Below are 72,089 nucleotides of genomic sequence, written 5' to 3' on the forward strand. Positions count from 1 at the left end.
TGAACAATATTTGAATTGTCAGCTAATATCCCTGTATTTATTTGTAGCTCCTAGCATTTTTCTGGCTATATATATATATATATATTACATTTTTTCATACTGAGTTGTTGTAAGAAAAACTTTTCATGCATTTTAACTCCATTTAACTTACAAGCTGACTTGGAAGTTTCTGACATCAAGTTCCAAGCATTCTGGATATTAGATCCTTTACCTGTATAGTGAAATACGTTTTTGGATAGTTTTATAATATCCATACTTTATGATCCGTATGTTTAGCCAAACTGAGACAATTGGTAGCTTTTTCTTACTGTTTTCATTTGGAAAATACTGTACATATGTGAAAGACTATTTTAATGTAGTACTGTATCTAGTAGAAATGTAGAAATGTTTTCAAGAATACTAAGAATGTCCATTTGCCTTAGAATTATTTCTACTTGATACTGTAGGGCACATTCACAATGCCTACACAGCTTGCAAAGTGTACAAAAAGGCACCAATTGGTAGGGATGTAGCGAACGTCGGGAAAAATGTTCGCGAACATATTCGCGAACTTGCGTCAAAAATGCGAACGGTTCGCGAACGTCGCGAACCCCATAGACTTCAATGGGAAGGCGAATTTTAAAAGCTAGAAAAGACATTTCTGGCCAGAAAAATGATTTTAAAGTTGTTTAAAGGGTGCAACGACCTGGACAGTGGCATGCCAGAGGGGGATCAAGGGCAAAAATGTATCTGAAAAATACATTGTTGACACAGCGCTGCGTTTTGTGCTGTAAAGGGCAGAAATCACACTACATTTCTAAACTTGTGTAATAAACTGCTTTAAAACGTCCAGCGTCTACATGCCAATCAAGTCGTGTAAAGGTTACAGCCTGTTCACACGCAAAGACAAAACGCGGCGCTTACTGCAACGCAAAAAAACGCAAAGAGCTTTCATGAATGATACCGTCAAGTGAGCAAATAATAGTTTTTAATTACTAGTTGCTTGTCACCTCCAGGATGTTCGTCCTGTTGGTGGCAATATTTCTGTAGTGGTGTGTTTAGCAGTCACCGTGCTTGTGCGCACGTGCATGGTCAGGCAGAGGTAATTCAATGTACAGTGAAGTGAACCAAAAAACACTGATTCTGCAGTGTGGGCCCAGTTTTGGTCTACTTTATTGATCACCTGCGGTGACCATAAAAGATGCGATTTTGCCACTGTTGCAGAACCCTGAAAAATTAGGCATGTGTACTTTCCTGAAAAATTATGTTTTTTTTGTCGCAGCCACTGAAGCACAGAGGCCAGAAAAAATATGCCATATGAATGCTAAAAATATAATTTTTTTTTGTCGCAGCCACTGAAGCACAGAGGCCAGAAAAAATATGCCATATGAATGCTAAAAATATAAATTTTTTTTGTTGCAGCCACTGAAGCACAGAGGCCAGAAAAAATATGCCATATGAATGCTAAAAATATAATTTCTTTTTGTCGCAGCCACTGAAGCACAGAGGCCAGAAAAAATATGCCATATAAATGCTGAAAATAGTAATTTTTTTTGGTCGCAGCCACTGAAGCACAGAGGCCAGAAAAAATATGCCATATAAATGCTGAAAATATAAAAAAAAATTGTCGCAGCCACTGAAGCACAGAGGCCAGAAAAAATATGCCATATAAATGCTGAAAATAGTCATTTTTTTTGGTCGCAGCCACTGAAGCACAGAGGCCAGAAAAAATATGCCATATAAATGCGAAAAATAGTCATTTTTTTTGTCGCAGCCACTGAAGCACAGAGGCCAGAAAAAATATGCCATATAAATGCTAAAAATAGTCATTTTTTTTGTCGCAGCCACTGAAGCACAGAGGCCAGAAAAAATATGCCATATAAATGCTGAAAATAGTCTTTTTTTTTTTGGTCGCAGCCACTGAAGCACAGAGGCCAGAAAAAATATGGCATATAAATGCTAAAAATAGTCTTTTTTTTTTGTCGCAGCCACTGAAGCACAGAGGCCAGAAAAAATATGCCATATAAATGCTAAAAATAGTCATTTTTTTTGTCGCAGCCACTGAAGCACAGAGGCCAGAAAAAATATGCCATATAAATGCTGAAAATATGAATTTTTTTTGGTCGCAGCCACTGAAGCACAGAGGCCAGAAAAAATATGCCATATAAATGCTAAAAATAGTCATTTTTTTTGTCGCAGCCACTGAAGCACAGAGGCCAAAAAAAATATGCCATATAAATGCTGAAAATAGTCTTTTTTTTTGTCGCAGCCACTGAAGCACAGAGGCCAGAAAAAATATGCCATATAAATGCTAAAAATAGTCATTTTTTTTGTCGCAGCCACTGAAGCACAGAGGCCAGAAAAACTCAGGATTTACCTGTCCAGAAAGTTTTGATTCAAATGAAACCAAACCAGTAGGGTTTGCACCCTAGTTTGTAACGGTGGCGGAGGGAGGAGGACGCTAAAGGACAGCTGTGTGTGGAGTCATGCGGCGTGCAGAGAAGGACAGCTGCATGGGGAGTCAGAACAAGTCTTCCGGCGTGCAGTAACCCTCCGAGATCCATGCCTCGTTCATTTTAATAAAGGTCAGGTAATCCACACTTTTGTGACCTAGGCGAGTTCTCTTCTCAGTTACAATCCCTCCTGCTGCACTGAAGGTCCTTTCTGAGAGGACACTTGAGGCGGGGCAAGACAAGAGGTTCATGGCAAATTGTGACAGCTCTGGCCACAGATCAAGCCTGCGCACCCAGTAGTCCAGGGGTTCATCGCTCCTCAGAGTGTCGATATCTGCAGTTAATGCCAGGTAGTCCGCTACCTGCCGGTCGAGGCGTTCTTTGAGGGTGGATCCCGAAGGGTTCTGGCGCTGCCTTGGACTGAAAAACCTTTGCATGTCTGACGTTACAGAGTGGCCAAAGTGCATTGTCCTTGCAGGTGCGCTCGTGGCAGGATTACTGGCACCTCTGCCCCTGGAATGTTGATGAGTTCCTGAAGTGACATCACCCTTAAAAGCATTGTACAACATGTTTTGCAGGCTGGTTTGTAAATGCAGCATCCTTTCGGACTTGTGGTACGTTGGTAACATTTCTGCCACTTTATGCTTGTACCGAGGGTCTAGTAGCGTTGTGACCCAGTACAGGTCCTTCTCCTTAAGCCTCTTGATACGGGGGACCTTCAACAGGCATGACAGCATGAAAGACCCCATTCTCACAAGGTTGGATGCAGAGGTATCTATCTCCGCTTCCTCGTTATCAAGGACTATATCATCCATGGTCTCCTCCCCCCAGCCACGTACAAGACCAGGGGTCCCCAAAAGGTCACCACAAGCCCCCTGGGAAGCCTGCTCCTGTTGGTCCTCCTCCTCCACAAAGCCACCTTCCTCCTCTGACTCCACCTCTGACACCTCTCCCTGCGTTGCAGCAGGTGCTTGGGCTCGTTCTGGTGATTCCGACCAGAAATCGTGCGCTTCCTGCTCCTCGTCACGCTGGTCTAAAGCCTCATCTGTCACTCGTCGCACGGCACGCTCCAGGAAGAAAGCAAAGGGTATTAGGTCGCTGATGGTGCCTTCGGTGCGACTGACCATGTTTGTAACCTCTTCAAAAGGGCGCATGAGCCTGCAGGCATCGCGCATAAGCATCCAGTAACGGGGGAAAAAAATCCCCAGCTCTGCAGATCCAGTCCTACCACCCAGTTCAAACAGGTATTCATTGACGGCTCTTTGTTGTTGCAGCAGACGTTCAAACATGAGGAGCGTTGAATTCCAGCGAGTCTGGCTGTCGCAAATTAAACGCCTGACTGGCATGTTTTACCGCTACTGAATGTTAGCAAGGCGTGCCATGGCTGTGTAGGAACGTCTGAAATGGGCCGACACCTTCCTGGACTGCCTGAGAATGTCCTGGAATCCTGGGTAAAACGTTGGACTATTAAATTCAGAACATGTGCCATGCAGGGCACATGTGTTAAATTGCCCAGTCTCAGTGCTGCCAACAGATTGCTTCCGTTGTCACACACCACTTTTCCGATCTTCAGTTGGTGTGGGGTCAGCCACCGATCGGCCTGTGACTGCAGAGATGACAGGAGTACAGATCCGGTATGGTTTCTGCTTTCCAGGCACGTCATCCCCAAGACAGCATGACAACGGCGTACCTGGCACGTCGAATAGCCCAGGGGGAGCTGGGGGTGCACAGGTGTGGAGGAGGAGGACCCAGCAGCAGAGGAGGAGGAAGCAGAGGAAGAAGACGAGGTAGAGAGCGAAGGAGGAGTAGAGGTGGTGGCAGAACCGCGTGCAATCCGTGGCGGTGACACCAACTCCACTGTTGTTGTTGAGCCACGCATTCCCTGCTTCCCAGCCATAAGCAAGTTCACCCAGTGGGCAGTGTAGGTGACATACCTGCCCTGACCATGCTTGGAGGACCATGCGTCAGTAGTCATATGGACCTTTGCCCCAACACTAAGTGACAGAGATGCGGTGACTTGGCTCTGCACATGGTGGTACAGGTGTGGTATTCCCTTCTTGGAGAAAAAATTGCGGCTGGGTACCTTCCACTGCGGTGTCCCAATTGCTACAAATTTGCAGAAGGCCTCAGAGTCCACCAGCTGGTATGGTAAAAGCTGGCGGGCTAAGAGTGCAGACAAGCCAGCTGTCAGATGCCGGGCAAGGGGGTGACTCGCAGACATTAGCTTCTTACGCTCAAACATGGCCCTCACAGAAACTTGGCTGGGGGCAGATGACTGGGAACTGGTGGTCAAGGTGGAAGGCGGAGTGGAGGGTGGTTCAGACGGGTCCTTGACAGCAGAGGTAGAGCAGTAAGATGCTGGACCAGAAGGAGGGTGGCTTTTAGTTTGTCTGCTGCCTTTGAGGTGTTGCTCCCATAGTGCTTTGTGCTTGCCGTTCATGTGCCTTCGCATAGAAGTTGTACCTATGTGGGTGTTGGGCTTCCCAAGACTCAGTTTCTGACTGCACTCATTGCAAATTACAACGCTTTTGTCAGAGGCACACACATTAAAAAAATCCCACACTGCTGACCTATTTGAAGCTGGCAATCTGGCGGTAACAGTAGAAGTTGGCGGCAATGGCGGGTGCGTTGGCCGGCTGACCACAGGTGGTGATACATGTTGTTGCCCTACTGTTCCCTGCGAGCTGTCCTCCCTGCTTCTTCTAAGTCTTATTCTCCTCCTGCCTCTCTGACTCTCCGTCTCTCCATCTGAACTATCCTCCTCTTGCTCTCTTCTACTGGGCACCCACAAAACATCAATCTCCTCATCATCATTCTCCTCAGATGCATTAATTTCTTCTAACAGCTCACAGAAGGAAGCAGCAGCGGGGACCTCCTCATCACTCATTATGTCCATCTCTGCTGTGTTGTCTGCCAGAATTATATCTGGTGTAATGTCCTCATCTCCTTCATCTTCTTCTGCCAATAATGGTTGCGCATCACTCAGTTCAAAAAACTCATGTGTAAATAACTCCTCTGACTCCAGTGAAGAAGGGGCGCCAGTGGTGGGGGAAGTGTTACGTGGGGTGCCCATAGCAGAGGAGGATGAGGATGTTGTGGCAAAGTTAGAAACGGTAGAGGATGGGGTGTGCTGTGTAAGCCAGTCAACTACCTCTTCAGCATTTTGGGAGTTCAGGGTAATTGCCTTTGTAAAACTGGGCAATTTCCTAGGGCCACAGGATAGCATAGCAGCACGGCCCCTAGTGCCTCTGCGTGGCGGCCTGCCTTTGCCTGGCATTTTTTTCAAAACAACAACAACTCAGGTGGTGTTTCTGGAGACGGTATTATTATTGATATTAAGACAGAATGTGAACAAGCTCACACAGCTAGGTGGCTGTTGTTTGAAAATGAAGAACACACTGGGCAAACAATGCCTGCAAGGTCAACGTATACACTACAGCAGTGGATACGGAATATATTATTGCTGCTTGAAAAACGTCACTCAGGTGGTGTTTCTGGAGACGGTATTATTATTGATATTTAGACAGAATGTGAACAAGCTCACACAGCTAGCTGGCCGTTGTTTGAAAATGAAGAACACACTGGGCAAACAAATTGAAACAATGCCTGCAAGGTCAACGTATACACTACAGCAGTGGATACGGAATATATTATTGCTGCTTGAAAAACGTCACTCAGGTGGTGTTTCTGGAGACGGTATTATTATTGATATTAAGACAGAATGTGAAAAAGCTCACACAGCTAGGTGGCCGTTGTTTGAAAATGAAGAACACACTGGGCAAACAAATTGAAACAATGCCTGCAAGGTCAACGTATACACTACAGCAGTGGATACGGAATATATTATTGCTGCTTGAAAAACGTCACTCAGGTGGTGTTTCTGGAGACGGTATTATTATTGATATTTAGACAGAATGTGAACAAGCTCACACAGCTAGGTGGCCGTTGTTTGAAAATGAAGAACACACTGGGCAAACAATGCCTGCAAGGACAACGTATACACTACAGCAATGGATACGGAATATATTATTGCTGCTTGAAAAACGTCACTCAGCTGGTGTTTCTGGAGACGGTATTATTATTGATATTTAGACAGAATGTGAACAAGCTCACACAGCTAGCTGGCTGTTGTTTGAAAATGAAGAACACACTGGGCAAACAAATTGAAACAATGCCTGCAAGGTCAACGTATACACTACAGCAGTGGATACGGAATATATTATTGCTGCTTGAAAAACGTCACTCAGGTGGTGTTTCTGGAGACGGTATTATTATTGATATTTAGACAGAATGTGAAGAAGCTCACACAGCTAGCTGGCCGTTGTTTGAAAATGAAGAACACACTGGGCAAACAAATTGAAACAATGCCTGCAAGGTCAACGTATACACTACAGCAGTGGATACGGAATATATTATTGCTGCTTGAAAAACGTCACTCAGGTGGTGTTTCTGGAGACGGTATTATTATTGATATTTAGACAGAATGTGAACAAGCTCACACAGCTAGGTGGCCATTGTTTGAAGAACACACTGGGCAAATAATGCCTGCAAGTGCACTACTATTGGTGCACTACTATGAAGAACAGCAAACAGCACTGGACACGTTAAAGAACAGTGAGATAAGTAAAATAAAAAAATATATATATATATATATAAAAAAAAAATTACTCTGGTTGGTGCTGAACTACTAGGAGCAGCACACCAGTCCCACTCCCCACCCCAACACAGCTAGACTAACAGCACTGGGCTCTTATAGTAGCAACTAGCAAAGTAAAAAAACAAAAAAGAAAATAAAAGCAGTCCTTACAAGGACTATTGGGTTACAGGCAGCAGTCAGCAGATGAGAGATCAGCAGCAGTGCCCACAGCAGCTACACACAGAGCACTGCAGTAGAAGGTAGATTACTAGCCAGCAAAGCTACCTAACCTAAAATGTCCCTCAAATCCCTGCAGAGTTCTGTCCCTACAATACAGAGCAATATCAAGTAGATTACTAGCCAGCAAAGTTACTATCAACTGTCCCTCAAATCACTAACAGCTCTCTCCCTACACTAGCTCTTCCAAGCACACACAGGCAGAATGAAAAAACGCTGCAGGGCTTCAGTTTATATATGGAAGGGGAGTGGTCCAGGGGGTGTGGGGGTGGTCCAGGAGGGAGAGCTTCCTGATTGGCTGCCATGTATCTGCTGGTCTGGGGTGAGAGGTCAAAAATAAGCGCCAGCTATGGCAAACCCAAATTGGCGAACGTCGCGCGACGTTCGCGAACATTCGGCGGACGCGAACACCCGATGTTCGCGCGAACTAGTTCGCGGGCGAACAGTCCGCGACATCCCTACCAATTGGCCATTGTTATTTGCATTTTTCCCACTGTGTGGGACTGCATGAGACATGTGGATGTCTTCCCCCTGGCCCCCTACCTGCCCATAACTTTGTCTTCATTTGTGCAGCCTGCATTAGGCCCTTTACTTACCAACTCCCCATAGACAGGGCTAGGACAGGACTAGGCTGCTGAAAAAGTCTTCATAGTCATAGTGACCTATAGGGACATTTTTTTTTGTATCATGTGAGTTCAACTTAAATAAATTAACGTTGTCTGAAAATTGATGTTTTGAATACCCTAATTATGAAAGTAGTCAGATAATAATCTCCCATTTTGATAGGACAAAAGAAAGTAGACTTGGTTGACTAACCTTGTCTTTTCTGCCATGGCATTGTATGTTCATTTTATTGCAATAACCATGATATTTGACAGAAATACTTGTGCTAGACATTATTGAGCCTCAAATGATATCCAATATACAGTTGATTGATCACATATTGCATTCCTTTGATATAATAACAATTAATTGCCAAAGACAATAGTGTGTGGTATTTGCAGTGCAGAACTCAAAACTGATACTTACTTCTACTAAAAAATTTTATTTGTAATATGGCTGTAATGCTGGTAGACTTTTAACACTCTGTTAAGACTGTATCCATTTACACCCCTTTCTGAACAAATACTCCCGCTTACTGCTACCTTCAAGCTTAAAGATCTGTTATTCTGTAATGCTACTTATAAACTCCTTTAAAACTTAACGTTCTCTTCCTTTCTGAATCAAAGCTCTATTCATATACAGAACCTTTATTGTTTGCTTACATATTTCTAAGTCGAGTGATTGTCAAGGGTTTTGGAGTCTCATGGAGTTACTGAAGCAAATTCACAGCTGGAGATGATGCAAACATACTTTAAGAATGCATTGCTGGGACGAAGACAATAGCATATTTCAGTAATAAAGGTGTTGTACTGTGCAAGAACCAGCTGACCTCCATAATGAACTGTACAATGTAATCAATTATAATAGTAATGGTGATATGTAGTAAAAAGGCGTAAAACAAAGAAGCAAAGGTGCAAACGAAAGAATAAAAAAATGCATTTTGCAATTTAATGTTACCTACACTGTTTATTGCATTGCAAATTTTATTGAGCACTGCTATTTTTGAATATCAGCTTGAAAATGGCATAATTTTTTTTGCCTCAAGATATTTTTTTTTTAGTAACATGTTTTATTATATTCACTACTCACAAACACCAAAACATGCATTTTGAGTGTAGCGGTAACATTTTTGCATTGTGCACACCATTTACTACACATCAGGGTAAGCATGGTCCCCAAATGAAAATTTGTATTTATTCAATCTGTATGGATACCTATGGTAAGAGAAGACTGGTGAGGCCATGAACTCCAAACTTTGGTCATTAAGAGGATACATCTGTTAAACCATCACATATACACATATACTGGCAGTTTTATTGTACTCTGTAGAGATTCCCCAGTGTCCCCAGCTTTTGTATAACACGTCAGGCCAAGATAATTTTTCAAAAGAAACATGTCCTGTAAGTTAAATTCAGGTATACCTTATTTTAGTTGCAGGCAATCTAAACAAAGAATATATCATATTTGGCAGTGTTAATGGGTGTGAGGTTATTTTGTGCTTTACTCTTTTGATTGGTTAAATAGCAATAAAACATAAGGGGGCACATTTACTAAGGGTCGAATATCGAGGGTTAATAAACCCTCGAATTCGACCCTCGAAGTGAAAACCTACGAATTCAAATATCAAATTTGAAGGATTTACTGCAAATCCTACAATCGATCGAACGAAGGAAAAATAGTTCGATTGAACAATGAAATTCTTCGAATCGAACGATTCGAAGGATTTTAATTGATCGATCGAAGGATTTTTCTTCGATTAAAAAAACCTTAGAAAAGTGACGGGGAAGGTCCCCATAGGCTAACATTGTACCTCGGTAGGTTTGAACTGCCAAAGTATGTAGGCAAAGTTTTTTTTAAAGAGACAGTACTTCGACTATCGAATGGTCGAATAGTTGAACGATTTTTTGTTCGACTTGAAGTTGTAGTCGAGTGTCGTAGTAGCCTATTTGATGGTCCAAGTACCCAAAAAAATACTTCGAAATTCAAAGTTTTTTTTACTTTGAATCCTTCACTCGAGCTTAGTAAATGTGCCCCTAGCTGTTGCCTTGAGAGATCAGCCAATGAATTCTGATTGAACCTTCCCATTTAAGTCTCTGGAGAAACCTGATTTTAGTGATATTGTATTACTGTTAAAAAGAGACATGTTTTCTTTTACTTCCATTTTTAAGCAAACCTTCTTACCCTTGCATTAAGGCTTGTGTCTGCACATGGCTAAATCTCAAGGACCATGATTATCCAGACAACACCAAAAAGGAGATGCTTAAATCTGTTCTAAAACTGCAGAAATACATAGAACAATATTTATAAATACTGGAATAATGTGGTTGCATCATTATCTCTGTATGCCCATTCTCAATAACTATTATTCTCACACATTATGTTATACCCCATACATACCGATAAACAGATCTATAAAACAGCAGTGATTGTCCTGACATAACTGAGTTATCAAAATAAAAGCTCTGAGAATGTTATAAGTATTCGGGCATTAATATTATTTTCTGAATATAGATGGCTTTCAGATTATTCCCTTAACAGGAAAGTTGTGCTAGAAATTAAACCTTATTATTCATCTATCCATCTATATGGAAAACACCCTATGCACTATATCTCTTACTATACAATAGTTTGCTAACAGCATTTGATATAACATAAAAAGTTCATTGAGAAACATTAACTCATGTAGGAAATATCATGGTTTAAGAAGAGCACTCTTAAAGTCCACTTTGTGTTGTTTATGATAAATGATGGTCTTGTCTGACTCTGGGGATCTTTTGGCTCTTTGAAAAGTTTGTGATGCCTGAAATACTGGATCCAAATCAACTAAAGGAGGTATCAAGAGTGTCTGCCTAGCTCCTCTTTAGCTTACATAAGGACCAGTTCTCTTGTCTCAGGCAGTCGAAGAGATATGAGGCCTCCTCCTATGAGGGCAATGGAAGCGAGAAGAATTGGAATAACCTTTGTTATCCCAACAAAAGAAGCAAATATTGAGTTTCCAAAGATAGCAGCTAGCTTGCAAATGCCATTTAAGATTCCGAAAGCAGTTGCCCTGAAAAAAAAAAGAATAATTTTACTGTCAAAAATAGGATTCACAGAACAGGCAACTGTTCACAATAATCTTAAGAAATATGTATATATGCCTGTTAGTAAAGGTATAGAAACCCTTATCTAGAAACCAATTATACAGACAAACAGCACCTTATACTTGAACCTAACTAAAATATTATTAACCTTAGTGGAGTAAAAACAACGCTTTTTTTTAATTAAGCACTTTGTTGTAATGTAAACGCCGTGAACAAAGTGTATATTATGCAGAATGCAGACATGGGGGTATATTTATCATAGAGTGAAATTAGAGATCGCCACAGTCCTCTAGAGTGAAATTCCGCCACTCTCCATTCATTTCTATGGGATTTTGAAAGGCGCATTTATAAAAGGATGAACTTTCACTTTCACCCATTGATAAATACTCTTTTAAAAATCCCATAGAAATGAATGGAGAGTGGCGGAATTTCACTCTAGAGGACTGTGGCGATCTCTAACTTCACTTTTTAAAAAATATACCCCATGGGAACATTGCTCCAGTAAATAAATGGAAAGTATGTTGCCGTTTATTAGCGATGATTAAAAACACTTGTGTTTTGCTTTGCCAAAAAATTAGCAAACCTGCCGAAAAATGTGTTTATGGAAAAAATATTGCCAAATGCATTGGAGTCAATGCACTTTTCTTATAGACTATAAGAAATGCATTGGGATCATTGCTGTTTTTTCTCGTGCCAATGGCGAAATTGATCACATGGTGCATGTATTGGCTCCAAAATATATGCTGTTCCTTACCATATAGTACTTTTAACAAAATGAATCAACTCTGCTGGAATTCATAGGACAAAGTTTGAACTTGATGGATCATTGTCATTTTGAAAATGTATCATCAATATTGCTATCAGAAATTCAAAAATCACAGATCTCATAGTGTAAAAGTACAAAATAGAAACTAAGATTCCCCTGTTAACACTGGATAAAAAGTTAAGCCTGTGATTTGAATGAAGGTATTCGCTCAGAACAAAACAAATGATTAATTATAACCATAATAAGTTCTAACATATTCAAACATATTTCCATACTAATAAAACAGAACTGTCATGGCCTGCTAATAAATATGCTATACAAAGTTAAATGTAATTTGCAGAAAATATCATGATACCTACAACAAATTGTAAGTAGTTTTTTTATACAACATGGTTCTGTATTATCATTTATTACATATTTGTACATAAACTGGTAATGCCATACATTTTGGAACTTTTCTTATTGTTATACATCCAATTCAAAGACCCCAAAAACAATGTCAGATTAGGAAAGGGACAATATGCTTCTAATGGTACCTTTTATTTGTAGGATATAGTTCAACAGTTATAACATCCAGCGCATTCCAGGCAGCAATGCTGGTGCCACAGAAAAGACACTGCCAACCAATCATTGCAGATTCACTGCTACCGAAAAAAAGGAAGAAACAGCAAACTGCCGAAATCAGCATCGACCCAGCTACAAGAAAGGTACAGAGAGAGACTGCGAGTCAGAATGGTAGGTACATGCACAGTTCATACACACATGAATTCCACAATAAAGACATCTTTTAGCAAATTATTGAAAGGATGAAATATGAATTATACATTTTTTTTTTTTTTTTAAATTTATAGCACACACTGACTTAGGGGTGGCCTTAATGACTTTATTCCATTCCTTCTGTCCACTCCCATGTCTCCACATTCTTATATATCATTGTGCTTTGACGCTGTTACACCACATGTTTCAATGTGTGGTTCTGTTTCTTTGTGTCTATTTGGGGCAATATCCCCATTAGTTAAGCCTCTGGAGATTAAAAAGTATAGCAAGTCATTTTATCATACGTTATTAGACTGCAGCCTATAGTACCCCGACACCTGTAATATATATATAGTGATTCTCCTGTTATCTATCACACATACATTTATATACAGCCAATGATAACCCTAAGAAATACTGTGCAATTAAATTATCCTGCCATATTCATCTAACAGCAAGGGCCCAGGGCAAGCGCTGTAGGCTGCAAATCAGTAGATTCAGTGATATAAATACTTCATCTGTAATTGCACATTTTTCTGATTAAAACCATATTGCAAAAATGATGCTTAATAAATGAAATGCAGGTGTTAAGGGTTATAAGATGAACAGATCCCTATATCTTGGTGCTTATCAGTTTCTTTTTATGGCAAAGCTTCTCTTGTTACAACAGGAAATTATAGATTTCTATCCTCATTTTAGTATTATGGAATGGATATTACAATAGGCTAAGCAGCATAAATTACAGACCATTCAATACAAGCATGGTTTTGTGATCCACTACACAAGAATTGCTCAATACTACTGTACTTACCTCAAATACATACGAATATCTATCTGTAAAAAGTACCTGTACCCCGAAAATTTCCCACCAAACCACTGCAAAATTTTATTGTATATGTAGGCCATTTTTTACTGTTTGCAAAGCAAAAAAGTATAACTCCAGAAGGCACTCAGGACAATTTAATAAGCAGAACATTTTTTTTTAAGATAAAGAATTCAGTTTGTGTTGAAGGGATACATTAAATAAATCTTAACATTTACCAATCATCCGTATCCTTCCGATTTTATCCATTAGAAGAGCCGAGATGATATTGCCAGGTAATACTGACAAACTTCCCAGAAAACTGACCAGGTAAATGAGGAAGTCATTGTCTTCTTCAAAATCAATATGGCATCCCTCCTTTTCCTCAGAGAATGTGACATTTATAAAATTGCAGTCTATGAATTTGTGCCGGTAGAGGTCTGTATGAGGAAAGGATGAACAAGATAAAGAATGAATATTAAATTTGCTTATTCTAAACTACCAAAGGATATTTTCTTGAAATACTTTGCAAAAGATCCGCTTGTTGCACCTGCCCTGAAACTGGTCAGTTATTTAAAGGATCCAATCCCTGTGCTTGGTTGCTTGCCAGTAACTGTACAATTTGAATCAAATACTGCAAAATGTAACTTTTACATTGTGAATAAGGGTACTGCTATACTTGGAAGGTATCTCTTTGCTGCATTAAACCTACAATTATTTGATGGTCTCATTACTACAGCACCAGTGCCTGCCACACAGCCAGTGTCTTAAATTTCACCACAAAGCAACACTTCACTGGGTTGTGCAAAGAACTTTGTGCACAGAGTTAAGGTGAGATCAGATGTAAAACCAGTACCATTCCCTTAATCAGCATGGGAAAAACTTGCTATTGGTATTGTCGGTCTTTTTACAGATGTGACTATAGACTGCAGATTTGCTATAACCTTGGCAGACTATTACAGTAAATGGCCTGAAATTGCATTTGTTTCTCATATAACATCAGCTACAGTAATAACATTTCTGACTACAGTCTTCAGCAGAGAAGGTAATCCAAAGGAGTTAATATCAGACAATGGACCACAGTTTGTCTCATATGAGTTTGAATCCTTTCTGAGAGAGAGGAATATTGTGTATAGGAAATCTTCAGTGTATTACCCACAAGCAAATAGAGAAATCGAGCGATTTAACAGACGTCTGAATGAAAGAACTACAGACAAAAAATCTTACTGGGAAATCTTGGAAAGTATTTACAACAGAGTTCCTACATAACTACAGAGCAACGTGCCATGCAACAACTCAATCATCTCCTGCTGAATTCTTACATAGTAGACAGATGCACACTAAGTTACATGTTGCAGACATCAAACTTCCACAAAATACTGTGCCTACAAAATCATCTACGGCTGACATTGTAAAATGTCACCAAGCCAAATGCAAGGCTTATACTGACCGAAAACGTGGTGCAAGAGAAGTACACTTTCAGCCTGGATCTTTAGTCAGAATTAAGAAACCAGGAATACTGAAGCAAGGACAATCTAAATTTACTACACCACTTGAAGTGAGATGCCAGCGAGGACCATACACATATGAACTGACGGATGGACATATGGAATGCAAGTTATCTTGCTCCTGTTAGATATGACTTTGAAGAAGCTCCATTTGCTACATTTCCTACTCCTGATGTCAACTGCAATAGGCCTGAAGAAAGTGAACCTATAAGGTGTACTGAGAGAATCAGAAAACTACCTGCATGGACCAAGGACTATGTGATGTGAATAATGTATATTATTGCTTTTACTGTTTAATGTTTTTGTTTATTATAGTTGTCCAAATGCTTTCCTACTATAGGGGCAATATGTGGTGTTCATGCAAATGGCCTGTAGATGTCACTGTGCTCATACTTCTACTGTGCATACTTCCTGGTAGCTTAAAAGTGAAAGCTTACTGTTGTGTAATGGCTGCATGAGAGCCTGCTAATAAAGCACTGTTATATTCTACTCATCCTCGGCTACCCAAAACATAACAAGGTGTAAAAGCAGTTAAAAGCAATTTGCAGGTATCATCAAGCAGTAGAATTCTTAATGAATCAGATAAAAGTTGAGTGTAGAACTGGGCAGTAGGAATGGGCGAATTTTTGTGCCTTGTTTCGCCGCAAAAATGACGCTCATAGACTTGTATGTCGTGTGTCAAAAAAAAAAAAAAAACGCGCGTCAAATTTTTTGCCATGCAACAAATTTTTTTTGCCGCCCATAGACTTTAATGGGCGTCGGCGACATTTTGCTGGCGGCTAATTTTTGGTGAAACAAAATGGGTCAAATTCGCCCATCCCTACTGGCCAGACCAGGGATGACTTTCTATGTAGTTGGCCAGCTCGAATATACTGCAATATATGGACAAACAACCCAATTTTTAGTAGCTTAGTGCACAAAAGGACCTCTTGTATTTGTCTGTATGAATTCTGTGGTTACAGCCTCATTGTATTAGGAGGGGCCTAATGGTTTTAAATTAAGTGGTGAGCACAACTTTCCCTTTGTTGTTATACCCCAGACTTAGGTTCAAAAGCTCTATGGGGACAAAAACATGCCACTTAGTGCTCATTTAAATAGCACTTACGTATTCAGTTTGGCTACTCTCTGTACCCTGCAATGGATAAAAACCTGGTGCAAGGTTCAGAGCACAGCTTGCCATGTTTCCTGCCATAGTGTTGAAGCCTGCATTCACTGGCACTCCTTTAGTATGTGTCTTATAGATGCACAAGTTAGGGGACAGGTATAGGGGACACCTAAATGCCTCCCTCCACATGAAACTCATGTACTGTATACAGAGCTGCTGAATGCTGCTGAAACAGGTCATCGTGCTCCTGCATGTAGGGCAAGGTACATAGTGCAGAAAACTGGATGGTGGATTATGCTTGTTTTTTTTTAACTTTGCCCCTGCCCTGCATGTAGTAAATGACCCCTACTGACTTTAGCAAGATGATGATAGTCCTTCACATGATGGCAGGTGCCATCCTGGACCTTCTGTCACCCTGAGGTTGCTTGCTGCTGCAGCCCCTCTCCCTCTTGGGACCTGTACCCGACCCGTACCCGCAACCTGCAATCTGCAACCCAGACCTGCAACCTGCTGACCATCAAGAATCAGGAAGTACTGTCATTGTAAACCGGAAGTGCCATCATCGGAAGTAGACGTGGCCAGAAAAGAGGAGTAAATATCACTATTGAGAAGACCCATGGCCCGACCCGCGTCTATACCCGTACCAGGAACTTCTACCCACAACCCGCAGGATACTGCAGGTTTTTGCGGGTAGCCGACCCGCTGCAGGACTCTACCAGAAGGGGTCCAGGGGGATCCATGATGCTAGCACAGAGAAGCACAATTGAGTCCTTCAACTAGCCTTGTTGGCGCAGCACCTTTGTATGATGGCCAGTTATTTTGCATTCTATTTGAATCCCAGTGCCAAAAATACATTTAAAATGAATGTGGGGGAGGAGGCTTTTATTAAGCAGTTTACAACTCTGTTGCCTATTACCTGTATTATAGAAAACTGTGTTTTGTATGGTACAATTTTTAAACATGGTGCCAGCGGACGTCACATCTTCAAAGTAACATTCATCAAATAACGAGTCTTCAAAAGTGACATACTTGAGTTTCATCTTGTAAAACCTAACAAATCAGATTTGCAATTGTTAAAATGGAAATGTGTAACGTTCCTACAACCTGTTACATAAGCTACAGGTCATTAAATAAATTGAAAATACTGCATTACTCAATATAGTCGCATATATTTAATAAACCTAAAATAAAAAAATAAATAAATCAGATAGATAAGATATAAGAGTATATGTAAAGATGAAAAAATATTAAACCATAACACCATGCCAGGAAACTGCATGATTTTTCTTATTTCCTGCAGGGGTCAGAATAGTTTCAGAAATGAACTACAATATTATTCTGACAATAAAAACAATAAAATCTATTTTATTATAATCTAAGCTACTTTAAAGGGAACAGTATTTGAATTATTACTCAACAGAAAATAAATCTGTTTATGGTATATTGCCAAACCGTATCTTTTAAATTGCTTTTAATGAGCTGAACAATGAACAATAAAGTCAATGGAGAACATATTGTTCATTCTGAAAAAAATATTCTGCTATTCCTACTAATAGAAAATACATTTTACATAAACTATATAGAATATTGACTTTTTACTGCTAATCCCCATTTATTTTTCCTTACAGAAAAGGAATATACCGTAGTATAGAAGCTGTATAAAAATTCATTAAAATGGCAACTGCCACACTATTTATGAAGCCTCAAATTTTGGTCAAGATGAGTTTTAAAAGGAAAAAAATCCATATTTTTAAAGGGAAACATAATTTTTCGAGATTTGCTATGCTGCTAAAAATTTCAATCCGAAATTACTCCAGTTAAAACTTGTCAAAATCATGTATAAGCAAATGGCAGATGGCAGATGGTCCCTTTAACAATTGGAACATTATTTTTATTTTTATTATTATTTTATTTTGGGCTGTTTGCACTGGTTTTTCTTCAATAATCCCATAAATTCAAGTTTTTTGGGCAACAATTAGAAAAGGTCAAGTTTTCAAAAAGTAAATTTGAAAAAAGTTGCACTTCTTGACTTTTACACAATGTTTTTTCAAGAAAAAATATTAAATTAAGGGAATTCTGGTTTGGGACTGTGGTCATATTTTTTTTTTTTTTTTGAGAAAAAGATTGAGCTGAGTTTTAGTAAATCACCTCCCATGTAATATCACCGTACAGTGCATTCAGTGTATTCTACAATTTCTCTGTTTCAATAGGGATGGAGACCAAAGTTGATAATATATTAAATAATCAGCTTTATTTTGTTTGGGGAATTGGTAAAAGTTCCAGCAAAACAGAGGAAGTGTTTAAAGTGGACCCGTCACTCAGACAAAAAATCTGAATAATTAAAGTCCTTTTCAAATTAAACATGGAATACATGTATTTTAAGCTCATTTAAAAATCTCAGCTGTCAATCAAATATTGCCTGCCCCTCCTCTATGCCTTAGGCATAGAGGCGGGGCAGACAATTACTTTCACTTTCTATTCAACCCTTCCTAGATGTCACTGCACTCCACATATTTCCCCTTTCTCTATACCATTTCATTGTGTAGCCAGGGCATGGGGATGAACATCGGGTCCCCCATTCTGGTGCAAAAACAAGATTCTGAGATGATACAAGGCTTGTCTTAATAACAGTGTCCACAAAATGGCCCCTGCCTGATTGCTATCATTTTGAATTCCCAGACTAAAGGAAACAAGATTCAAATAATTTATATTATTTATAGTATTTGTGTAATAAAGTTAATTTTGCTTGACTAATTTGATAAAATAGGATTATTAATCATTTTTTTGGGTGACGGGTCCCCTTTAAAAGCCACATATGAAACAAATATTGCACATTCTACCATTAGGGCCAGTGTGCAGTGTGTGTTATAAAACATGATACTGAAATCACAGCTATTTTGCACAAAAAAATTAAGCCACTGTCAAACAGGTCTGAAATATAAAGTATAATAAACACTGTCTGAACTGCAACATTTTACATTCTTGTTATTTTTGCAAAATGTATTTATATTAAAGCCATTTATGGCATATCGCAATTAGATTAAAGATGTAGGACAGCAAAATGATTGGCCGAATAAATAGTAAAAAAAATCTGAATCTTAATTAAGATGTTAGGCTAATTAGAAAATAAACCTACCTATCATTATAGTATTCTCCATCTTCATGTATTTGGTTTTCGAGAGTGAAGTTGAAGACGAAATTCCTTACGTTTTCATTGGCAAACCTTTTTACTTTATTGGCGTAGTCTTCATCTTGAAGATATCGTATTGTGTCGGGAAACCAGACAGTGAGACCATAGTAACTGTGAAGAAGCAGAAAAGAACTTATAACAATAAAGATTAAGACTTGCAAAACACATAGTTCATTTCCAAGTGGAAAACATTACCTTAATGACATTGTAAACCAGATGACAGCCAAAAATATAGTGTTCTTTCTGAATTGTCCAGAAAAGCAAAGTAACATGTTCTCCCATATCTAGAATAAAATGAGATCATTGGAATAATGAAGAAGTCACACATGCTTTAATTAAAATGGACAACTGATTATAATAAATGTTTTCCTTTATACTGTATTATTGAAAGGGATGAGTGAACTTTTTAGCCTGGTGAAGTTTCATGGAAAAATTCATTTGTTTGCCAGTGACAAATATTTTCACACATCTGCGCTTAATATTCACTGTATATGTTGTTTTGGGGGGAAAACAAATTGGGGAGGGGGTAAAAAAACACAAGTGGCATTGTCTGCATTTCTCTGTGTGTTTTTTTTGTTGGAAGAAAAATACCAATGGCATTACTAGTATTTCTAGCATGTGTGTTTTGTTTTGCAGAAAAAATTAAATTTTTGCACTGGAAAAAAAATGCCAGAAAAAAATGTGTTCCTTTCTATAAAAATTAAAGGAACGCATCATTCGATGCAAGTTACCAATACGTTCTACGTCAGGTGCAATCTCTGTGCCCATACCGGGTATGGAGAGGTGCATTCTGGGCAGACAAACACGGTTAATTGCAATTTGCATCTTTAGTAAGTGAGTTCTAAAGTGTCTTGCGTTCCTTGAGAATTCAAAACACAAATAATCCACCACATGGGACATTAGAAATGCTTCCTAGCACTTCCACTACATAGTCTATCTCAGCAATATTTCCTAAAGCATTTGTTTTGCAGTTACATCGAGTTACATTACCTGTTTAACAACAGTCATAATCCTGACAAACCAACGCTGAAACCATGTCCCGGTAGAACTCTGTATTTCAATGAATTCATCTGGTTGTTTGGGTGTCTTAATGTGGGAGACCTGAGAAGAAGGAAACAAGTCAATACTCAATATTTAGATAATACTCAAAATTTATATATTTAAATTGCTTTCTGAATATAAGTTAATGCATGTGAACCATCAGTTATGTTCACAAGGAATGGGAAAACCTACTGTGAAGACTTTTTCTGGTTCTCCCTTAGCTCTCATGTTTGTGTCATGAATGTTCTTCAGTATCATCCAAGCTTCGTCGTGTTTGCCTGTCTGTAGAAACAATAGAAAAAATGTTCCTTATGTCTGCATTAAAAATAGTAAAATAATGCTTTAAACATTATTACAAAGCATTTTCTATCTGAACTTAATAATTATAATCTATACAGAAGAGACCCTTAAATGTATTTCTCTCTGTGTTGTTCAGTTACAGCCTCATTTCATTATGAAACAGGAATAGCTATTTTGGTAGCCTTGGTGCCCATACACAATATAGTTGAATGAAATGGCAACTCCCTACTTTTGTGAAATGAAATGTGGTACCTTTCTTTTGTTTAACAAAAGCTCACTGAGTAGGATGCCTACTATAGATGATCCTACCCAGTTTATTAGACCAGTCTAATGGCTGTAGGTTTAGACAAAAAAAAGAAACCATGTTCATTAATTTATTAAATGTTGTTTGCTTTTATTTAAGGAGTAGCTCTCACAATGCTAATTCAACCCTCTTAGACTATGCTAATTGTTATTATAATGTAAGGCATTGGCCAATGGGACATTAATTTTTTATAGAAATCTGGATTCCATTACTAGGATGTAGTGATGAGTAGATCCAAGTATTGAGAGCAAAATACTTGACCCATGAGTAGGGTTGCCACCTGGTCAGTATATTACCGGCCTAGCCAGTAAAACACCTGGCAAGGCTGGGGCCGGTATTACAAATTTACCGGCAATGTAGCTGCCGTAAATTTGTAATACCCTTAAAAAGACTTCTTGGCCCGCCCCCAACACCTTGTAAACTTAGTTTTTGCCCTCCTTTCAGAAATCTTCGTGCCGTGGCCCTGTCCAGTTTACGACATAGTCCCGCCCCCTTTGACGTCACACCGCCCCTTTTTGTTCCCGTCCCCCACCAGCTGGTAAAAAGTTTAGCAAAAGATGGCAACCCTACCCATGAGCCATGATGCCAAGTATTGAAATTCTTATTTTGATTTTATCTAACCTACATTCAGGAAAGAGCTTCAACCATATGGTCAGTGCTTTGGTGAAGATCTTGTGTTGAATATATTACTTTAGAGGTATATTAACTTTTTAGGTGATAAAAGTAGTTTTTTTTTTAAAAAACGCAGTTTTTGAATAATTCAAGTAGTGGTCATGAATGCTTGCATGTGCAGAAGGGCATTGCTTACAGTTGTAACACAGATAAAATGTAGGCCTTGCTCCGGCCAATAGGCTATTGTTACCTGGCCTTGCATTTTAGTAGGATCATTACATCATCTTCAGTCTTTGCAGCAGTTCATTACTTAGTAATTCCTTATACATAGTTCTAAGCAGCATTTATTCTTAATACATATTTATAGAGAAACTATTTAAAGCTATAAATACTGGGTAAAATAGCTGGAATCAAATATTTATGTATTTTATAGAGTAGCTAATATTCTTGTAGTTCTAGTCCAATCCTGAAAGATAACATTTCCTTACCTCCAATAAGAAGCGAGGACTCTCTGGCATAAATTTTAGAGCAATGATAGAGGCAATGCATGGCAGAACACACATGATCACAAACACTCTCCAACTGTGAAAATGATAGTGTGTACCCATGCTGAAACCCCATCCTGAAAAAATAGTACAAAAAACGTCATTAGGTCAACTGTTATAAATGATAAAAGTAATATTTCATTGTAGTTAATTTAGTATGAAAATCCTCAAAGTTGCATAAGTGACATTATGTTATAGAGGAAGAAAAACAAGACACACTAGGGCCTTTATACAAAGTGATTGGCAGCAATTAATCAGCATAAATGCCCTAAGACTATAATAGACTATATAACTACATTAGTAAATGAGGCAATATCGGTCCATACCTTAAAAGCCAGTTGTTAGTATTATTATTATCTGCTTATAAACTTTAGTGTTGCACATGGGATTCCTGTTTGGCTCAGCCAAACCACAGAAAAGCCACTACAAACAACAGAAGATAATTATCCATAATATTCCATAATTATCCATCAATAAATACTTACATTTGCATCCATTTTAGGAATGTGCACTTGAATTGCAAATGAATGAGGGCGTATAAGTCTAAAAGTCACCAAGGAATTGCATGACCATACTAATGCAGGAAGCTGCAGGCTTCAGTACCTTTAGGGTAGGGACACACTGGGCGATTTGGGGAGATTTAGTCGCCTGGCGACTAATCGCAGCGACTTTTCTCCCCGAATGCCTCCCCTCACTCTGCGCCTGGATAAAATGAAAAGTCGCCGGCGCTAATCACACACGGCGATTCGTTTTCCGAAATCGCCCGAAGTTGCCTCACGAGGAAACTTCGGGCGACTTCGGAAAACAAATCGCCGCGTGTGATTAGCGCAGGCGATTTTTCATTTTATCCAGGCGCAGAGTGAGGGGAGGCATTCGGGGAAGATTGGTCGTGGAAAGTCACGGCGATTAGTCGCCAGGCGACTAAATCTCCCCAAATCGCCCAGTGTGTCCCTACCCTTAAAAGGTGCACTGGCCTATTATTAGAGGTATGTTATATTTTAAAAGGCATGAAAGTTGCTTGGAACAAGCAAAACCCACCGTTTCTTTTACTGACAAATACCACATTACTTGCATCACTCAAAAATGTATCTAGGACTGACATATACAGAAAGTTCATGGGGCCGATTCACTAAGGGTCGAATATCGAGGGTTAATTTACCCTCAATATTTGACTAGGAATTAAAATCCTTCGACTTCGAATATCGAAGTCAAAGGATTTAGAGCAGATAGTTCGATCGAACGATCGAAGGATAATTCCTTCGATCGAACGATCAAAGGATAATTCCTTCGATCGAACGATAAAATTCTTCGAATCGAACGATTCGAAGGATTTTAATCCAACGATCGAAGGAATATCCTTCGATCAAAAAAAGTTAGCCAAGCCTATGGGGACCTTCCCCATAGGCTAACATTGACTTCGGTAGCTTTTAGATGGCGAACTAGGGGGTCAAAGTTTTTTTTAAAGAGACAGTACTTCGACTATCGAATGGTCGAATAGTCGAATGATTTTTACTTCGAATCCTTCGATTCGAAGTTGAAGATCGAAGGAGCCCATTCGATGGTCGAAGTAGCCCAAAAAAAACTTCGAAATTCGAAGTTTTTTCCTTCACTCGAAGTTAGTGAATCGGCCCCCATATGTTGTAGGATCTTGGCATTCATGGAGGAAAAATGTTTTATCGTTTTGAACCAAAAAAAATGTTTTTTGGTTCTGTTACAGAAATTTGGAAATGAACTATTATATTTTTACCATCATAGCACATCATATTGCTACAGCAGATATTGGATTATGCCATAAACAAAAAAGGGTGTTACCATAGTGGGGAATTATACTCCAAGCCATCGCTGCTGCATAGAGTGCTCCAACCATCCAGAACATGCAGAGCCAGCTCAAATGCTCTCCTCTCTTTTCCCGAGCTAAGAATTCAGAGAAATAGGCAAACACAATGGGGAGTGATCCGCCGATACTAAATAAAAATAGAAAAATAGAAAGCAGTGTTACAAAACTTGCATCCTATAAATCAGCGGTCCCAACCAGTGGCTTGTCAGCAACATGCTGCTCCCCAACACCTCAGATGTTACTCCCAGTGGCCTCAAAGCAGGTGCTTATTTTGATGAATTCCTGGCTTGGAGGAATGTTTTAGTTGTATAAAAAACACATGTTCTGCCAAACAGAGCATCCTGAAGGCTGCCAGTTCACATAGGGGCTAAAAAAGCCACCTAAAGCCCATATAACACAAATTATATACAAGCTTTGAAAGAGATGTCCACAGCAATATTAACCTGAGATAAAAATGAATGACTGGGTCATTGTGTGAAAATAAAAGTGTTAGGAATATAGATGAGGGATGTTGGATCTCACATGCCATCTATATTTGAAGCTTGTGTATGCAAGTCATTTTAAGCTGAGTGCTGTCCATGGTACTGAAGCAAATTGTGTTCAAATGAGTAAGTATATTGTCTACTGGACTTAAAAATCCTCAACATCCTAACCAATCTAAACAATTAGGGGCAGAGATTACCTGCTCCTTAATTAACAAATTGGATCCTGTTTAGCAGACCAAGCAAATTGTGTCACAAAAGAACACATTTCGAAGAGAAAGAGTTAAAACCAAGCATTATGCTTCTTTGGTAGGCTCCTAATCTAGCAAACCAGGAAAAGAAAGGCACATGAAATGGCACACCTGAGGGTATTCAAAATAATTCTTTTCCATTGCATTCCCTTATTCAGAGTACATAGAGCCATATAGTTTGAGAATGCTATATTAGCTCCTAAACGTTAAAATAAACAACTGTCTCATATAAACTTATAACCAATTTTTCACCATTTTCAAGAAAAGAGTCATTGTTGTCTGACCTAAACGAAGTTCAGGCTCTTCTCCTTATTTTCTTTTTCTGGAAAGCTCCCATGCAGCTCAAAGCCACCAGTAACCCTATACTCTCTTGCTCAGGCAATAAAACAAGAACACATCAAAACTGCACAGCAGGCATTGTACAATGTCTGACATATGAATTCACAGAAAAAAACGTCCAGCTACATTCAATATCCCCTGCTGTTGTTCCAGGATTTTAAGGGGGTATAATGGACTTGCCCCATCAAAGGTAGGGTTAAAATTGCTGCTTATACAAAAGACACCTAAATATGAAATAAACTAGTTGAGGATTACTTATTCTATAATGTAGGTGGAAATTAATGTACCATACTGTACATATCTCTTGAAACACTGAAGATAGAATACTTACCCAAACCCCGATATAAGGCGGCAAAAAATGAATAAGCCATATCCCTGCATAAAGGAAGAGACAAATGAAAAGGCTGCATTGATGGCGAGTGAGATAATGAGACATTTCTTCCTTCCCACTTTATCTGCCAGTCCTCCCCAAATGAATGCACCGAACATCATGCCCAGGTACACTATTAGCCCTGCAGGCATAATAAGAAATTAAGATTTAATGAAACGTTATATATAACATATTGTTATTATTTATACATTTATTTACTTACGAAAAATAGTGATTAAATGAATGATTAAGCTGTGCCTTTACCATTAAAGTGTGCACCATCTGGAAAGAGGATACCCATACTTAACTTAAAGGGCCAGCATAACCCCTTTTTAAACATGAGTCCAATCGCCAGAATTTGTGCTGAAAATACTTTTGCCTATGTTCCAGTTTGCAGACATGCAATTACCATGTGACTGAGCAGCATGGCACGTCAACAGATATTAATAACGGAAGTCTGGCTATTATGAAGATCTCTTACAAAAACCATTTTTGTTACAAATGGGGCTGTTATCATTACAGTAAAGAACAGAGATTTAATTCAGAGCTGATAACATTTTAATTGATTGTCTTGACATTTATCATGTGCATATGTCAATAAATAGCACTCAAAACAACAGAATCTATGTAATTCAACTACAAAGGGTGAGCCGTATACACCAGCTAAGGACATTAAGTGGTTATAAGGGAAATCAAACCTGGCTGCTTTGATATTTAATGAGAAAAGGGCATTGATCTGCACTACTGCTGCTCTGGTTTGCCAATGCCATTCCAGGAAAACTGCCAAACTGTAACAAGCATATGGCAAGGGAAGAGGAATGTTCAACAAAGGCAAATATGATGATCTGTACCTTGTCTTCTTCTTCTATTTTTTTTGTATTTTTAATTATTTCCTTTCCTGGTTTTTCTATATAATGCTAATGTTAAGCATCAGCAGTAGCCTGTAAACAGATTCATTATGATACTAGGCAGTTATTAGTCATTGCTAGGAATGCACTGATCAGGCCCGGATTTGTGGAAAGGCCACCTAGGCCCGGGCTTTAGGGGGGGGCGGCATGCTGCCCAACCACACCCACATTGGTTCAAAAACACAGGGGATGCGCTGGATATACAATCATTTTTTAGATTTCCCGTGCGCCAACCCCCATTGCTCCAGTCCAGATGATGAAAATTTGCACAAATAAAGGGGAGGGGATGAGGTGATGAACGGCAGTGGGCCTCGGGGCACCCACTATGTAAATCCGGCCCTGCACTGATTCCCGGATTCGAGACAGGATTCGGGCGGGATTTGGCCTTTGTCAGCAGGATTTGTCCGAATCCTTGTGCCTGGCCAAACTGAATCTGAATCCTAATTTGCATATGTAAACTAGAGGAGGGAAGGTAAATCATGTGACTTTCATCACAAAACAAGGAAGTAAAAAAAATGTTCCTTTCCTGGCCCTATTTTGCATATGCAAATTAGGATTCGGATTTAGTTCAGTATTCGGCCAAATCTTTGACGAAGGATTCGAAGATTCAGACAAATCCAAATAGTGGATTTGGTCCACTCAACCTTTTATGTTTTATCCATGGTTTTTCTTTCTTTCATATTTTATGGATACTCCCATTGACGAGGAATGCTGGCATTATCTGCAACTCTGCAGCAATAAAAAGCCATATAAAAAGAGGTTGGGCAATATAGTGGCAATATTGTAGCACCTTACTCAAACAAGCTGTAACTATTGGGATCCAGCTACAGGATGCACTGTGCACCATTATCCATGTGAAGCATACCTGTACTTTATAACTTTCTTTAATAATTTTTTATGTATTTAAATGATGTATTGTAATGCATTTAATGTATATTTGAATTACATTTTCTATCATTATGCAAAAAATAGTTTTTTGGTTGTGTTCCCCTTTAAATATTCCCTCACAATTGTATTTAGTACGTGAGATTACCTATACTGGATTAATTTTGAGTATCTCTGGTTTTAAGAAACCCCAGGGAGTCATCCCTGCGCTGGAGGGGATTTAGGGCATTATATAAAATTAGGTGGGCTATAGATGGTTGTAAAGAGGCTTGTAGCCAACAAGCTTAGGAGGCAGTGGCTACTAAGGAAAGGCTAAAACTGAAATTCGAATACAGAACTCTAACATAGTATTGCTAATACTTTTTTCCCCTCAAAGTGTGGGTTCTGCCTTCAATTGGTGCTGGGCTATTCCCCTAAAATTTATTTCAGGATTATAGCCAAAACAGTAACAAACTGCGATCATTCTCAGAATGTCTATGCGATACCACCTTGCACTAGGGAAAACCTTTCCTATTCATTCAATATGCAAGCATGCTGTTTGTGTGTATAGGAAAAGGAGTTTCATTTGTGAAATAAGACTCTCTCTATATAGATAGATAGATAGATAGATAGAGAGATAGAGATATATATATATATATATATATATATATATAATTTGTAGTACAGGCTTGCATACACATTCTTTTTCCATAAATTTTTATTTTCATTTATTCATATTCATATAGCTCTGTCACATTTATTCATTGGATTCTGTGATCCAATGGAGCTTACAATCTAGGCTCACTATTAGGGATGTAGCGAACTGTTCGCCCGCGAACTAGTTCGCGCGAACTTCGACCGTTCGCGTCCGCCGAATGTTCGCGAACGTTTGGGAACGTTCGCAGTTTGAGTCCGCGTTCGATCGTTCGACCATTCGACCATTCGAATTCCTTCGACCGCTAAAAATCGAACGATTTCCATTCGTTCGAACGATTGTAAGCATTCGATCCAATGAAAAGCATTCGATCGAATGGCTTTGATCGTTCGATTCGAATGAAAATCCTTCGATCGAACGATTAAAATCCTTCGATCCTTCGATCGAACGATTTTAGCGGGTGTTCGAAGTTCGCGAACTGTTCGCTAACGTTCGCATTTTTTGCCGGTGTTCGCGAACGGCGTTCGCGAACACCAAATCGGCAGTTCGCTACATCCCTACTCACTATCACATTCACACACAGCAGGGTAAGGAGCCAGTTAACCTGTATGTTTTTGGTATGTGGGGGAACAGTATTGCCTGGATGAGACCCACAGAGACACAGGCATGGTCATCCTGGGTGAGTGGGACAACAGGAAAACATCTAGTGGGTCCCAGTCTTTATGGGCCCGGTCAACCCAGACCCACTCCCTATGGATGATGCGGATGCTCCCCCCCACATATTTACAGTCATTAAAGAGGAGGTATAAGGTATGCAGAGTGATCCAGAGTGAGCAGAGAAAGGGGGAAGGCAAACGCCAGGAGGGGGAGGGGGTCCTTCTGGTATTCTTAGAGCTGTTTATATACTTTTATATATAATATACATAATATATATACCTCATCCTAACTTTTTTTTTCTAGCTGCAACCAACCAAAGGCAGTAGTCCTTTAAAAATGGCCAGAATCCGTTAATTGAAATAAATTTGGCATGTGTTTTATGTCTGCAGTTTGGACTTACACCTGAGCCACCTATATGATGTCCTGGAATTGGATGGCCACAAATCGTCACATACTGTAGCAAACAAAGTGATCAGCACAAACTCTATCAGTAAAATCATAGCAGTCTGGGGGTTGATAGTCAATCTGAAAGTCAGGCAGTTAATTACTAACTTATTATATACAGCATTTACAGTATATTGGAGTAAAATCTAATTACAGTTATAGATAGTGATGGGCGAATTTATTTAGCAGGTGCGAATTTGCGGCGAATTCCCGTGATTCGCCGCCAGCAAATAAATTAGTCCATTTTTTTTGGCGTCAAAAATGAGACACCAGTACCATTTTGCGGGAAATTTTCCGGTGAAGCAAAATGCCCAAAATTCGCCCATCACTAATAAATAAATTATAGGGGATCGGAACAGCCTATCTACCTCTAAAACAAACACAATATTAAACCTAATAGTACTTTCATATTGAAATCTCCAGCACCAAATATCATAGTATTTTAAACTCTAATTACATGACTTTTTTTGGTATTTGAAGGCAAACATCAGACAAAAACAAAATTAGCATTCCTGTATCAACACATACCCAACATTCCTTTATTTGAACGCGATAAACACATGTCCTTCTCGGCGCTGGGAAGAACAAATCCCACGACAAATACTTCCACCCCATCAGCCATCAGTGCAAGCCCCAAAACAAAGAAGAGGGTCCACTGGAACCGACCATGCCCACATTCCTGAATTATGTTCTCATACTGATAAGCCAGCTGTTCTTCATCCTCAATTCTTTCAGCAATGATATCAGCTGGGTCTTTAAATTCATCTCTTATGGCTGATGCTTTATGCTGTCTTAAATCATCAGGGTGTGGAATACCCTGGTATTCGCCTTCATATATTTCATCGTCTTCGTCGTGCCCTTCCGTCGCATCACTCTGAGCATCTTCATCTTGATTGACATTATCTCCACTATAATAAGCATCATTTGGTGAATAACCACCATATGTGTTGTCTTGATACCTGTAATCATCCATGGCTCTGTTGCTAGTTTGTCTCTTTACCTCTCGGGCTATGTCTCTTGCACCTTGGTAAATACGTGAGTTATCTCTATATCCATCATCCATCTCTTTTTACTTATAGTATAAGATAAAGAAATGTCAAAATAACTGAAAGGTAAAACTGAAATTGCTGTATATCCAATTAATTTATTTGAAAAAGATCCATGAATTGCTTTATCAGACAACAGCAGAAGATATTTTCTGGTGCATCATGTTGAGTAGAATTCTGTCCTGAGAAAACAAAAATAAAGTCGAAATATTGGTATCTGCATAATAAATTCAGGAGAACAAATATAATCTCATGGTTTAGCAACCTTTTAGAAATGATTAAATAGACAACGGATAATGAAGATATTGACTTGAAGATTAATCCTAACAACCACAATTAAACCAAGTTATTGTCAAGGCACAAAAAACCTTGCTAAGCTTCTTATATAACATTTTCACTGGCAATGATTTTATAATGCCAAAGATTGACATTCATTACTGTCTGACAGGTTTATCTGTATGAAACGTTTATTTGAATGCAATACAATATTGTTTGGAATTTTTAAGATGACCATAAAATATTTGTATATATATTTATAGTATATTTTTTTTAAGGTCCAGTGCTATCCAGACAAATTTTAGGATGCATCATATGTTAGAAACCAAGATAATCATACTTATACAGGGATGGGATCTCTTATCCAGAATGCTCGGGACCTGGGGGTTTCCTTAATATGGATCTCAATGTTTTAAAGGGATTCTGCCATGATTTTTATGATGTAGTTTTTATTTCTAAATTATACTGTTTACACTGCAAATAATTCACTCTTCAATATAAATTTCATACCTGAACCAGCAAGTGAATTTTTTTAGTTGTAATATTGGTGTGTAGGCAGCCATCTCAGGTCATTTTGCCTGGTCATGTGCTTTCAGAAAGAGCCAGCACTTTAGGATGGAATTGCTTTCTGGCAGGCTGTTGTTTCTCCTACTCAAGGTAACTGAATGTGTTGCAGCGGAACCTAGATTTTAATATTGAGTGCTGTTCTTACATCTACCAGGCAGCTGTTATCTTGTTTTAGGGAGCTGTTATCTGGTTACCTTCACATTTTTCTGTTGTTAGGCTGTTGGGGGGAGGGGGGTGAGACCACTCCAACTTGCAGTACAGCAGTAAAGAGTGACTGAAGTTTATCAGAGCACATGACTGGGGGGCACCTGGGTAATTGACAATATGTCTAGCCCCATCTCAGATTTCAAAATTAAATATAAAAAAATCTGTTTGCTCTTTTGAGAAATGTATTTCAGTGCTGAATTCTCCTGGAGCTGGAAAATTTGATTATTTGAGTCTGGGAGACGGTCTTTCCGTAATTCTGAGCTTTCTGGATAATGGGTTTCCAGGTAACGGATCCCATATCTGTAATAATAGTTTGGTATTAAACAGAAAGGATGATACCCTTGATTGTTTAACTTCTAATTTATTCTCTTGATAGTAGCTGAGGTCTTATTAAAAAATCAGTGTGGCCAAATTTGTTAATTCAAAGAGAAAGAAAGAGCACCCCGCCTCTATCAATTATAATAGCTAGTCTCAAAGGTTACTACAATAGTAATTCCACATACAACCAACCATGGGATTTCAAACACAATACCTGAGTGACAACACCAATTTAACCACTTTAGGAATTAATTGGTCAACTTTACTTAACCTAAACATTTTCCAGTTTGCTGCCCAGTTTTCCAACTTAGACAAATCACTCTGCAAAGTGGCAGCATCCTGCATGGAACCTATAGTTCTGCACAATTTAGTATCATCTGCAAAAATAGAAACAGTACTTTCAATGCCCACCTCCAGGTCATTAATAAACAAGTTACAAAGCAAAGGACCTAGTACAGAGCCCTGCGGTACTCCACTAACAACACTGGTCCAATTAGAAAATGTTCCATTTACCACCACTCTTTGTAGTCTATCTTTTAGCCAGTTCTCTATCCAGGTACTAGGGATGTAGCGAACCGCCGATAATGTGTTCGCGAACGCCGTTCGCGAACACCGGCAAAAAATGCGAACAGTTCGCGAACTTCGAACATCCGAAAATCGTTCGATTCGAACGATCGAAGGATTTTAATCGTTCGAATCGAATGATTGAAGCCATTCGATCGAATGATTTCATTCAATCCAATGGCTTAGATCGTTCGATTCGAACGAAAATCCTTCGATTTTAGCGATCGAATGGTCGAATGATTTTGACGCGAACGCCTATTGGCGAACGTCGCGCGACGTTCGCGAACTTGCGGCGGACGCGAACAGCCGATGTTCGCGCGAACAAGTTCGCCGGCGAACAGTCCGCGACATCCCTACCAGGTACAAATACTATGTTCCAGGCCAACATTCCTTAATTTAACCAGTAACCTTTTGTGTGGCACTGTATCAAATGCTTTAGCAAAGTCTTAGTAAATCACATCAGCCTTTATACATTTTTGGCTAACTAACTATATTAGAAACATTTATTATTTTGCACAGCCTATCTATTTACACTGAACAATTCCTTTAAACATTTTTGGAAGCAAAACCAGCCTATTGGGTTTATTTAATGTTTACTCGATTTTCTAGTAGACAAGGGATCTAAATTACAGAAAGATCCATTATCCAGAAAAGCCCTGTTCCTGAGCATTCTGGATAACAGGTCCCTTACCTATATTAATAGTAATTATCTTTGCCTAATAATGGCATACCCTATTAATGGAATGGAAGTAAATAAAGAAATATGTACACATACAAGTGTTTCACTAATAGTATTCAAAGTATTGGATCAGAAGACACAACCGACAAAGAAATTGTAAATATATCTCATCTAGTGATGATCAAATGTGTCCCGTTTCGCTTTATGGAAAAATGTGCAAAACTGTGGGAAAATATCACGATACAGTGTTAATTCATGAAAAACAATGAAGTCAATGGATGTTTTTTCACATAAAATGAATTGGTCAATTGGAGTTTTCTGCAGTTTTTTTGCTTTTTTTTACCGATGGTGATGGCGACACTTAGAATTTTTAAGTGAACACTAATTGCTAATGTGATGACTAATGGTCCCTTGTTTACATGGACACTTGTGGGCACATTTATTGATTTGCGAGTTCACATAATTCATGAAATATATTTTTTGTGACGCAAAAAAATAAAACTCTCACCAACCTGCCAAGTTCACTGGAAAAAATGCATTGCAGAAAATACCCTCAATCAAGGCAAAATATGAACACAAGGATTTATAAATCTGCCCCTAAAGGAACATTTCTGGAAAACAAAAGACATAGCATTGGACGAAAATAATATATTTGAGATAAAGAAGTAACATTTCTGTAACCATATATAGAAGTGAAAAAAAAACCAAGAGCAATGATTACTTGGACCTGTATTAGAAAAAGGGAATTCTTATTTGAGGCAATAAGGGTGCCATTTTGGGATGGGATCCATTATCCGGAAACCCATTATCCACAAAGCTCCGAATTACAGAATGGCTGCCTCCTATAAACTCCATTTTATCAAAAAATGGTTCCATTTGGGTTCATACTGGGTTCATTTCATGTTTACATTAATTTCTAGTAAACATAAGGATTGAAGATCTGAATTATGGAAAGATCTGTTATCCAGAAAACCTCAGGTCCCGAGCATTCTGGGTAAAATGTCCCTTATCTGTACTTGCAATAAATTACTTGCAGAGAGTCAACATGGTTTTCTTTTGAATGAGAAGGTTGATTTGTTAGATGAAATGCAATTTACCTCTTTATAATATGCATGAGAAAATGGTGGCATAAATTATGTAATGGCTTCAATAGCCACATGGTCTATTTTTTAAAGAGCTGCAAAGATAATATGCTGAAAATTTATGAAAGTAGATATAAATATTTCAATATGGATCTTAAAATAGAAATAAGACACATTAGCAGAAATAGTAGGCAGCTTGATTTTATATTACACAATGGAATTATTTGTATTCACTAGAGAGAGGAGTTCATAATTAATCTTTGGAAAATGTACATAATATCGCTCTTGCTGTATGTGCTGAAAAAACTGTGCAACCTTAGTGAAAGGTTGTCTTTGAACTTGAACAGTAAATAATAAGCAAAGGTTTTTGTTTCTCTTAGGAAAATGGTACTATAGTTATAAATCAGATACATCACAATAAATAAATGGATATTCCCCAGGCATATTTAAAGGGCAGCTGTAATTTATAATGTTTCTGCTCAGCATAAGAACAAACCTTCACTAACATAATTCTGTGTTTTTTTTCTGTGTATAAGATATAAGATCTGAACAAAAATAGTCCCCTGAAGATCAGGGTGTCCTGTTGACCAGCCACTATTCTCCTCCTGAGGACAAAATGTCTCAAGTCCCAGAGGACTGCTCCTACTTTAGCTGTGGCTGTTAATAGAACAATAACAACAGAGGAAGATGACCATGTAATTATAGGTAAACCTTGGAGGAACCATGACTGATAAATCCAACATGATGACTTATTTCACTCATATACTCATATAACGTTTTCTTGTATACAATTGGTTGCTGTTTATTTTATCTGAACCATCAATATTTCACTCTTTGCCTACTCATTATAGTGTGATCCTGTCTCTTTGGCTGTAGGTTTAGGGCTTGCAAACCCAAAGTGTCTACTGGCAAATTTTATCTATAGGGATATTACTCTTATCTGACAAGTCATTTCAATATATTTTTGTATAACAGGTCCTTTTAAGCAAAGTTTTAAGCTCCCCTAAAATAATTTGGAGGCATAGGATTTCCAGTTATGCCATTGCTGTGACAAGCAATTAATAATGGGGTTTTCTGCTTCACTAGTGAAATCTAGCCATGCCCCTTGCCATTAAGACTATGTGTGAGCAGCTACAGAAGATGGTAAGGGCTCTTACACATGAGCGTTCTGACCTGCGCTCCCCCCGCAGGAATAGACGCAAGTCATTATTTGAAATGGGGCTGTACTCACTCAGGCGCGTGTAGGCGCCGAACGCAGGAAAAATGCAGCATGTTGCGTCTGAACCTGCGTTCGGTGCCTACACGCGCCTGAGTGAGTACAGCCCCATTTCAAATAATGACTTGTGTCTATTCCTGCGCTCCCCTGCGGCTGAATGCCAAAAAACGGAAAGCAGGGGAGCGCAGGTCAGAACGCTCATGTGTAAGAGCCCTTAGGATGTTACAGACAATGAAAGTTTACACAAGTTTGAAACTGACAGCAGGGTCAGTAACACTTTCACAGAAGTCAGGAATCAATTATCCACTAAGCAGTAAAAACTACGCTCTTACAGTTTGATACCTCAGCAGCTGTAGAAGCTTTGGCCCTTAAAGATACTAAGGCCAGCAAAATATAGCTTTGCAGCATACCCTAACACACAATAATATAACCTTCACCCAACCCTGACCAACAAAATATTTGCCATTTTATGACTCGCACCCTGCCCTTACCTAAACCTTTAGTGGAGAAAGTCAAAAATGCCATGTTGCCACACAACCACCACCTCAAATCTTAAATCTATGCATACAGTACTCACTGCTTAAAGGAACAGTAACACCAAAAAATTTAAGTGTTTTAAAGTAATGAAAATATCATTTAGCGTAGCCCTAAACTGATCTGTTTGCTTCAGAAACACTACTATAGTTCATATAAACAAGCTGCTGTGTAGCAATGGTGGAAATTGAAAAAAGGCTATATGGCACAGGTTAAATAGTGGATAACATATAACATTATGTTCTAGAGAGCTAATCTGCTATCTGATGTGTAATCTGAGTGTTTTCTCCTTTGAATGGCTGCCCCCATTGCTACACAGCATCTTATTTATATAAACAATAGTAGAGTTCTCTGAAGCAAACACAGCAATTGTACCAGTGCAGGGCAACACTGAATTATATTTGTATTACTTTAAAACACTTTAATTTTTTGATATTACTGTTTCTTTAATATAAGAGCACAAAATTGAGCATAATGGTTGGCAGAAGAGATCCAGCTGATGAGCTTCCTCAACATACAAGTTGGTGCAGTTTTCATTTACGACCAGTTCAGTCCATCTGCTACAGTATATGAGGTATAGCTGCCCTCTGCCTCTCTCTTTCCTTACTTTGCTTAGCCTACTATTTTTCTTTTGCATGCTTCTTCTGATATAGGCATTATCAGTAACACCAGTTGGCAGCTACAAGCTTCTATCATAAATAACCAGCCCTAATCTCAAACTGCCGAAAACCACAAAATCCACTTGGTGACCACCATCAACTAACAATAGATAACTGACAAGATATGGAAATAGTTAGCTAGGATACATCACTGCTACTCCCCCTTTCTACTTAGCCTAGATTAGAATATGCTTAGACAGGCTATGTATGTAGGGGTGCTGCATCACACTCACACTCTTTACAAAATACTTTATCAGAACTTTGTGCAGTGATATCGCTGTCTGCAATAAACCATGAGGAGAAATAGATTTTGTCACTTAATCAGGGTTCCACCCATGAACGAGTAGTATGGGACGCAGGCAAGGCATTTGCGCGAGGGGCGTATGTCTCGCTAATTAAGGCAGCTAGAGTTCGGCAGGATGCTGCTCTAGAGTCTCTTCGGGAGCAGCTGGGAGCGGCAGAAGCCGAATTTATAAAAGATCCAAATGATTCACTGGGAGAAGCCCTGGCGGCTGCGCAGAGGGAGGTTAATTTAGCGTATGTCAATAAATATTCGCAGGGGGAAGTTCAGAGAGCCGCTTTCTGGTATGATAAAGGGGATAAAAGTGGGAAACTTCTCGCCATCCTTTCCAAGGATCCCAGGCAACTAACCTCAATCCCTAGGTTGACAGCTGACGGGGGCCATGAAATTCGAGGGCAGGATCAGATCTTAGGGGAATTTGTTGATTTCTACACTAAGCTATATAGTTCTAGGAGTGAGTGTACGCCTGATACTATGGATCATTTCCTATCCAGTACCCCTATTCCTAGACTTTCTCTTGAGGAGGCAGAGGGTCTTGACAAACAGATAACTGCGGAGGAGGTGGTTGAGGCGATAGGGATGTTTCCCAATGGTAAGACCCCAGGTCCGGACGGGCTCCCCATGGAATGGTACAAGGCTAATAAAGAACTATTGGGACCCAAGCTCAGTTCGATATTTAATGCAGTCACACGGGGGGCTCAGTTGCCGGATAGCTCCAAACTGGCTACAATTACCCTTATTCTAAAAGACGGGAAGCCGGCTGATAAGTGTGCATCATATCGCCCTATTTCCCTGTTAAATTCGGATGTTAAAATATTGGCCAAAATACTTGCGAATAGACTAAAGGGGGTGATTGAAAGTCTGATCCACCCAGATCAAACAGGGTTTATGCCGAATAGGGCCACCGATGTCAACATAAGGCGCTTATACACTAATTTGTGGGCTGCGCATGATGTTATGGGTGAACGAGTTGTTGTGTCACTGGACACTGAAAAAGCCTTTGACACTGTGGAGTGGCCCTATCTGTGGCCGCTTTTGCGTAGATATGGGTTGGGAGATGTATTTGTTACTTGGGTTAAAGCACTGTATGCCTCGCCCAGAGCCAGAATATTAGTGAATGCGGAACTGTCACAGGAGTTTGTGTTGGCGAGGGGCACGAGACAGGGGTGTCCGCTCTCGCCTCTGCTCTTTGCGTTGGCCATAGAGCCAATAGCCATTAGAATTCGGAATAACCCTGATATTGTGGGACTTAAACTACAGAGGCTTGAAGAGAAAATCTCCCTTTATGCGGATGACATGCTGGTGTACCTGGCCGACGCAAAAAATTCCCTCTCAGTATTGTTGCAAGAAATTACTGCGTTCGGACAGTTTTCGGGTCTCAGGGTAAATTGGGGGAAGTCAATTATATTCCCGATAGATTCGAGTGTCCAAAGAGACCAAGACACGCCACTTCAATGGGTATCCTCATTCACTTACCTGGGGATCAGAATCCACCAAGACCCTAAGAAATATGTAGAACTGAACTTGGCCCCGATTATTGGTTCCCTGAAAATTAAATTACAGCATTGGGCTAATTTACCCTTATCCCTTCCAGGTCGGGTCAATATCCTTAAAATGATATTCCTCCCCAAGTTCATTTATGCGTTCCACAATGCACCACTTACGCTCCCGAAAGCCTGGTTCAAGCAACCTGAGGCAAGTATCAGGGACTTTATTTGGGCAGGGGAGAGGCCTAGGGTCAGCATGCAAATGTTGCAGGCTCCGGTTAGGAAAGGGGGACTAGCGCTTCCTGACCTCCAACATTATTTCTATGCTAGCCAGTTGGTTTATGCATGGTGGTGGCTCCATCCGGACCCCAGTAACCAAGCTACAGTAGTAGAGGCGGCTGTAATCTCTTCCTTCGAAGCTCTAGCCAACCAGCTCTATAGAGGTCTACCCGCTTTGTATCCACTGACCCCCCCCATGAAAACAGTAATCCAGGTGTTTCAGAAGATTGTAGTGTCAGGGCATAGAAAATCTCATGCCTGGTCCAGGTGGACCCCCCTCTGGGGTAACAGTACACTAGGAGAATTCAGAACCTTGCCTGAAGTTAGTTTCTGGGCTAATGCTAAGGTGAAATACTTAGGGGATATAATTGGTGCTGGTGGGCTGAAACAGTTTGCTCAGCTCAAGGAGGAATATGGCATCCATAACCAGATGTTTTTTAGATTCTTACAGTTAAGACACGCTTTTCGGGCCCAATTTCCAGAGGGGTCCCCACAGGTTACTGAGTCTACCCTTGAACGCTACCTCCGTAAACCCGACTTAACAAAGCCCCTTAGCTGGTTCTATGCAATTGTGCTCCAAGAGAACTTTAATCCCATACGTCAGGTGTGTAGGAAATGGGCCTCTGATTTCCCATCACTAGACGAAGAAACTTGGGCAGATATACTTGAACAGATTCCAGAAACGAATATATGTATCAGAGATCGCTTTATTCACATCGAATTCTTAAATAGGGTGTATTTAACCCCACACCGGCTGGCACGTATGTATCAGGGGCATCCGGATGTATGTCTTAAGTGCAATGCCGAAGCTGGCACCTACTTACATGTTTTCTGGGGCTGTCCTAAGATTCAGGATTACTGGGCCGCAATACTTAGATTTATATCTACATTTTTGGGACTCCCTAACATTAGGTCTCCGGAATTTTGCCTCCTTGGACTATTTGAAGGTCTGCCTCTACCCTCTAGTGATAGACTATGCCTGCAGCAGTTGCTCCACTATGCCAGGAAAGCCCTTCTCTTGACTTGGAAAGCTCCTGAACCTCCTACTCTTGGCTTCTGGAAAAGATTGGTTGATGATACCCTCCCTAGGCAAAAACTGACGTATGCTGCCAGAGGTTGCCCTGAGAAATTTGGGAAACTCTGGGACAAATGGCTGGCTATCCCTTAAATGGTTACGGTAGCTAGTCGGTGGTTGAGCACATGTAAGTTTTTGGGTGGCTTGACAGGGATGTAACTATGTAAATGGAGAAGCTCATCTTGCTTGCCTTTCTTCCTTTTCTTTTCTTCTATCTTATGTTAATTGAAAATCAATAAAGAAAATCTTTTAAAAAAAAAAAGAAATAGATTTTGTACCCAGAAATATCAATCAGCTCAAATACAGGATTCAAGAAGGTCAGTGGCCTACAGTATCTTGAATATGTAGTACCCCTTTATAGTTTTCCACTTGACCATCAAGATAAGGGGGTGCCCAGCCATCAAGGGGCTTCACTTTGCCAATGTCATGGAGTAAGTGTCCTTCTTTACTGATGATATATTATTATATTTAGTGTATCTCCTAACCACTCTCCAAGACTTCGGCAAAATACCCTAGACTCTGTTATTAATTGGGGAAAATCACAGCTATTTAGTAATGGCCCTGTCCCTCATACACCACTTCCCCCATAGACACAGTGGGTCACATTATTTTAGTACCTCGTGATATGGATACACCCGGACCCCAAACTCTTCCTCCAACTCAACCTAGACCCTATAACTGACTCCTTATCTCAAACCCTCAAGAACTGGGCTAAGCTACCACTTACACGATGGGGAAGAGTAGATATTTTTAAGATGATATATACCTGCCCGAACTCCTCTATATATAACACAACACTCCATTCACTATCCCTCACCTGTTCTTTTAAAAATTAAATAGAATCATAACTCCATTCATCAGGGAAAAAATTAAATAGAATCATAACTCCATTCATCAGGGTCAACAGCACCCCTCGCATTTCCTGGGAAAGACTAACAGTCATTGATAAAGGGGGCCTGACACTGCCACACTTCTACTTTTATTACCTAGCCTCCCAAATTTACTATATCCATTGGAATGGAGCCATAGAGGATATCCTCTACTCTCCATTCCAAGCTAAGCTGCTATCGAGACTTTATGGAGAGATTATTGGAACAGTCAAACCACCCTTTGACTGAGCCTACTGCTTTTGGGCGCTGGCAATTCCAGGACTTGACTATGAGAAATGGGAGGAAGTCACAGGCAATGTCTATAATTTTTCAATATCAATAAAAGGTAGGCTCATACCATACAAATCCTCCACCAAACCTACATAACCCCACAAGTTTTTGGCATGAGACAAGACAAATCGCCTGGGGCCAGTTTTATCCATATGACCTGGTCCTATTCCCCCCATACAGGAATTCTGGGACCTTTAGCCAAAGCTTGAATTTGTTCCCTGGCTTCCTGCTATACTGCTAAAAAAAATTAGATATATTCTACCATCTTTTTATATCACTAGTCAAAGGGCTGATGTTTTAAACATTGGGAAAAATATTAAATCTTAAAACCCAGACGGCTGTATTTGTGATTTCTAGCACACCTTTGGATTTAGTGATTTGATTTTGCTTGCAGATGTCATCAATAATCTCAATGTGACAAGGCTTTGAGTAAATAAAGAAGAAAGATATTACATTTTGGGTTCCTTTACAGACCTTATCATTTTGATTGATGTTTCAGGAGGCAAGGTAGTAATTTACCAATTACCCAGGCTGCAAATAAATTGAAGGGGAACATAAAAAAAAACCTTATTGGAGGCAATTATATAGTGAGATGGCAGGCTCTGACTCTGTACTCATATTTTTTGCTACATGAGGGAATTATTTAAAAGATCTAACATGTTTGCCGCATACAAATATATGTGCTCAGACTACAAAAAAACTTGTTCTCCTGTTTAAATACTTGAATTATATCTCCAGAATAAAGATTTGCAGTGCTTTGGAATAGAAAGCTTTGCTATCACTTCATTTATCCAAAACATTTTGAATTTAAAAGGATCTGGACAAGACAAATGCCAAAGTGAAGAACAGTTGAGTTCTTTCATTTGCCTACAGCCCTGCAGCAATTTCTCCTTGAAAACATTTAACTCATGTATTTACCAATCTATTTACATGTATTTGATTTGTTCATGTCACAATGATATAACATATTTGATATAATATGATAAAATGCTGTCACGTTGCATTTAAGTTATACTGTAGCTCAAATGCAACCATTTGGTTCCCCTCAAGGTATAGTTATTAAGAAATAATTATGACCTTCTTTAATGAGCATGTTAAATGCTCCATTGTCCTTCAGCTATCATATATATGGTTTAGGGGTAAAGAATGCTTCCTAGACACATGGACAGAGCGATTAAGACACTGATATCATCTGCTAAACCAGGGAAAACATGAGATATTGAAACGAGAGGTAATGCAAATGACCCTCACAGCTTGGCCAATCAGATCTTAGACTGATTGTTTAAAATAAACTGAGCTACCTAATACTATCTCTAATATTTTGTGGGATATGGTCCCTTTAATAAAGGTTTAAAGACTTGTTTGCTGATGTCCTATGTTGGACAGTGCATGGTGCATCCACAAAGGACAAAGAGGAGCCACAGCAGCTCCTCCCTGTCTGCTGTTCCAAATCCAGGCCATTGGCCCAATGAACCAAACAATAAAAAGGTGACCATGCCATCTATGGTGCCACGTAAAGTATCCATTGATTTGGCCAGAGCTGGTGTTAAGGGTCCAGGAGAGGTTCTCCGCCAGGTGTACTCCAAGGAATTTAGTACTCTTGACGATTTCCACTGGAGATCCATCAATGTACAGTGGAAAGTGATCACCATGTGGTCTCCTGAAGTCAACAACTATTTCCTTTGTTTTGTTCGTGTTCATAGACAGATCGTTAACTTTGCAACATTCCAGCCATTTCACCTCTTGTCTGTATGCTGACTCGTTGTTCTTGCTGATGAGACCCACAAGGGATGTATCATCAGTGAACTTAATGATGTGATTCGACCCCTGCCTTGCCACGTAGTCATGAGTCAGCAGTGTGAAGAGCAGTGGACTGAGCACACAGCCTTGAGGAGCCCCAGTGCTCAGTGTGATGGTGCTGGAGATGTTTCTTCCCATTCTGAATGCCTGAGGTCTCTTGGTCAGGAAGTCCAAGATACAGTTGCAGATAGAGGTGTTCAGGCCTAACATGCTCAGCTTGACACTCAGGTGCTGAGGAATGATTTTATTGAATGCTGAGCTAAAGTCTATGAACAGCATTTGTACATACGTGTCTTTATTGCCTAGGTGAGAAAGTGCCAGGTGCAGGGCAATGGCATCGTCCGTTTAGAGATTGGAACGGTAGGCAAACTGCAGTGGGTCCAGAGATGGTGACAACAGGCCTCTGATGTGTCTCATGACCAGCCTCTTGAAGCACTTCATTATGGTGGATGTTAGTGCAATAGGACGATAGTCCTTGAGGCAGGACACATAGGGTTTCTTTGGCACAGGAATAATGATGGACTCCTTGAAGCACTTCGGAACAACAGCAGTGCTCGGGGAGATGTTGAAGATGTTGGTGAGAACATCCACCAGCTGGTCTGCACATTCTCTGATCACTCTACCAGGGATATTATCTGGTCCCGCGGACTTCAAATAATTAAAGACCTTTACACAGAAATCAAAGTATGCTATCCCCATATTGTATAGTCCGGTTTAGTGCAGAATAACATTTCCCTATATTGTGTGCCGGGAAACTTTAATATACCACAGGCCCAGGGCAAATATCTCATTCATGGGCCATCACAGCCACCCCCAATAAATATGTGATATGTGTTGCCCTCAAGCTAGTCAATAATGAAATAGTCTGTACTCACTAATGTGAGCTAGAAACCATGGGAATGGTACAGTGTCATCACAAAAAGGAGGGCCCAACAATAAAAAGGTTTCAAAAAGCATTTCCTCTACAAATGCCAGAATAGTTTTAGAATGCTATAATGTTGCCCATTAGGAGTATATTGCAAGCACCACCGAGTATCACATTTAAGTAACCAAAAATACACAGGAGAATCATTCATCATGATATTATTTTGTTTTTTAATAAATTAAATACTTCAAGAACAGTTTTGTACTTTGTATGAAATGCTACTTGGATTTAGATGTGTGTTTCTTTAACAACTTTATCATTCCCCAATTTCAGATTGCAGATGTGGGTGAAGCCTGCTTTTTAAGAACATATAGACTAGGGGTCCCCAAACTTTTTTACCCGTGAGCCACATTCAAATCTAAAAACAGTTGGAGAGCAACAAAAGCATAAAAAAGTCCCTTGGGGTGCCAAATAAGGACTATGAACTGGCAGCCTAAAGAAGGCTCTACTTGGCACTATAATTAGTTTTTATGCAATTAAAACTTGCTTCCAAACCTGGAATTCAAAAATAAGCCCCTGCTTTGAGGACACTGAGGACATGTTGCTCTCCAAGGGGTTGGAGAGCAACATGTTGCTCACGAGCTACTGGTTGGGGATCACTGATATAGACCTGTCTTTGGCACAATTCACAAGGGCTCACATTTCCTTATCTGTCTCATTTGTTGACAAATTAGAAGGCATGCTCTCATTGCCAAGCTTTGGCCATAGATGCTACAGTTCCATACTGTCCATAACGATTGTAATGCAGTTGTTTATTCATTCTTTATAAGGAAAGAGTGATGAGTATATTAATTGAAATCTAACTATAACATGCATACAGATGTGTTCCTCTAACATATAGGTCACTTTTCTCTAAAAGAAACTTACACATAAAAACGAGTGCTGAGGAAACCCATTTTATGCTGCTTATCTGATCTAGTTGTATTAGCTCATTGCAAGTAGGGGAGAAAGAACTTTAGTTTATGTACATGAATAATTCACAGTGCTGGAGCTGCATGATGATGTCAGTGTTTAGGGAGGAATTGATTGTTCTTCTGCAAATGCAAAGCTTAAGAACACTATTACATTACACTGATGCCTTGCACTGTTAGAAGCCAAGGAGTCACCTGATGCACTCTCCAGCCAAGTGCTAATGAGTCTGTACTGATACCAATTATACATGTAAGGGGTTTCTTCAACACACTGGGAAGCATCATTATTAGGCTTGGAAAACAATTATACAACATTATTTTGTTCTCATGAATAACTCAAAATACTGTGGTTCTGCTTTCAGTATAGCATACTACTATTTATAGCTTCTGCTGCTGAAGGAGAAAAATGAAATGGAAACCCAAGGAGAATTAACGTCTGCTTAAAATTTCGCATTTCAGTTCCATATGACCATTTTAGTTAAACACAAACACAGATTGTCTGTTTTATCAAAGGCATTACCCCCTTGCCAAAGTCATGATTACGTGTTCCTAATGTTTTCTTTATGCCGTTAAAAAACTCCTATCTATATAACCTTATCTTGGGATGGATCACATTGTCAAGGCTAAACACACCTAAAATAAAAACAACTTATTATACTTTACTTAACACTATTGCAGATTACATGATTAATGCAAGAGCCAGTGCATAGCACAAAAGTGAGCACAATCTTCTGTTCATCCAAATACTATGCACAGATATACATAGATATAAATGCTGCTGTAGGTGCAAGGTGCAGAGTACCAGACACACAGAGGCAAGGGTGCCCTAGAATTAACAACCTCTTGAGGAGCTGCTACTTGCAGAGCTCCATTTGCACTATACATACTGTATGACATGCAATGCTGATTCTAGTGGTTTTAGAAAATGTTAAGCAGAAAGTAAACCCAATGATATGATCAAATCATCAAAACAACTTGAGTGTTATATGCCAAAGTGGGCACATATTAGCATCTGCATTTGTAAACTGCACTAACTCTAGAATTCTGGTAAATTACACTACATTGTTGGTAAACAGTATGGAGCTTTTCGCCAGTTTTTGTGCTTTTCCCTTACTGTTAGAAACTGAGTCCTAAATGTACAAGTGAAAGATAATGGAAATTATTTGGTATTGAGACTTATAGCTAAAGAAGAAGTGTTGTAGAAAAATAATAATTATTATTATTATGCTATAGTCCTGCTACCATGAGTTTCTTTGGCCCACTAGAGCCCAGTGACTTTGGCACAGTTAAAAGAAAGAAAGCTTGGTTTGCTTCCAAAATAATATTTTAGGTACAGTTTATACTTTATAGCAAAGTCTTTTTTACTACTTAAAAGTGCTAAGCAGTCTGTCTCAGGGAAAATCCATCAAATACAAGTTTGGAAGTTCTCTAGCACCATTTGTTTGAAATCATTATCTTCATCAATATGGTGGCCCTGAGAAATCACATTAGAGAACAGTCTGGTACCCTTTACATCCTGTCTTTGCAACTACACAGAGAGAATATTTACATAATCCATGACACTTGGCAATGCTTGTTGGATTCTACTGGATGACAAGATTGCTAACATTTCTCCAGATACATTTACAAGGATATTGGCAGACAGGAGAAATGTAGGGGGTTATTTATCAAAGTCCGAATTTATTTCAACATGTTCTGCCAAAAACTCTGATTACATCCGCACACGTTGTGTCCACTTATTTATTATTAGATTTTTCCAAAAATGTGGTTTGCGGGAAAAAATCTGAATTACATAATTTTCCACCTGAAGACTCTGAAGCTTTTGTATGCTTTTTTTTACAGAAAATTCCGAAATCTTTGGGGTATTGCACGAAACACAGCGCACATCACAAAATCATTGGGACTTCTCCCATTGACTTAATATCCAACCTCGACAGGTCTGAGATGCCGGATTTTCTGATGCAGACTTTTTCCATCCTCAGGGTTTAAAAAATTCTGAAAAATGTGTGATTTTATACTAAAAAATCTAAAATTTTTCTGGATTTTTGCATTCAGAGTTTCTTAAATTGTAAGTTCTGTGGCAGAGTTTCTTGTCACATCTCATTTTTCCAGAGGGGACATAAATGAAGATAAATCAGCAGACACACAGTTTATTTCTTTCACTTCCACTCTCTTCAGACTCTTCTGTATGAATGTTCCGATAGGCTGCTTACTGAATTAGGCATACATATACTCCTACCAAAAGTCCAACAGCATGTTCAGCGATTCTTCTCTGGCTTCAGTAGAGCCTTTTGTCCCATATATTGTATAGAGAATAATGTACCCACTATTGTAAAATATAAGGAAATTATAAAATACAGAGGAAATCTGTGAATCTATAAGAACTCCATGGTAACTTTCAATATCCTCATGCTTTACAACATTATTTATTATAATACACAGGATTTAATGATTCATATGACATCACTAAGTAACAATTATAACTCATGACATCACTAAGCACTGCCTATAAGGATATAAATGGTTCTTGTGTATTACTGTATATAGAGATTGGCATACAATAAAATATTATGTAATATTAAATATTGTAAAATATGAGAATATCAGAAGTCATGAAGGAGCTCCAAGACCATATAAATACATTTAATTGAACTAAAAGGTAAAGTCTAATAACTTTAAAATTCACAATGCGGGGTAAATTATTTTATATGTTATAATATACAAATTTTAGTGAGTCAGACTAAAAAAATTATTAGTAGCAAAAAGTAGCAAAAAAAAATTATTTTGCTATTAACATGGATTTTTTTCTGGGTTCCTTTACATTAAGTCCAAGTTACTATTATTTATTATTACAGAGAGACAGCAAATGTAATTCAGGACTGAAGAATTGCCAGTTAAGTTAGTACATTGTAGGGATTGGCATAGGAACTTTTCAGCTAGTTCTCAATGTAGCTTTTGCTTCATTTAATTTTATATGAGCTTTTTTAATCACCAGGCAGGCCCGGACTGGCAATCTGTGGGATCTGGCAAATGCCAGAGGGGCTGCTATAAGGTGCCATAGAAATTCAGTATTTAGTGGGCTGGTGGGCAGGGCTGATCCTATCAAATGTGGGGCCCAATTGGGACCATGTTGGCGGGGCCCCTAGACAAAGTGTTGCTGGCTACTGACACACCAAGTATTTAGGAAAATAAGGGCATACAGGCACAAAATAGAAAGGAAAGGGGCAGACAAGGTAAGAGAGTGAGAGGAATGAAATAGGGGCACATAATAGGGGCACACAGGGTAAGAGAGAGAGGGAGGAAATAGGAGAATTGACTGGGCCAATTAGTTTGGGACAGGCTGGGCCGATTCAGCTTGGGAGCAGGCTTGGTTGGATTGGGGGCAGGCAGGGCCTATCAAGGTTGGAGGAAAGCTGGGCCTATGAGAGTTGGGGGCAGGTTAGACCTATGGAGTTGGGGGATAGGCTGGCTTATCAGAGTTGGGGGTGGGCTGGACCTATGGATTTGGGGATGGGCTGGACTCTCAAAGTTGGGGGCAGGCCAGGCAGCATCATGTGCTGAGGGAAATATTATCTGTGCTGCCATGTGGTGCGGGCCCCCAGAGGTGCGGGGCCCTATTGGGCCCAATTGGCCTAAGGCCGGCCCTGCTGGTGGGGATTGTTTGGGCCTCTGTGTGGGCTAATTGGGCCTCTGTACCTGAAATGCCAAGGGCCTATTTTAATTCTCAGTCCGTACCTGTCACCAGGTCTTCATATAACCCCATTTAGGACCAACCCACTATCCACCTACCGAGCTGCAACGCCCATAATCTTTAGGCAGCTCAACAAAATCAATGTAGTTTATTAAAGGCACAAAGGCAACTGTAAATAGCACCTACACTATACAGCTACTACAGTATTGTAATGATGAAGCATGTTCCATGTATGAGGCTGTGAAACTCTGGGAAATAGTCAAGTAAAGTCAAGTGATATATTTAGAAGACTCTGATTTGGTACCTGGACTGTACATATAAATTGAGGGTGTGCATGTAACACAGAGAAAGTAAATGTAAAATAGTATGTTCTATAAGTGATTGTGTACCAAACATAAGGTAAACGAATGCACCTTTCCCATAGCTATGTTCCCTATTAATAATTATACTGCATTCAGTATATTGTATTTGATACCTTGGTTTCTTTGTGGGCAAAAGTGAGTCCCAATCTGCACCCCAGCAAGGCAAATACTTACTGAATAATTTCATTATTGTTCAATCCTTTCTTCTGTCCATGGCTATCCTGCTGGCTGGTAATTGTTAAAACACTGTACATTCTGTTTTAAGAATTATAATTTATATATATATATAGCAGATTGTGTTCATTACAAGTCCCTGCTTAATCCTTTAACCAACCCACGCACCAAGATTGCAAAGTGTGATTAATATTTCATGCCTTTGACCTAATTAAAAACAGCATCACACATTTTTTTTTTTTTGCTTGAATATCAAATAGTTTCACATATCCAGGGATAATTATCATGTCATTTAAAAAAGAAAAAAATGAATGCAACTTTTCCGGGTGCTGTTGTGCTGTATAATGTATGTCATTGTGACTGTAGGAATAGAGCTACAGTATAGTCTGCATTGTCTTTCACACAGCACTATGGTCAAGGTGCTGAAATTATTTACTGCTGCAAAAATAGCTCAGATGCACAGAATGGCCAATCCACTTTCAGAAAGGTTTCAGCCAACTGAATGAAGTCACGAGGTATCAAAGATATTTGTCACCGTGCACAATGTTGCTTAAGGAATTATTCTAAAAAGCTATGCAGAATGCTGCATATTCCATTCCATTTGGCAAACAGTATGTATGTGCTATGCCCAAACCTGAAGTAAAGACAGAAAGAGAGTGAGAGAGAGAGAAAAGCATCTCTTACCAGATCTAGGAAAAAGGAATTCCACCCTTTATTCTTCAGGTGCCATTGAGAAAGCTCCTTCAGTGGGCTGGTGTGCCCAGAGCATTCGCAAGCAAGAGATTAAGCGTGCAAGCTCCGAGATTCAAGCAGATCATCCCACTGTAATAGTATATACAGACAGGTGCAAGATGCAAGAAATGGAAGAGTCAATCCGGCAATATAACACACACACATAACAAGCACTGGGACTCAGGGGAGGCAGGGACTAGAGGAGCAGATGGAAGGAGGGGGAGGAGGATTGCTAACATGACAGATGTGATGACTTTTTAAGTTACAGACAAAATTGATGATGCACAACACACAGAGGAGGGTAGGGAGTTGATATAAAGGTGCCTCTGCAAAAAAAATGGCCATTGTTTTCATCTCTATTTATTACTTAATTTATTAATATCATGCTATAGGCTGAGAGGGTAGGGAGGGTTATAAAGCTGATATAAAGACAAAAAGTACAATGTTGTCATCTCTATTTCCTTGAAGCATTTTCTGCGTCTTTGATTTCTTGCACAGTACACTGTTATATATAGCAGCAGCACAGGGCTAAACCTTGTACAGATGATAGTGCCTTTTTGGCACAATGAACTGACACCTCCCATGATACCATGCCCCTTGTTACAGCTTTGCCATTGCACAGAGGTGAGTCAGGTCTTGCAAAGGGTTTTGTGAATGTAGGTCTGAACAATCTCAAAAGTTGGGTCAGCTGTGAAAATTGGTAAATAGGAACTCACATTGTTCTTCGTGACCAGTCAAAGAGTTATCTCACTAGAGAGAAGTAAGCAATTGGGGAAACGGTATTATTCACTATTTAAACTGACACATTGCCAATTACAACTGTATAGTGACATTCACTTTTTACAGTTTATCCACTGTAAATATTTGCTGGTCCTGTGAATCAGATGCTTGGCTCATAGCTAACAAACAACTTGAGTTTTTCTATTTATAGACACAGTGGTACACACGCAAAATGAATTAGCTGTAGCATGCATAACTTAAAGGTAAAGAAGACCCCTAAATTACATTTTTTGCCTATTTTTTGCCTAATGAAAGAAAATATAATTCTGAGCATCTTAGCAATATACATAGCGTTTTTATTTACTGTAACGGCAAATTTAGGTTACATTCTACACTCCAGTTTCTGACCCAAACAAGACACAATGTTTTCATGTTCCTTTACATGTTAATCAGCTGGCTTCCCCTCAGTGGCGTAACTAGATATTACTGGGCCCCACAGCAAATTATTTTTCAGGCCCCCAAAATGTTTAGAGGTTGACTTGTTTCTCCAATATTTATTGCAATTGTATATGAATTAGGGCCTCGTTGGCCCCCTATACCTCCTGGGCCCCCTATACCTCCTGGGCCCCCTTGCAGCCGCAGGGTCTGCTTCCTCTATAGTTACGCCCCTGCTTCCCCTCTGCTTCAATAGTCAGAACCACCACTGCTTAACATAGCAAAGGAAAGACTAATAATGCTTTTCAGTAGCAATGACATTTACAAAGAACTTTAAAACACTGACACTTTTTATGAAAGTATTTTGGAGTTGCTTAAAGGGATTCTGCCATGGGAAAACGTGTTTTTTTCAAAACGCATCAGTTAATAGTGCTGTTCCAGCAGAATTCTGTACTGAAATCCATTTTTCAAAAGAGCAAACAGATTTTGTTTTATATTCAATTTTGAAATCTGACATGGGGCTAGACATATTGTCAGTTTCCTAGCTGCCCCCAGTCATGTGACTTGTGCTCTGATAAACTTCAGTCACTTTTTACAGCTGTACTGCAAGTTGGAGTGATATCACCCTCCTCCCTCCCCCCTCAGCAGCCAAACAAAAGAACAATGGAAGGTAACCAGATAGCAGCTCCCTAACACAAGATAACAGCTCCCTGGTAGATCTAAGAACAAGACTCAATGGTAAAAGCCAAGTCCCACTAAAGGTCCCCATAGACGCAAAGATTTCTCTTGCCGAACGACCAATTTTAGCTAAGTCCAACCAATCCTTCGAAATTATTGTGCGGTTAGTGGGATTCAAGCGATCAACATATTACGATTTTTCGGCCGACATCTGTCAGGAAATTGATCAGCTAGGTTAAAAAATCTTTATCGGTCCCAGTGCAATCTATCTATGTTTGCAGGGCCAAGCAGGCAGCTCCCCTTTGTTTTCCTGGCAAATTGGTCTTTTTAGTTGATGGACAATATAATTGTGGTCTCACGATGACGATCGGATCTTTTAAAAATCTCAACATCTATGGCCAGCATAAGTGCAGGCACAAGTCACATGACTGGGGCAACTGGGAAACTGACAATATGTCTAGCCCCATGTCAGATTTCAAAATTGAATATAAAAAAAATCAGTTTGCTCTTTTGAGAATTTGATTTCAGTGCAGAAGTCTGCTGGAGCAGCACTATTAAATGATGCAATTTTTTAAAAAAACATGTTTTCCCATGATATATTTACAATTTACTTCATTAGAGTTGACATTTTGGGGGTTTACATTCACTGTAAATACCATTGCTTCCTAGTTGAAACTAGTTCTTTGCTCAGGGATTTTAGTGCCTTCTTCTATCTGGTTTAAAACCAAATGAAACCCACTTATGCATCTTACATATCTCAAGCTAAAACACCGATCCCAATCCTGAAATGCCCAGAAAAGAAGTCATTGCTAAACAGGGGCGATCCTGGCCCTTCCGCCGCCTGAGGCAGCAGCAATTGCTGTGCCCTCCCCTCCCCTTGGAATTTGCTCTTAAAGTACCAGGAGCAGCATTTTTGCCTCAACTTGCCTCATTGGCAAAGCATCCCTGTTGCTAAACCATGAAAATGTGCCCACTGGTTTTCTGACCTCTGAGAACGTTCCAAAATTTCCTTACAGTATTCTGTTGAGGGGACCAGTAACATTTAGTTATACTACTCTATGAATGCCATGGTATGGAATAGTCAATGTTTTGTTGCTATTCCAGCACTACATATCTTATCATTCAATTATATTTATAGCAAATGAATACATATAAGTAAGTTAGCACCTTATTTATCATAACAAAGTGCAGCAATTTCCCTGTTATTAATTGCCACATGAGTATTTTGCAGATACTCAATAACTGATGATTGAATGACAGCCAATAAGTAAATCTCTAGGGAGGCGTTGCCGAAATTTGCATTGTGCATCAGTCATCTCTGCATCCTCTTGGCCGCCCCACAGGCTGCAGGGAAAATGTGTAGATGAGTGATTTAGTTGTTGAGCCTATTGTTATGACTAATCCCTAGGGGGTATTCCTGTGAAGCTATTAGTGATGCCCCAATGACCCTGCCCCACATAAACTGAAGACCTGTAGTTTTGAATGATCACAACCCAAAATCCAGAGTGTATCTATAGATTGTGTGCCATTTCTACAGAATGAGATTTAAATATGCTGTGTTAGCATCCTGATAATTCCCTTTCATTCACTGCAACTTTCACATGGGGTACACCGAAGGCAAATGTGCTTTAAAGTGTATCATTTAAGTGTATCATGCAGCCACTTCCTCCCAACATGTAGCAAATTACAGCACAATATTCAATTATCTTGATCGTTAACAGTAACAGCACAAATGGATTTCTGAAACCCAGCTGTCATTCTTTTCCTGTGTTGCCAGCATCCAAAAAAGTCTCACCAGAGAGAATATAAGATTGCCTTTTATTTATGTATGTATGAGGGCCAGTGTGGGGGACATTTATCTATCCACATTATCTAGTGAAGGTGCTGTATCTGTCCATGGGAGAGAGAGATGGATGGATGATAGATAGATAGATAGATAGATAGATAGATAGATAGATAGATAATAGATATGGATATTTACCCAAATAACAACTGAATGCTGTTTTATCTTCTAAACAAGATATCAAACCAGCAACTTCTAAGTGCAGCTTTAACAGTTGTCTGAGTCATTATTAATCTGAAATAGACCCAGCTGCCTCGCCCTCCATAAATGTATAATCTCAGCCCAGCAATCCCTTCTTCTTGCACACCACCACCACAATGTTCCAGTTCCAAAGTACTCACACATTTTAATTGCATTTTGCGATCTGAAATGCAAGTGTACTAGAGCCAAAAGGAGCATTATATTCCTCACTCAGCCCTCCTAAAGGAACTGAATTGCTTCTCATTAAGATAGCGTGTTTAACTAATAGAGCAAATAGCCCCAGGTAGTTATTGAAATGGCCTTTTACATTTGCTTTATTCCTCCTGTGTTCTATTTGAACAGCTGGCATACAACTAGCTCTTGTTCCAGAGATGGGAGGAGTTTAAACATTGTAATCTGTAGGCTAGATAATTCAGTGAAAGAGGATTATGCCTCCGGAGCACAGCCATCAACTAAATATAGACTACTTCTTATTTGTTTTTATCCAGATCACTCAGGTTACACGCCAGCCATGTTTCCTATTTGCAGTCAGATGGTTCATGGTGTCACCCGCTTGGTTTAAGATTTAATGCGCAGAACAAATGCATTCGCTGAAAGTCAAACTTGCCCAATGCAGTTCTGGATGACTTATTCCATATACCTGTTTCAATTTCAGGGTAAACAAATTCATTATAGACTATGGTCAATGTGTAACCAACAAATGCCTCTTAAATTTGTAAATAAATGTTTTAACAACAATTACTGATTTCATTACTGATAGTGGCAGACATTGATGAATTCTTAATCCCTTTATGTGAATCCCGTATGCAGGGATCAGACATACAGTGCATGGACTTGTAAATTAAAATTATTCATAGGGACAAAAATATATATTTTCTCTTACAGTCACAAAAATAAACATTCAAACATGTTTATTTACAAGTTATTCTGAATTGAGGAAGCCAGTTGCATGACTTGTGAAACGTCTTCAAGAAAAATTAAAACGCAGCAAAGTCCAGTTGATTTGACTTATTTCTACAGATATACCTTGACCTTGATGAATGAGAATCTTCACAAACATTCGAAAATGACATTCTAAAAATAATAACAAAAGGTTGATTTTTTTCAACCTGAGCTCTTTGGGTTTTGGGAGAAAAGCAGACTGGGTTGAATGAGGGCAATCAGCAGTTTCACAGAGACCCACAGATCAAAAGCTGTGGATTGGGACACATTGTGATGATCTCATTTTTTATGGCATTAGGCACCAATTTCGGTCTAAAAAAGGCACCAGGGGTTATTTATTAAGACCTGGGCAGAAGTACAAGAGCAGACTCTCTATTGCTCATACACAGAACACTTGTGCAGGGCCCCATTGTGGCCTGAGTCTGCCAACTCTGCATCTGAATGATAAGCTGTCATTTATCAAAACCCGATCGAGAGACGGCCTTTGTCCACTCTTCATGAATACCGTGATTCTGAATGTAGGCAGCACTGTATACATGGGGCTGGTCTCTCTGCTCCTTTCGTGGCAAATCCTTAACCCAGGGAGGCGATGTGCAAAGTACAAAAAATGTCAGTTTGTATCTATTGCTTGCACATTGCACACTGCCTTTCTAATAGTAATGACTCCTATAGACTCATTGTTTCCCAGTGGTGTAACTATAGAGAGGCAGACCCTGTGAGGAGGGCTCGGGTCTGCATTCTCTGCTTCCTCTGGGAGGATTAGGTTTGACTCACTTAAAATATTGGATAACAACAAATATCATGCATTGTGAGTGACCAACGATTTTGTGGGTAGTGGGCTGAAAAAAATGTTTGGACTGGGCTCAGATCGTTGTTCCATCATTTCTGCGTCATGATTGCATTTTTCCATACATATACTGCTGAGCTTTTCCTGCCTGTAGTTCCTACAAATCAGTTCCAACTAACTCACTACACACACAGCCAAAATAATAGGGCCTAAGGGTGATAGGAGGCAGACTGTGCATTTTACCAACTGCCCATACAGATCATAAAACTATCTGTCCACCGCATTTAAAATCTATACTTAACAAAATAAATATAGATCACAGCAATCCTGTCATTCAAATAAATGCACTGATTTGCTTGTAATTAATATGCAATCTATTTATATTAGTAATTATTAACAGAGCACACAGCACCATATTAATCATTCCCACAAACAGTACCATAAATGTATTATAGTTCAGGAACTAGGCTTTTAGGCTGTTTCTGAACTCCAACTCCCATTATTCACCAGTAAGTGTTGTAGTTCAGCTAAAGCTTGAGTGGTTTGATTTTAGGCTTATGTGGTTACAGCGTGCTACAATTGCTTTTGAACAAACCAAAAAAACATAAGGCCCCAGGGTTGGACTGGGCTGATGGGACACCGGGAAAAAACCCGGTGGGCCCTGGCTCTTTTGGGCCCCGTCCCCGACCCAATCCCTGCACTTCCTCCTTACCTCCCGGACCCCATTTGCGACAGCAAAAGGTATGCACGAGCTGTGTGCGGGGGAGGTGGTTTGGTGGTAGATTAGACTTTGTGGCTGGGGTGCATGGGGGACGGTGTGGGGGGCGCCTGAGGCTGCGGCCCGGTGGGCCGTGGGCCCCTCAGTCCAATGTTATAGGGCCCAGACATGGGGTGCCTATCAATACCACTGTATGCCTGATGCTAGTCAAAGCAACACTTCGACTGTGAGGTCTACTGGGCAGAGACCTCCTTCCTCCCACTATGTCTCTTACACATAGCTTTTAAGCTCTTTGTCCTGATATGAATTCTGTGTATATTTATTGTGTGATTTGTCTTCTCCGTGTATATATATTGTACTTCTAAGCATTGTACAGAGATGCGTCTCATTAGCAGCGCTTTACAAATAAAGTTATACATATAAATGTGAAAATCCAGTTCCGACCTGCCAATGCTTTCCATCCTCCTCCCCTTTTCACTACAACAACCTACAGTGTTATCCTTTAGCAGAGCATCTTTATAACAGAGCAGCAGCTGGGTCATCAGAAATCTTGGAGCCCATATAAATAGATGGTTAGGACCCACTGTGATCAGCACCCTACCAGGGACTAGAGACTATCTTGCCTGCCTGGGAGTGGGATGCCCAAGGGTGGCATTTTGCTGTACCTGGGGCAAAATTGCACTAAATGTTATTCAGTCAGTTATTTCTGCTAACTGCACAATTTAAACCTTTCTAACTTTTAAACACCAGCGAGTAGTTAAAAAGTTTCCATATAAAAATAATTAAGAAATACAACCTAATATATATATATATATATATATATATATATATATATATATATATATATATATATACTGTATATACTGAGATCAATCATGCCCATAAATGCACCTTTATTTAACCCATAGTGCATTCTCCTCAGCCAAAAGCACAGTGCCTCTGTATTCATATGATCAAAAGGTCACCTTAAAAGTATCTGCTGTACAAGGGGCAAGATACAGAAACTGTAGCAGAGCCTCTGACATATACTATTCATAAAAGGATTTGCATATGCATGAATCCCCTTGCTGCCATTGTTCGTTATTTTCTAGAATTTGTTACCCAAAGCACAGGAACAGAACCAGACACAAGGAAAGAGAAATTCTGCTCACGTTAGCATGACAAGGTAATATCAGTGCTGGCTCTGTGTAGGTTCCCTGCCTTAAAATAACATTCATTCTAGAGCAATGCATAAAGACGCAAGTCCTACCTGTGACCTGAAGTTGTGTTCTGTTAAAAGGTGCTCAGTTCTGGCAGACTGGGCTGTTTTGCCTTGGGATCTCCTGTGTCAGTGATGCAAGTCTGTGAGCCTAGCCGAGCATGCTAATGATGCACCAGAGGGAAGCCCAGTGGTTACAGAGCAGGACCATATGTCAGCCCATACCATCACCGCCTCCATAGTGAGAGAGAAAGAACTGGACAGATGAAAACAAGCAGTAAGGGAGAGGAAATGAGCTGAGAACGGCCGGAAGAGAAATATAGGAGAGAAAGATATGGTGTTGCTAAAACTAAAAAACAAAGCCTTCTTGTACCCTAAAAAAAATTGTATGTACCAGTACACTTACATTTACTGTATGTATATATACAGTGTGTGTGTGTGTAGTACATAGAATAAGATTGTTTTGTTTCATTAATCAGTATCTATGCAGATATCCCCTATGATTATAAACCTGCAGCACTTAATTTCCCTCTATTTGTGTGCAATTTAGATTGTAAGCTCTACAGGACAGGAACCTCCACCCTCTTGTCTCCATGGCACTAAGCTCTTCATTTTCTTTATTGTAACTGTACTTACTGTACTTTATTTGTATTTATTATAGTAATGGTTTTTCTACCAATTGATTGTTCTGCTGTATAGTGCTTTGTTCTCAGGTAGTGCTATATAAATAAAATATACATACATCCATGTTTTACATACTCTAACATTAGAATGGGCTTTCCAGGGCTGGAAATCAAATCATTTCACCAAACTAAAGGAAGAGGCAAGTGACAAGCGCTACAATGTAATGCTTCTTAATGCAAAATAAAGCATCTCTCATGGACAGAATATTTATGGTCCATCAATGGCTGACGCTATAGAGGAGAAGGATCTAAGTGTGAATTTTCAAGGAAAGTATGCAGCTTGGAAATTAGATACAATATACTTTGTATATACTGAACATTACTGAGCCTCAAGATCTGGCTTCACCAACCTCCTAATGTTCCACCTTTTGCTCTGCCCCTGCTTATTTTGGCCTCTGTATATGAAAAGTAGTCCCAAACAGAAGAGGTGCCAGTGATGAGAAGTAAGAGATATTCAATTGAATAAAAAAAAAGGAGTTAGTTTTTTTTTTACATAGGGCTGATGCACATGGTAAATCATATAACAGAATCATGAAGAAGATGCATTCGAATGCAAAAGTTTCAGGCTTCTTTCCCTTAAAATACCACACTATATCATGTTAAAAGACCAGCAACAAAAAAAGAGTTGGGCAGATTTATCAAGGCTCGAATTTCGAATTTAAAAAACTTCAAAATTTTAATTTAAAAAAATCAACTAAAATTCATTTTAAAAAAGATTTTGCGGATGAATAGTCCGTATTCGTTTGAATTTGTCCAAATTCGAATCGTACAAATCAAAGTAATATCGCATTCAATCAAATTTGAATCAAGGTTATTCCCAAAAAAAAATTCTATTTTTTAAAGTCCACCAATTAACTCCAAATAGGTTCTAGAAGGTCCCCCATAGGCTAAAACATTGCTAGGTTTTAGATGGTGAATGGTCGAAAAAGACAGTACATGATACATTTTGATATTCACATTTTCTTTAAGTTCGAATTGAATTTGGACTATTCCCTAGTCGAGATACACAAAAATTAGCACGGAATTCGAATTTTTAAAATTCTTTTCATTTTTTAATTTGAATTTTCACTTCAACCTTTGATAAATTTGCCCCGCTGTTTATGCATTTAAATATAATAATTTATTATTAATAAACTCTCATCCATAACTGGTAAAAACTGCATGTTTCAGTCAGAACAATGACTACATTTTATTCATATAAGTTGTTGCGTAGCCATGGGGAAGTCATTTAATTGAAAGAGAGCGGGTGAGGGAAGTGAAAACGCTGACAATTGTCCCATGTTCCTTTCCTGAAATGGGACTTTTGCTGCCACGAAATGGTTATTATTAGATGGGAGATGTTACTAATCTTTTACTTTACTCTCTCTTGGCACGTATAAAGCTTATATAGAATATAATGATGATCTGTGTGTTAATTAATCAATGCAATTTTATATCAAGTCCTCTAACACTGGCCATAGATGGGCTTTGGTCTCCTGCACCTTACCACAACACTAGCACCCAAGAGTAAGATAAAGTAGCCAGTTGAAAAAGCAGGGTCAGGGCAGGCAGATTCCATACAATGTCAGTAAAAAGGCTGTGGGTCAGAGCTGGCACTGCAGAATATGATACAAAAAAAACTGTCAAAAGGCTATAAGCCGGCAGCAATCCAACAAAAGTCATACTGAGGTCAAAACAAGAGAACAGCAGTAGATTGTACTGAAACCATAGGCAAAAGCCTCCAGGTCTACGTTGTATAACCAAGAAAAGATGGAAATGATTGCTATGATCCTTATGAAGTCAGAAAGTCAGAAAGAATACCTTGATGCCACCCCATACTGTATGTACAATCAGATGCATTTATACAGCTGCTTGTAGGTGAAATTATCTTCCTGCAAAGAAACAGACTGGACAATGTTGAAAAATGTATTTCTTAGCTTCAAAAGTCCTCAGCTAGGGTGACACAGTAGAGAGAAGACAACCTTACAAGCTGATACCAGACAGCCCTGTGGCAGATAAAATGATGTGTATGTTAGGGGGCAGGTAGTGGGCAGAAAGGGGGACACTTAGGTGCCTCCACTTAATCGTATGCTTCATAGTATTAATGGAAAACAATATATATACAGTATGTACAGAACATGTGCTTCAGAGCTGATTGGCAATGAGAGAAAAGAGTAACATATGCAAGTAAATCAATTTGTACCAAAAACATTTGGGCAGTGTATAGGACACATTAATGTTATATGTACCAGCATTATGGAAAAAAAAAACTTTGAACATTTATCGTATTTGGGGGGGGGGGTTTTTTTGCACGGCAGCAGCATATTTAGGTTTTCTGTTGATGCATTATTCAAAGCTTATTGATTTTAAGTGCAGGGTATTTCAGATGTTAAAGGCAAAGTGTCAAATGATAGCCATACATTTTTTACGCTCCTAGTTCCATCTCATCTAAATTATTCAAGCAACTTCATTTTTTTACAGAATGGAACTCATTTGCATAAACTACGTGCATGGGTACCACAATGCTGACTGACTATTTGAGCTTACTTGTCACATGACTTGGGGCAGCTGGGAAATTGACAATATGTCTAGCCCCATGTCAGATTTCAAAATTGAATATAAAAAAATCTGTTTGCTCTTTTGAGAAATGGATTTCAGTGCAGAATTCTGCTGGAGCAGCACTATTAACTGATGCATTTTGGAAAAAAAAATTCCAATGACAGTATCCCTGAACATTTTGTGTCTTGACCTCTGCCTCTATGACCCTATATACCAACTTCAACAGGAATGATGCTCTTTCGGAACCCACCGCCCGTCCAACAACTCCTAAAAAACTGTTTAGAGAAACCATACTCAGGCATATGAGTTTTATAAAACTTTATCTATGCATACTGCACAATTTGGTGCCATGAAATTGGTTGCCCTAGATACTGTACCTTAACATCTTTCCATCAATCCTGTTTCAGAGGAACCTTCCATTCCTGATCCTGAAAATGTCATGAAGGTTTGGCTCAAATGTACAGAGTCCTTTGGAAACTGCTCCACCCACAATAGAAGTTTACCTCTGAATTTTCAAGATGCTTATATTATAGCCCTCGTAACAGATGAAGCAGTGGCTGTGACTTGGGCATCTTGGGCTCTGTTTGATGGCCCTTTTGTTAACAACAGATCTGTATGTTGCCTTGCTTCAAGAGGAACTTTGAAGCTTAAAGTGATACTGACACTAAAAAACTACTTTTTAAAATATGAATGTACATTCAAAGTTACGTATAGGTCATGGTGATTGTTTTTTGCTGAGAGGTTTGTTTTTATAAGTTATTGTTAGTTGAAGTTCCTAAACCTGACTGTTTTGCCAACCTGACTGTCCCATCTCAGCCTATCAGTTAAAGTTTCTAATGCTACCGGACTCCTGCTGCACAAATATGGCAGCCCCCTCACATAGGAACATGGGGCATCAGACAGGTAATGTAAAAGCATTGGGCAACTACTTTATGGCAAAATTATAAGTTGAATGCACAGCCAATATTATGATAGATATTAAAAAAAGGCATAATTTCTGGGGTCAGTATCTCGTTTTACGGATGCTGCGGGTATCACAACAATTGCTCTGAAGCCTGTTCTATGTCATTGAAGGTTACTCACTTGGCTTGATTTCTTCTGTCACTTCCTTTCTTTTCTTAGTGGGTGAACTTTATTTAGATATGATACCCTTCTTTATCTTTAATTTACCCTTTCATCTGGTTATTTGCCCTGCCCTGGCTTAGAACTCATGACTCTCATTTTTCCTGGTCTGACTTGTTTTTCTTCATGTCTTCATCAACCTTGCCCTCCAGTCCTTGTCACCTCCCTATAGAGAAAATTTAGATGTGTTGTATAAATAAACAATATCCTACAATTGTTGCATCAAACTGCTTCCAGGATTCCTGTCTTGTAGTAAAACCTACACAATTCTAAAGAAATATACATTTTTGCTATTAGCCTTTGTAGACATTTCTGAGATCCATGTGTTTTTCTTGCTGTTAGTGCGTCATTCTTTTGTTTTGTGCATTCAGTTAAAATTGTGCTAGTGATATTAGGCATTTCATTCACGCTGGCCTGCAGAAATAAAAGCTGGACATTCTTGTCCATTAGGTGGCAGCATCTGAATTTGATATATAGTGAAACGCATAGTGTAAAATCTGCATAATTATTAAAAAATGGAATCTATTTTCTACTTTATCTACACTTTATTCAATCAATCTTATTATTCAAAGTAACAGTGCATGCAATCATACTGATAAAAACACTATGCCACAGATTTATGTGGCCCATTCAGATATAGTTAGTTTTCCAGACTCCAGCCGTCATTTCGGTAACCAATGACACCTATTATAAGTCCCAAAATTAATCAGTGCACGTGTAATTTGTTTTGAAGTTTCATTTAGATTTAAAACAGAATCCCATTAATGTAAATTGTCAAGTACGTCTCAGAAGAAGTAGGACTGCAGCTAGGCATGGTCTAATTAGTCTTTGATCAATAATAAGACCTTTGAACAGTTAGAGAACATGTTAACCAATTCCATATTGTAAAGATGCCAAATTATGGTCAGACTTCACACTTTCATTTTGAGGATTAAGCATAGTTTGTGGGCACCCCAGTTATATATTTTATACAATATTATGGGTTTCCAATGTGCTCAGTGTCAATCACCACAGTGCAGTTGTGCCAATAGGTGTTCACATCACTTGCAGGCCAACACCAAAAATGATGCCAAAAACACCTTGAAAATATTTGCTGCAACTGTGCCTACTTTGTGAGAAAGTGCACACGTAATTGTGTGAATCCTGGCAAATTGGACACCGCAATATTCGGTCATATTCAGTGTTCAGTTGGATCCACAATGACACCATAATTCTGGGGGAAAACACTGCATTATGGAAAAAAACATGGTAATTGCACTCGCTGCACTTGTGGACAAGCATGCGCCATTTTGTCTTTTTTGACTAGACAACCCAGGACCGCCATCAGAAATCGCAGGGCCCCATATGACAACGTTTCCTGGGCCCCCTGGGCTGCACCCACCCAAGCCCCACCTACAGGTCTGCCCCCCACCACACAGTAAAAAAACAAAAAAAATATTGGTTCACACATGTTAGTAAAAAATAAAAAGATATTGGTGGTCAGGGCCCCCCATAAAAAAACATTTGTGGCCAGGGCCCCCCCATTAAAAAAATATTGGTGGCTAGGACCCCACATGAGAAAAAAAATTGGTGGCCAAAATTGGTGGCCAGGGCCACCCCCCACATTATGAGAAAATTGGTGGCCAGGGCCCCTTAAACATCCATGCCTTCCCGAAGTAAGCAGCTCTCAGAAAGATGGGGAGTCCGGCAAATCAAGTAAGTGTGGTGTGGCCGGGTCCCCCTTACCCTCGGGCCCCCTACAACTCTCCCCCCTGTCCCCCCCTGATGGCTGCCCTGAGACAACCCATATCTAGGATCTATAACCCTCATTTATTTATCTGTTAGGATCATTTGCCAGCATCTGAGCCAGATTTACCTGCCACCTTACACCTGACATTACATAAACAGAGGAACAGCTGGTAGAGAGATATTTGTTTAGATAAGCAGAGCAGAAAATTGTGCCATACCTGACCCAAACATACATGTAACTCATCCCTCACTCTACCTGAGGGACTGGCATTGAGTACCAAACAGTGTTTGGGAAGGCTATAAAAAAGATTGTTATTATGATTATTATGATTATTATTATTATTATTATTATCTTCAACAGACTTACAGAGATTAACATTCTTTGCCGCAAACACACAAGCATGTCGTCAAGGGATGATTATGGGGCCTGATGCAGGTATTATATTAAACTTTTGCACATGAAATATTATAGACTTTGTACACGGCAGTATTTCTATGAGCATAGCGCTGCATTGCTCTGGTCTATGGTATTATCAATGGCAGCTGCAGAGCAAGCAGAGGCCCAATTCTTCTACAACTGATTATGATCCATTTAAAACATGAGGAACCGGAAAAAATTATCACAAATATTATACAATGCAAATCTTTTTAGCTGTGATTCCTTCGGAGGTGCTAATTTCTAATATTTCGCATTTTGAGTAAAAACAAATTACAAAAATCCAATATGGCAGAAATAATTTTAATTTCAAAATGTCATAAATGCCTTGCTGCTTTCTAATGTTTCTCTCTTCTCCTCTAGGTCTTCCATTGACTGGTTCTGTTTTCTGTTAATCGAAGACTGTCTGCTGGAAAGACTGCAATCATACTGTTTGGCTATAAACAGAAACAGATGGGGATTATGTGCAAAATCATTTCTTGAAGGTTTCCCAGATTGTATTTTTCTCTGAAACCCGTAGATGAACATTGTCTTATGAAATGAAAAGTTTTCTAATATAATACAACTTTGTGTTTCAAAAAATACTGTACATTGTTCTCTATTAATACATAGAATTTAAAGAGATCGGAAAAATAAAGGACAAATAACCCCTAAAATGTATTGCAATTTTTTTTATTACAGGAATGAGACCTGTTATCCAGATTGCTCGGGACCTGGGCTATTCCAGATAAGGGGCCTTTGGATTTTCATACTAAAAAGTTATTGAAACATTAATTAAAACCAACAAGATTGCTTTTCCTTCAATAGGGATTAATTATATCTAAGTTGGATCAAGTACAAAGTACTGTTTTATTATTACAGAGAAAAGTAAAATCATTTTTTTTTTTTTTCATTTTAATTATTGATTAAAATGGAGTCCGTAATTTGGAACTTTCTGGAAACGGGTTTCCGGATAACAGATCCCATACCTGTATCATAATATTTTTTTTATATTCATATTCATTGATTGCTATAGTGCTTGGAAATAATTTAACAAACAAGGGTAAAGGAATAAAAATAGAATCATAAATCATTTCCTCCTTTGAATCTCGGCAGGTTGCTAGGAAGAAATGTTGCTCACCTTCAAATTATTTTAGTACAGTCATTTTAGGTGTGTTCCCTGGGTGGGACTTTTTATTGCTTTCTTACTGCTGTCATTAACCTTGAAGTGAGCAGTGCCTGGATTTCTTGTAGTCAATTTTATAAATTTGCAGAGCTACGATTTATGTTAGAATACCTGCAGAATACACAAAGTATGGTAGAAATTATTTTAGAGGAGAAATGATTCCAGATTATAAAGTGCCCCCTTTCTGTTTATTTCTGTTTTAGTATCAGGAGATACAAGTAAAGGCTTTCAGAAAACAGAAGGTATTAACATGTCTCTTGTTACGCACATAGAGGCCTATTTAATTTTTTCTGAGGATGAGGAAACAAATGCAAATGCTGAAAAAATAAACAGGACAAAACTCACTGAACTTTTTTTTCATGAACACTAGCTTAGTTTAGTAAAGAGCAACGAAAAATCCTTGTTTGTGTTTTTCGCATAAAAATTGCACACTGTTTTTAATCACATTTTTCCATTAATTTTCAACAAGGCTTAAAATATCCCATGCTATGTTGCTTGTCCACCCATTACCAAATTCACTTTATTTCTCTGTTCCTTTTTACCCCATTTAAAAATTAAATAGAACTGTTCCCATTAATTTCTATACAACATGAAAAATATACAAAGACCGGTGTTAAGACCGAAACCCTGGACTGAGGGTTAAATTGGTGGCAAATTCTCCCAGTGGCCACTAGAGGCTTTAAAATCTCAGCTTTGCAAATAACCGTAACAGGAATCTTCTACCCCCTTTTCCTCCAGTTTTGCCATTTCAATTTGTTAAAGTGAGGTGTCAGTAGTCACAATAGTTATTATGGACCAATATATAGTTACATACAGTTCCTAGGTGAATGGTCATTTAGCTGTCTAGCTGTGATCCAGCCTGCCTGCAATTTCCTAAAGCCAGTCCTAGTTCTGGTGTTATTCTGTAAGACCATTATAATTACTGACAATATATATTCTATAATATTATTATATCATTATTATATAATGTTAAAAGCCAGTAGGCTTTTTAAAGCTCCCTGTGGCCTGATAAACCAACATTTTAAATTACATTCTTTGATTTTTCACAGATTTCTTGAAGTCATTTCACCACCTTACATCTCAGGTTCTTCCAGCACTGATTGAGTTTATTAAGCAACTTCATATTTCCTTCCAGATGTTGGCTGTTTACTCGACAAAAGGACTTGGACTTGCACAATAGCAAGAAATGTGAACAAATAAATCAAAACCAAACTTACTTCTACTGACTCACATTCTTCCACTGATTTGTATCCAGTCCGTGCATTTGAAATATTTCAGAGTTTGAGTTATTAACCCAAGAAAAAGGGATGTACAAAGTTCTTTAGCTGACGTGCTTTAAAGCTGTGAATAAAGGTCCCTCTGGGATCAGTGAAAACAGTGGGAAATCAGTGAACTGAAAACAAAGAGAGGTCCTTTACTAAAATGGAAGAGTATGCATTTCTGCTGCATAGCTGCACCCTTGTTGCCTTCTGCAGACAAATGCTTGACAAACATCTGGCAAATGCATAAGATTTGAGTAACTACATATTTCTGTCTGTAACCCTCCTTCAAGGCTTCACTTCAGCCCACTCATTCAGTAGCAATCCCTCGCTGTAAAGGAAGTGGGTAATGATGCAAATCTGCAGGTCAAAGCCTCTGAATAAGAAATATTTTCTGGAAAATTTCAGGGGATTCCAATATGACTGAGTATCCCTATGTTCTACAGCCTTTGAACTTGTGTCCCATTCGGCGCCCTATATCCAGAACCCAAGCTAAGCTCCCTGGTCTCGGCTCTCGCTCCTGCCTCCGCCTTTCACCTCGGGAGGAGCCCTCGGCTAATCGGATGCCGCCAGGTCTTAATTGAGAGAGGAGCAAAGCTAACTGTTCTGGACGAGCAAAGGGGCACGATAGTCTCACCAGGATACTGGAAGGAAGAGCACCACCAAGAACAGAAATTACTGGTCCCTAAAATTGGGCCCAGCTAAACTCTGGGAACAAGACATATTTCATATGCATATATTGAAACTGTTTATATCAGTCAGTGCTCCACTGCTCTTATAGGGCATAATTCCTCTATAGTTACACCCAAGAACAAAATGCTCCTTACTTGAAATAACACTTGGTCAACTTTCCTAACTAAACAGTCAGGGCCCATGTATAAACACTGGGCAAAACCCATAACCCATAGCAACCAATCAATAATCAGCTTTTTTTATCCAAGACTATAATTTGGAAGGCGCACACCCAAAAGGTAAATGCTGAGGTGCCAATCCTATGGGGGCCGCCCAAATGAAGACTCCTGATCAATACCAGGGCGTTCTGCTAATATGTAAGTGTTTGATACAATAAATTTTGACTTTTTATATAGACTGAGTGTACAATCCTTATATTCTTTTTGTCAGCTTTTTTTATCCAGCTGCAGACTGAGCCATGAAACAAAAAAATCTGATTGGTTGCTATGTGTTACTAGCGAGGTGAAAATTTGCCCAGTTTTTAAAAATGACTGAAGGCTTACAGCACACAAGGGGGCAAATTTACTAAAGGGGGAAGTGGCTAACGCTAGCGAAAATTCGCCAGCATGAAGTCATTTTGCCGATTTACTAACGGTCCCTGGTGTAAATTCGCTAGCGAAGTAGACAGACTCTAGTGGTACTTTGCACCCTTACGCCAGGTGAAGTTGTACTCTGGCGAAGGGACGTAACTACGCTAATTCACTAAGTTGCGGATTTTACTGTACGTTACCTCTTGCGCCAGATTTTACTTCGCCAGCTCAGACTAGGCGAAGTGCAGTAGAGTAGATAGGAATTTCGCTAAAAATTTTTTCAATTTTTTTCTAAGTCCCATAAAATGCTGGCGTTTTTTTTTACTTTTTACTGGGTGATAGGCTGAAAAACATCGAAAATGTTTTTTGGGGTACCCTCCTTCCCCCTTGGCACACTTGGCACCTAAACTTTACAGTGGGCACATGTGTAGGGCAATATAAGACCTCTATTTAATTTTATTAAGTTTCCCTGGCCTTGTGTAGAGTAATGTAGTTGCTGCAGCATACACGTCCATTGTACTTTAACTGCACGCATTAGGCATCGCTAACGTAACTTCTGACTGCTTATCATATTATCGCAAGTGTTCGGTAACCTGTGCGTAACTTTGCGTGCGTAACTTTGGATCTTTGTGAATTTGCGCAGCCCTGGCGAAACTACGCCTGGCGAAGTGTGGCGAAGTCGTCCCTTGTGCATTTTCGGCGCTTAGTGAATTTGCCCCATGGTGTCCCTGAAAGAATGTTATTGTTGTGATAAACACAAGAAAGGTAATTTACAAACATGGCAGTGTGCAAAAAACTGGCACAACTTGTATTGTAACATGCGTTACAATGCTATTACAATGATTGCAACAAGGGCTCACGGTTGAATCTTGCTTTATGCCAGTGAATGTGAGCTTTGGCAGTCTTTCAGAGTCAGAAAGGGCTCCTTGCCCGTTTCCCAGCTGTGATTCAGAAATATATCAGTGAAATATAAAAGCACATGGTTAATCTCAGCACTTCTCTCATTTGGCAGAATGCCTTTCTGAAATCATCGGGTTCTACCGAATTAGCCTTCCTGGGAAAACCTGTCCTTAAGGGCCACCATTTTCATTAAAGTGATACTGACACTAAAAAATTAATTTTTAAATGTGAATGTTTATTAAAAGTTACCTATAGTTCATTTTTGCTGAGAGGTTTGTTGTAAGCAATTATTACTTGAAGTTTCTAAACCTGACTTTTACCAACCTGACTGTTGGACAGTTAAAGTTTCCAATGCTAACGAACTCCTGCTGCACAAATATGGCAGCCCCCTCATACAGGAACATGGGGGATCAGACAGGTAATGTAAAAGCATTGTACAAATACTTTATGGCAAAGTTCTAAGTAGCTGTCCAAGGCAATTTTATGATAGATGTAAAGAAAGAGTTTAATTTCTGGTGTCAGTATCTCTTTAAGCAAAATAAAATAGTAGATTCGGGCTGGATATGTAAAGTATTCAATACTGTTACAAAACTGTTCTGTTTTTGGGTACTTTCCCTAAAGCTGGTTGCTATAGAAGCTTAACTGGATTACTGAATAAACATGATGGACTGAGTCTGAGTAATCCACTGAGTAATCCACTTGATGCTTTGTCTCCGTTCCTTATCAAGCTGAATGTTTTCATTTGGCTGAAGAAATATCTGGGAAGAAGGGGGGAAATGGTGTTAATATCCATATGGAAACTCTGCACTTGCTGAAATTACCCAGCATGCTTTGTGGACTAGATTCTGTTTGTGCTAGCAAATTGTTTTCACAGCTGACGAGGACAGCACATAATTTAGCATGAATATTTACACTGCTATTAAAATCATGTTCTTGTTCAAATGAATCATTATTATTCCATATATATATGTAATGGGGGGGGGGGCAAAAGATGGGGAAAATAAAATAAATCTGGCACAGCTGAGGCGAGCAGCTCTACACATAACCCTGTATGCTCTATGATGGTCAGGTGGTCACAACAAAACAGCTGCACAACAGATGCAAGTGGATTCATAAAGGATATTTATAAAATTGTTTCATGACTTTTTTTTTAACATGAACAGTATGGAGACCAGGGTGCTTTGTTTAGATCTCATACTCCTGTAACCCTGTTATCAAAAATCAAGCTCCTTTAAGAGCAAATAATTAAAGGCTGATGAAGGTATGAGTGTATTGGTACCAAAAGCTTTTACAAAACACTCCACAATGTTGTTGTAATAGATCCACACTTTGCTTTGCAGATTGCTTGGCACTTTCTTGGCTGTGTTGGCTGTGTCCCATGTATGAATAGTGTATTAATAAAAAGTCACCACTAGAGGGTGTCTTAGCATATGTCTTGCTAAAAATTAGGTACCTTTAGGGTCAGGGTACACGCTCAGATTCAGGGAGATTAGTCGCCCGGCGACAAATCTCCTCTTCTTCGGGGTGACTAATCTCCCCGAACTGCCTCCCGCCGGCTAGAATGTAAATCTCCGGCGGGATGGCACACAGAGTTTCCTCGTGAGGCAACTTCGGACGACTTCAGAAAACGAATCACTCTGAGTGCTATCCACCGGCGATTTACTTTCTAGCCGTCGGGAAGCCATTCAGGGAGATTAGTCGCCCTGAAGAAGAGGAGATTTGTTGCCGCGAATCTGCCTTGACCCTAACCCTTTCGAACATTTAATCCAAGCTACATACAGTCAGATTAAACTAGGGACATTTTTAGGGCAGGGTGCAGACATTTAACCTGGATCCACAGTCTTCGAGGTGGGGCCGTGAGAAAATGTTATAAATTATAGCAAACCCATTTCATTGTTCAAAAATTATTTTTTCTCTCCACCATCCTCCTGATTCACTGAAGGCTGGATATACGCCACTTTTTTTGTATGGTGTTTCATCTTGAGTAAACAAGTTAAACAAGCCTCAAGGATTAGAATAACCACTTCATTAAAAAAAAAAAGTTATAAAAAAAAGAAACTGCTGTATTATTATATATTATGCCGTCAATATGAAGCATGCAAATGTGTGCCTAGAAAAGCTGGTTTTCGTTTGCTGCAGTGTACAATTTCTTTTTCCAGTGCTGCGTTTCCGTATGTCAGAATAGATATCCTGTTCTCCCAAGCTGCCTTTGCTACTGGCTCCTTGCAAGATGTTCACAAACAGGTTGAAGGATTATATTACACAGTTGCATGGTTACATTGCCAGCCAATTTAAAAGACAAACGAGAAGACGTTCCTATTGTTTCATCTTAAAATAATCCAGCAAGGCTCGAAGAGGAGATGCCAAAAAATTAAGGAAATGTATCTGCAGAGAATGATTGTGGTAATGTTGAAAAGCTAAGAGATGCAAATGAACTGCTTAATAATGTTTCACCTGTGTGGCATGTTACTGCTATGGGCAGCCCTGAGTTCGTGATACTACTATATGAGCGTGAAATAACAGTATACAATTACACTAGAATTAATTTTTTTATGTAAACAAAGCCATACTAATTGCCTTCCAATTAAGCCTTACGATAATGACACAGATAACAATTCTATGAATTGAATAGCTCCATGGGCAATGGACAAAATATTTGGAAATGCTCCCCAATGATTTGAACACCAATCAACTGGAAACAAGGGGTAAGCTCCATGTTACAGAGCAAGCAATTGGCCCACACTTGGAATTCCAGACTACAGTTGCCATTGCCCTAAAAGTACCATTAGTAGTATCATGAATGGATACATTTAATATAGGCAACATTTACATTCATTTTTGGGTGAGCACCCTTGTGGTTGTGTTTGTAAATGACCTCTATTTTTATTGGTTACCCAAATATTTTAGCACATAGTATATTCCATTGACTTCAGGAGAAACCACCACCACTAGTTTTTTGACCTGAAAATAAACCAATGCACATTTTCAGGTCAAGAACCACCTGTGTTGAGGCAGTTTCCATTAAACTAAATGGAAGTCAGCAGAGGCAGGCATTCTGAAAAACTGAAAAACTTGTGGAGCAGGCACTTGAAATACAGGCATTCTTCCACCAGGCTGATAAAATCAAGTAGAAAAAGTTTATTATGTCTAGATATACATTCTTACGCGTTTCGTGTTACAAACACTTAGCCCATGACTAGGTGTTTGTAAACAAAAAGCGTAAGGCTGTATATCTGGACATAAACTTTTTCTACTTGATTTTATCTGCCTGATAGAAGAATGCCTTTATTTCTCCACAAGTTTTTCAGTTGATCCACTCCCTTTGCTGAGGGCTCAGAGGGCCTCTTCCTCAACGTGGTGAGTTATTACTCTCTTGGGAGCTTTGATCCATTCATCCTTACCTCAATCGTAACAGTGACATTGTTTCAGATGTTCTTTATTGGGAAGCTGAGTTACAGTGTAACTCAGCTTCCCAATAAAGAACTTTGCAGACAAGTTGCTGCCCTGGATTTGTTCCACAAACTACTGAATGCATTGAACTATTGGGTATTATACACAGAATACCTGTGGAAGAAGCCAACAACGAAATTTGGTGAGCTTGCTCTGAATATTATAATTGTTTCAGATGTCTCACTTCTATGTCAAATGAAGCTCTCTCAGCATCTCCCTGGGTAGAGGACCCCGTAACTTCTAATAACCCCCACTGTCCCTTCACTTATAGCCATATGAGCAACCATTGCAACATGCAAACAGGACACAGGGAGGAGCATAGGCAATGTTCCATCCCCATTTCTCCAGGTGTCACTCTCATACAATTTTACATATCATGGGCTGAGTAATAAAAGAGCTATATTTAATGTTTCTTTCTTCAAATTTACTTTAAGGCGTGCTCTATGATAATGACACAAATTAAAGATCTAAATTCAAACAGAACACCCCACCTGTGGAAAACACTCATTATAAGCAACCAGTTCTGTAAAGGAAACAATTGTTTGGGAGTGTCACTTATTCCTTTTTGTATCACACCCATTTGTTCTGAAAATTGTTTGGGTATGGATACTGGATGTCAATAAATATGTACAACTGGGAGCTGGAGAGGTTGTGCACAGGGTCAATTCTAAGCCTCTTGCCCCCTGAGGCAGCTCCTGCGATGTCGTCCCTCCTCACTCCCCAGCGCTTACCTTTTTTGTGCAGGGGCGGGTCCAGGGGGCTGCATCGCTAGTGCAATCTCTGCACTACAAGAGACGAATTTCTAGTTAAATGACCAGAAGTTCGGCTCTTAAAGTTACCAGAAGCGGCTGTCACCTGAGGCAAGTTCATCATCTCCTCCTCAACATGGCAGCAGCGCCCCTGATGTGCAGTTTCATAAATGTGCACAAGTTCTGAAATATAAAACAAGGCCTGGGGGATGTCTGTATAATATAAATGTGTCTTGTAATATGGCTGTGCAGTTTAGCATAAACAATGCCCCCCCAATACTCATCCTCGGCTACCAAAACATAACAATCCTGGTGACTGATTCTTGTACAGCTTTGTACTACTTAAAAGGGTGGTTCACCTTTTGTTATGTTATAGAATGGGCAATTCTAAGAAACTTTTCAATTGGTCTTCATTATTTATTTCTTATACCTTTTCAATTATTTGCAATCTTCTTCTGACTCATTCCAGTGTTCAAATCTAAAAACAAATGCTCTGTAAAACT

General features: G+C 39.3%; 1 protein-coding gene across 2 annotated transcripts; it reads right to left on the reverse strand.

Annotated features, from left to right (window-relative positions):
* Positions 1-9,720: 9,720 nt before the first annotated feature.
* LOC108712833 (synaptic vesicle glycoprotein 2B) lies at positions 9,721-56,522 on the reverse strand. 2 transcript variants are annotated; one of them, XM_018255308.2, is made up of 13 exons: positions 56,346-56,522; positions 29,256-29,955; positions 25,161-25,341; positions 23,733-23,884; positions 21,864-21,997; positions 20,352-20,441; positions 20,109-20,219; positions 19,314-19,402; positions 19,065-19,229; positions 16,845-16,978; positions 13,555-13,755; positions 12,294-12,453; positions 9,721-10,957 (listed from the first exon to the last, which is right to left on the reverse strand). In XM_018255308.2, the coding sequence occupies exons 2-13, from the start codon at positions 29,788-29,790 to the stop codon at positions 10,774-10,776; spliced, it is 2,136 nt and encodes a 711-aa protein (XP_018110797.1). In that variant the 5' UTR covers positions 29,791-29,955; positions 56,346-56,522; the 3' UTR covers positions 9,721-10,773. The 2 variants fall into 2 exon arrangements, with proteins under 2 accessions (XP_018110797.1, XP_018110795.1); XM_018255306.2 differs by lacking the exon at positions 56,346-56,522 and adding an exon at positions 48,725-48,963.
* Between the last annotated feature and the right edge of the window lie 15,567 nt (positions 56,523-72,089).

The sequence above is a fragment of the Xenopus laevis genome, chromosome 3S (assembly GCF_017654675.1).
Source record: "Xenopus laevis strain J_2021 chromosome 3S, Xenopus_laevis_v10.1, whole genome shotgun sequence".
NCBI classification, from domain to species: Eukaryota; Metazoa; Chordata; class Amphibia; order Anura; family Pipidae; genus Xenopus; species Xenopus laevis.

What these genes read in the sequence shown, in the direction of transcription:
- LOC108712833 (XM_018255308.2), bottom strand. Translation starts at nt 29,790, where the DNA reads ATGGATGATGGATATAGAGATAACTCACGTATTTACCAAGGTGCAAGA. An exon ending in AACCAGAAAAAGTCTTCACA is followed by an intron (nt 20,220 to 20,351) that starts GTAGGTTTTCCC and finishes CCTTCTTCTCAG; the next exon opens with GTCTCCCACATTAAGACACC. An exon ending in CACAGTTTTCTATAATACAG is followed by an intron (nt 13,756 to 16,844) that starts GTAATAGGCAAC and finishes TTCCTCATACAG; the next exon opens with ACCTCTACCGGCACAAATTC.